The following is a 69,042-nucleotide window of genomic DNA, read 5'->3' on the forward strand; positions in this document are numbered from 1 at the left end:
ACCCTGCTCATGTTTCCAAGAGTACTGTTGTGTGCAATAGATTATGTGTTTGCATTGAGTTGTGTTACAGTAGTGTACATGCAGAATGTTCTATAGATTTATACTCTTCATATGAAACTCACAAATCTAAATGCCTAATCCTCTGCAGAGATCTAAGAAGATCCGTAACTGTAAAGTTTCTAAAAATGGGCAAATTGGCAGTTATGAAACAAAGAACCTTCTCACAAATTGAGTATTGTGTTTTCAGTTGTTTTGCTGTAGTGTGTAATCATGTGTATAGTGTTTACATTTTTGAAAGCTTCGAGCTGCTCTTTTGGTGTGAAAGTTTGAGTTTTGAAGTGAGAAGGTGTGGTTGTGTTTATGTGGTTTTAGAAAAGGGTGTTGTGTTTAGACATTGGGGAACAAGGAGGAAACGTTTGTGAAATGTGTTTTAGCATTTGAGAAAAACTGTAATAAAAGGCATATTTGTGTAGCATCAATCTAACAGATTGTTTACAGATAATCTCCAGAAATATGCCTATTTTATGAGAAAATAAATGCAATATGTACATTTTTGATCACTAACAAAACCAACATTTCATCCCCTAGGGGAATGAACTTGTTGGTCTGAGCAGTGATGCCTGCTTTCTGTCAGTCACTTAGCACATGGATTTACTTAGTTCAAATAAAGTACAAGCAGATGATGATGCACCTCTTGGCAGCATCACCCACAGCCTGTCAGAACAATAAATACAGCTGTTTGACAGCATTACCTAAGCATTCACTCGTTTGAGGCTTAGAACTAAATCTAAATAAAAACTATAAAAATATCTAAATAAAGCCGGTGAGATATATAATTTTGACTGAAATCAAATAAAATGCAGACTCCTGTCTCTGGTCAGTCTGATAGTACAAATTTCCCCTCTTCATATTATTCAAATCCATTGTTAATCACAGATAATCCCATATCCCTCAATAATCCCTTGTGTAGACACAACAGTGTCGGACGGAGATTTATTACATGTCTGATTTGTACCTTCTTTGCGCTACATGGCATTCTATATTTCCTGACAAATAAATAATAAGTCAACAGTGGCTAAATCAATTATTTTTGAATGATTGACTTTTGAACTGTGGTCTGTAGAATGATGCCATCAAGGAGGCGGGGATTTTAAAATATGAAGGGGATTAACTCCCACCTCAGCTCCCCCTCCCCTTCTGGAGGTTGCTGAAAGTGCTGGCCAGGCCCCCTGAAAATGATTGTTAACCAAATAATAATAATAATAACAATAATAATAACAACAATAATAATAATAATAATAACAATAACCATATTAATATATGGTTAAAGATTATCATAATTGCAGGGCTGTGTGTGTGTGTGTGTGTGTGTGTGTGTGGTGAGGTGATGTGAGGGGGTTTAAAGGTGATGTGAATTGTATCAAATACATGCTTATAAATCATTGCTTCATACAGTTAAAAATGTGTAGTGGGATAAATTTAGTTACCTTTTCCCTTTCAAGCACTTTGCTTTAAATTCTGTTTTTGACTAGTTTCTTGTCTGTCTCGTATCTTCCTGCATCTCCTCTCAATCCTCCAGAAAATAACTTCCTATTTTTTCACCTCATGAGCAACTTTTAAACTACCCGGTAAGTAGTTCAAAGGGAACACTTACACACTATGCAGTCGCGCCATTGAGGTGAAGTCACTGCAGCACAGGTTTCAAGCTTGGTTTATGCTTGACGCATTCACTTTCCGCTTGGTGATGCGGCTCGCGGATGGAACACACTTCACAACTCGCAGCGTTTATGGTTCATGCGGCTCGTCTCTGCGGTGAGCCAATATTCTCCCAAACTGAACGGGGCAGCATGGAGCTCTACGGCATGCATCCAACACTACACCATAGTAGAAGTAGAAATGACTGTTTACAACATGGCATTCCAGCATTTTTAACAGCGTCCTCGTCTTTTCTGACAGTGCGAGCTATTTATCTCCAAGAATTATTAACAACATGTTGATCACGGTGATCTTTGAGAGCTGAATCATACAAATGTCTGTATTTACGAACCTCTGCCATACTAGTTCTTGCCGGTCCGCCATGTTTTTCCGCATCCGACCGCCCGCGTGATTAGAAAATTTCCTAGGTGCGCGTTGCGGAAAGTTTGGGCTGTGCGGAGACGCGGTGGAGGGGTGTGGTTGTTAAAATGAAGCAATTTCGCCGTGCCCGGAGCCGTGCGGATCTCGCGGACGCGTCAAGCATAAACCAACCTTTATTCTCCACTGCAGCAGAACATGTCAAGTACAAATAAAAGACAGGAAGTACCAGAAAATATGAGCAGACATGAACAATCATGTGTCAATTATATTTTTAAGTAGCACCACTTTGAGAATGTTACTGTGGCCGTGTGTAGGATGCCGCTGCCTGGAGCGCATTAACATTCAGCACTCTCCACCCTCTCTGCTCCAGACAGTCTCGGTAAGTTGAGAGTCCATATAAATATTGTAATATAGGTAAAAAAATTTATCATTTTTCGAGCTTCCCCTGTGTGTGTAAGTTGAGGGCTTCTAGCATGGACATAATTTTCACTCTAGAAGTTGGGGGGCACGGGGGGGGGGGGGGGGGGGGGGATCTTTACAGTATGCTCTAATGGGAAACAGGCTTCAACATAAACGGTTGTTTTCTGCTTGGTCCTAGAGCTCAACCAGTGTCAAATTAATATAGCGTAATATTGTTTTTGGATGGTAAAAAGTGCAGGGGTCAATACTTGACTTTGGAAAAAGTGGGGGGGACATGTCCCCCCTGTACCCCCCCCCCCCCCCCCCCCCCCCCAAAATTACGTCCATGGCTTCTAGTGAAGCCAAGCAATCTTTTGGGGGAGCTGGGCTCCGCTTAGCCCCCCCATAATTCGCACCTTGGCGTAACAGCAGAATTTGTTCTCCCCAGCGTAGCTTCTACCACTCGGGCAGATTGATAATGGTTTTTCTCCATGTTTAATGCTCCTTCATTTTTCCTGGAAGAAGGATGCAAAACTTGCTAAACTTAGCCATTTTTCATCTTCTTCTTCTCCTTGTCTGGTTTGACAATGTAATCTTTGTGAGACTAGCAGTCATAGTCTTATGTGTTTTCACACAAAACCTAAAGTAGCTTTTGCTTCCTGTCGAAAATAAGCACCTTCTTGGCATAAAAATGTGTCTTTAACCCTTTGATGCATAATGGTCACTACAGTGGACAGGTACTCAAAATTGTTATTTATTTGTTTTTGCTATTAAGCACAGCTGTTGAAGACTTTATTGCATTTGAGCCCCTTCCGTTTGGACTTCAGTAAGCCAAGCCAACATATTTCATGCTCAGAATGCTCGCTGCCCACTGAGGTGGACATGTAATAAATTATTTGTAAATTATAAAATCTTACAAAAAAACATTTGTTGAAATTTGTTTCATTCACACCTAAAGACGAATGAAAAAAATTGTTAAAAAAATCATGGTTGAAGATTTCATAATTCATGCATCAAAGGGTTAAGATTCACTAACGTATGTTAAATCAACAGCACATATTAAATGGAATGAGAGCATTAGTTTTATCACTCCAAAGACCCCCAGTCCTATTTTTGACAGTAGGGGACACATGGACTGAAAGTAGATGGGCGTGACTTGAGCTTCCCATTGAGTTAGTATTTAAGCTAAGTATATGCATACATGAATACATAGACACCTCATTGGGTGCTGGAAGAGGTAACAGTGTCGCCACCATATTGGGTGGGTCTCCTCACTCTCAAAACCCAACCGGAGTCAACGCAGCGTGGACAACTACGCCCCTTTTTTGCACAGCCTAAAGTTGCAACAACCAGCATAGTTTTGAAAACGGACCACGTGGGACTTTTCTAGCCTACATGTTGGGATTGTATATTTTAATTTCATTATTATTCATTTTAGGTAATTACAGTATTTATATTTTACCTATCATGCCTCAGTAGAAAAAAAAATGCACTGGGGGCAGATGGAGACCCATCTAAGATGGGCAGCGCCAGTCCATTGGGCGTCTACGTATATGATGCCTGTGGGTATATTTACTAAACTGCTTCAGCGTGTCACCCCACAGTCCATGCTGGGAACTGAAGTGCATTCTTGTTGATTGACAGCAACTCTGGTCAATGTTTTAGGCTCTGGTAAATTATTTGTTTTGCTGTAGTGGCCGGGGTAGGGACTTAGGGGAAATATAACTTTCTAGTTTAGTTCACTTTATATCATAGAACAGGGTCAGACAGTCAAATGTAAACATGTTTAAGTTACTGTTTTTAACCACATTCCCCAGCTTTAATAGAAATCAGGCTGACTGACATGTCACAAATAACTGAAAATTACAACTACAAAAATGTTACTGAAGTACTTACATTGAATTATTGGTTTGGTCCCTTAGAAAAGATGACTATTTTTGCCAAAAAAGTGAATAGATTAGGTTTATATAATGATTTTAAGACATCCAAAGCACCTCACACTTATCCTGGGGCAGGCTGACAGAGGCAAGGCTGCCCTTTTGCACCATCAGGCACTCTCAGCCACCATCAATATCCACACATGCAACATGGGGTCAAGTGTCTTGCCCAATGACACAACAGCAAAGAGACTAGGTTGGAGATGGGTTCAAACCTACTCACTGATCATTTTACCCAAATAATTAGTGATGCACCAATATGAAATTGTTGGGCCAATACCAGTATTGATATCACTGTTATGGCCAATAACCATTATTTGTCGATTCCAATAAACTGACATTAATGCTTCTAAAATCAGCAGATTTTGTATAGAATGCAAATGATTAGCTGAAGTTATATTATGTACACACACCACATACATTTCTGCTTCTGAAATGATTACAATCACTGTCACTAAACAAACACACATCACCCCCTCACCCTCTGAAACAGATAAGCAAATGGAAACAAGATGGAACAATTATCAGTTGCTAATATCCACCAATTTTTCGGACCAATACCGATGTTTAAAAAGTGACAAACATCATCAGATACAGATATATTGTGCATCCATACAAATAATGGCCAAAAAGATGAAGCTAAAAATAAAATCATACACTTATGCACAAATTGATTTTTATTAATGTTTTATTTCTTTCATGTAATTTCTGGTAAGGTCATTTTCACATTGTTTTGCAAAGATAGATGAGTAAATATTTGATGAATCATATTTGGTGATTTAGCAAAAGATAGACCAGAACCCCAAGAGATTTGACAACCATGTTTGTAATGTTGATTTTAACAAACCAAAACAGTTCTTCAAAGCACACAAAAGATTGTTGAAATAAATTGAGAGAAATGAGAAACTTGTGTTTAAGTGAAATCCCCACTGTCGAAGAAAGGTTTTCATTGCTGCTACTGAAATATCTAAAGCAGTAATCACATACTTGCCTTTCTACAGTTACTAGAAAAACTGCAAGTTTGGTTTCAAATGTGTTTAATTGGACAAGGAATGCGTGAATGAACCCGGGACGGTGTAGACAGGGGGGAAAAAAAACAGATCACAGGCATGTCACATGTTCACTTTGTTCATACATTTTTCAGCAACAGTTGTTTTCTGACATTAATATAGTGCAACTGCACAACAGACACCATCAGGACACATTACTATGTTTTAATACAGCAGATTTAGACAGTATGCTTTGTTTTTATTTTATTTTTTTGTTAGTTTTTTTCCCTTTTTGCTACACACAAATAAGTCTGTACTTCATCTAAAACTTACGTGTCCAACAGACAGGTTTTCTTCACTTCAACACAAAGGAGAACGTCAGGTCATTTTCCATTTGTGGTTGGCAACTTCAGCAAGGTCGACAAGTGGTGAAGCAGGGCACTGCCAGGATCCATTTCCAACCATGGCCAGGTGCAGTGCACTCATCTGTACATCAGCCAGTCCAATCAGCTTCATTCTGCCACTCACACTTTATATTTTCAATACACCAACTGCTTTAGAAGCAGTTCAGCCATACTGTAAACTGGAGCAGATGTTAAACATGTCTACTTCATCTTGATATGCATATTATAATCAGAGAGAGATAGCCAAAAACCTGAGAAAGTTATTGCAATTTGCAATATAAGACACTGACAACACAGTGCCCCCTCACCCAATCCGCTCATATCAACTCCTAAAGCTTCATTCGTTCACCGGCAGCTCAAACCTTTTCTTGTTCAGGTCAAACTAATATATAACAAACACTGAAAACAGACAGACAAAACTTGTGTTAGTGCTGACACCATCCATCTTTAGATGTACCTTATTTTTTCATCTCAATAATAAATAAAGGTTTTTCTGACGTTTGTAATCAATTATGATTTCATCATCTTTTAAATAAAAAAAGAGGTTTTAAACGTAATTCCAAAAGGAAACTTAAACTTCAGGAGCACGACTCATGATGGCTTTTCTACATGGTGGTGCTGCTTCCTCAGGAATCCTTGGAGGGAGACATCACCTTCAGTGAGGGCTTCTTAAATCTGCACATTATGAGTAATGCACAAGAACAACAACCCTCCCACCCACCCGCTCAAAACCCTTTGTCATAATTTTCTCACCCCAGCCTAAAACTTCTCAAGTCCCTCACTCCCTCTCTAAATTTCCAATTCCTTTTATAATTTGTTTAACCATCTCCCTCCTTCCTGTACCTTGGGCATTCCTCTAATTGCTTTTCTTGCTGACAGTCGTAGCAGATGACTTGGACTTGCCAACGTAGGCTTCAAAGAAAAACTGGACAAAGAGCACAAAGTAGCTGAGGTACATGAGGGAGGACCACACAATGTTCTCCATGTGGGATGGACACTCTTGGCCCTGCTGCATCCACGAGTACACCAGGTAGTTGACCACGCAGCCCATCAGCATCTGGGTGATCTGGGTCAGTGTAATGAACATGGCGAACTTGCGTGACACTTTGAAGCCGGCCGCCCGCAAGGCGTAGTATGAGTACATGACGGCATGGACCAAGTAGTTCATGGTCATGAACCACCCGCCTCCAGCCACCATGTCTTTGTACGAGTACCAGGAGTAGAGCAGCACAGTGATGTGGTGGTACCAGTGCAGGAAGATCAGCTTCTGTTTCCTCAAGACGATGAAGAGCGTGTCACCTGCATGTGGGAGAGCGGACGTAAACGGGACAAGAAAAGATTCTCAAATATGCAGATGATTCAAAACTATGATGACATTAGAAAAAATAATAAGTATTAGGCTTCTAATCTTTCTCTATTAAGAAAATGTAAAAGAACAAAATAAAGAATTGCTATATTTAGATCCACAAATTGTTTATGTAATATTTAGTTTATGTTGTTTGTCTAAGTGTTGGTTTGTTAACACGATGAGAAAAAGAAGTAATGGACTGATTAGTATGAACACTTCACCTTAAGTATGTCGTGAGTAAAATTAGAAGGGATTAACTTTTGCGGTCCAACATGATCCGGACCCAGATCTGGATTAAGGATTGGTCTAATTCAGCCAAAGTGGAATTATGTAGACTCAGAGAGTTCTTGTAAGGACATGTGCCATCCTAAACTTAATGCCTTTTGGGACCAATTTCTTGATTTTTACAAATGCTTGTAAGATTCATGATTACACCAAACAATCAGAGTTCATTACCCAGTTCAGGCGCTTTACTAAGAACAAAAGCATACGCCCAGAACTTGCTGACTGGCCCGTTGTAGAAGCTCTGGTCACAAACTGACTGTTTAAGTCCTTTGCTCATCAGGATGAAAGTCATGTAGCTCCCAGTACGAATGGCACCAAATATACTGAAAAGAAATACAATTAGAATGCCAACAGTATAAATATTATGTTATGATGTGCAGATTTTTTATATCGATAATACCAAATACAAATATAACTTCTGTAATGAAGTTAATTTACATCTAATTAAGGACCGTGAGACATTAAGATTGCATATCGAGTATGAAATCAATCTTACGGACCACTGAGTTATTTCACCAGAAGACTGGAACTTTTTATTGTAGGGATTTGTAACACTTTGTATTAACAGAGACTAGAGAAGAGAGAGAGTCCTTTAAATGTTTAAGATGATTTATTACTAAATAATTTAAACAATTTAAACAACTAACTAACTAATGATGGATGGATCTGTTTGAATGAGATGTGAGATGGATGGTGTGTGTGAATCGTATTATTATCAGAACTCTCGTATCCGGAGAAGCAAGTCTGAGTGAGGGATGATGCTTTGCTTCTAATTACGATCAGAGTTTGACCGGAGTTTCATAAACACATGAGACACCCTATTTGTCGCATCCACACATACCCTCAATGAGACCTCCTGTATAGATCCAGAATGCCAGGTCCTCGGACCCTCCTTTCGGTACTGGAGCCAGTGGTACAGCGTCAACAGTACGACAAACTAGTCCTTGGACTGTCTCCAGGTAAAAAGCGACAGGTGGTTCAGAACGTCAAAAGGGACCTTCCTTGGGTCAGTGCGTTCAGCTTTTATTCTGAAAGGAACCGTTTCTTGGTTGGTAAAATGCAACAGATTTTTCCAGCTTGGTGGCTCTCAGCTTAAAAAGGGAAGTCCGGATGGCCGGTCCGATACTCCGCTTAGCATGCGGTGAACTCCAGTGAGATCTTGAGAACTGAACTAAGATGGCGTTGGAACTGGTTTTATTAATCTGGATGTTTTGAATTCTGGTGGAATCAACGTTGGCAGATTTATAAACGCCACAGAGACTATGCCACTCTTCAGACTAGGAAGGTTCTGATTGGATCAGTAACAGCAATGTGTCCTCGTTTGCATTACGTGTATCAGTGTGTCTAGTGAACTAGATTGAAGTCATTTACTTATTAAAGCATATTAATCATAACATTGTTATTTCACAGATCGGTCAGCATTGTATTATTGACTAACACTTGTTTTGATTAGCTTTATTAAAAATATAGTTCTTTGATTTAATAAAAGAAAAGAGTCCTTTGTCTTCTTCTTCTCTTGCTGGAAAGTAAACAGTTTTAGAAGCAAATGCATGACCTTGAGGCAGTCTCATGCACTCGAGCACTGTGTCAGAGGCAGAGAGAGGATTAAATAACCTTGGTGGAATAGCTCCTTAGTCACGTTACACTTCCTAGTGGTAACATTCCAAATTTAACACAAAAGACAGAAAATCAGCATTAATCACTCATTTAAAAAATTAGAGAACAATATACTGTACAAGTAAACCTCAAAGAAAAGGTTTAATAGGTAACTGATTATCACGACATAATCAGACAGACTACATCAGCTCCTCACATGACGTAAGTCAAGTTTAATTAACCTGATGGAACTGTTTTACCTGAATACAGCTAGTGTGAGAGACCATAGCACCAGTGGTTTCCTCAACTCAAACTTCTCCCTTTGTTTCATGACATGACGCCCCCCCAGAATACAGGCAGCATAGAGAGCAGAGTACAGGAAGGACTTCTTCCTGTAAAACACAAAAAGAAACAACACAAACTTTTATACAACATCTATATGGAAGCTGGAGACTTGTATTAATGCTACAATGGCAAGTTTGCAAAACAAGCTAGCTTAAAATATTTATTATTGTGGAGACTTAAAAAAACTAAACGAAAATAAATAAATAAATAATCTAAAGATCTCCGCCAATAACCAAAACCAGACCAAAAGAAACCATTGGACCATCCGGTTGTCGGTCTCGCCAAACCGCAGCACTTTCCTGGGTCCCCCATTCATTACGCACCCTAACCATTAGCAACTCCACCACTTGGCAGAGGTCCTGCAGGCTGTGTTATTTTCGGAGATAAAACATTAATGTTACAAAGAGAACAGAGTCAAAATGTCAGGAAATATGAGTCCAAATCCTGTCATGTTCATTGACTTTCTCCTTCAGCTGACTATACTTCACGGAATGGGCACATCCGAGCTTTTTTCCCTAGAGTACGACTTACAAGGAATTTATTCCTACTAGAGTCCACTGCAAATGTATTGATATTAAACGAGTGATGCACATCTTTAAAAAATGTGAGCTAAATAGGGCAGAGCATATTGTTATCAGTGAGTAATTTAGATTTGCAGAGGATGAGTCACCTTCCAGTTTAGTGCAGCTTTCCTGTTCCTTCATTTTCTTCACACTTTTCCAACTTTATGCTGCATCTGTTGTGTCTCAACACATTTGCACTTCTTTCTGCTTTCTACTGACAGCAACTTAAGAAGTAAAAACAAAGATGAAAATAGATGTGGTCTAATAAATGATAAAAGACTGCCTGATTAAACATGACTTCCTCCATTTTCTCAGCTCAGCTCAACAACATTTTCCGTTTCCTGACTCATGGCATGAGAGGAACGTAGCATCTGCCAGCACAGTGAAATGACTGAGCACCAGCAGATGAACGAGTGGGAGAGAAACATTCTTTCAGATCAGAATAATGCCTCTCAAATAAACAGAAAGCAAGCACGCACAGACCTCCTCTGAAGAACAAAGGACAACACATTATGGTCAAAGTCAAAAGAAGCTGCTATTATAGAATCACTGCAGAATGACATCACTATTTCTCAGCTACAAAAGGAGGAAAGAACACACTAGAAAGTGGCCTACATATTGTTGTGTAGCTGGAGGACAAGCTATTTTAGTATTCACCTTCAGTGCACTGCCATCTAAGGGCAAAGGTTAAAGGTTATTAATGTTATTATATGTTCTGAGCTTTCACTGTGTAGAGCACTGACTCAGGTGCCTACATAATATAATGAGATCATGCGCTGATACAGATTTTGCATGATAACCGCATTTGGCATCTGCACAGAGGGAAACAGGATTTATTTAGGTGTGATGCGGTCAGAAAATTAGTCTATAAGACACAGAAAGTGTCCTACAGTTCATTTCTGAGTCATGAATTAAATAGTGAAAACAGGGTTTACATAATTATATGTTTATATGATTATGGTGAACATAAAGGTAGTGAAGCAGGTACATGTTTTGAAAAGAGATGATTTCCTAACTTGAAATAACAAGCTGGATGCTTTTGATTCAAAAGAGTACATTGTGCATTGAATAAGTGTTGCTCCATCTACACAAATGGTCAGAAACGAGGTCAGAATTTCAATATATTGCACTACAGTTTTATAAAACGCTATTTGACCCATGCTCTAATTTGCAATCAAGATTCAAATTCAACTACAATTGTGACAGAAACCAGGACAACACCTGTTGTTGGTGTGAGTCATGGCTGAATCAACACATTTATAAACAAAATGTCCTAATAAAATTATATCAAACAACCAGCAGAAGTCAGTGATCCATGCTTTGAAATTAAACCTGAGACATAATTATTCCAGTCTTGCTAGAATTCAGATATATATATATCTTCTATTTCACAAACCAAAATTGTTAAAACAAAACAAAAAGTTTTAAAACCTTAAATTCATTGGGTGTCATGTGGACTGACAATTTGGCCACAGCTGCTCAAGCACTAGACTCAGTTTTAGGGATTTCTCTATAACAGAATGTAAACTGGAGTTTATGTGACGACCAACTGAAAAACAAGCAAAAGTGGAATAATTTCAAAGAGATGTCTCTGAACTATTTTAGTTCAACAGGGATGCATCCTTTCTGGATACAGCCTGTCTCTTTTAACCCTTTGGCCAGCTCAAAAATGACACACTTTAATGAGTACTTCTGCAACCACAGGGTCTATTTGATAACTTCTGGTCTCATTTTAAAGTGAACTCTTGTGTGATTTGTTGAGATGTGTAAATATCCGTATATGTGTTATTGAAGATCTAACTGTCTGAAAACTGCTTTAATACGTCTGTAAAAAACTATGATAGGCATTAATGACAGTGCCTTTTCAAAAACCTTAAGGTATAAAATATGTTTTAAAATCAGTCAACTAACCAAAACTGTGTTCCTCTAAATCACAAATTGTCTTTTTATATCTTTTCTCAGCTCCCTGTCATGCAGCAGGTGACAAATATTGCACCAGTGTGCAGCTTTTCTGTAAATGCTCAGTGATGTCTGGATGAAGACTTAGCAGCTACTGATTCCTATTCCAAATCAAAGACAATTGTAGCATGTACTAAACCGGGATGCATGGAAATATCTATACACTGAAATATTGCAAACATTTTTTGAATTATGATACTAAACTGACATGCGAACATTTACTTTAATTCTTTGGTAAGATGCAATTCAAATTCTGTCTGCAAGGTGTCAGCCATTTTTACTGCCTTCATTCAGACAGAACAAGATCTTGCAATTGTACTGGATGTGTCTCAGATATGTCTGGCTTGAGTATTCCAAGAGGTACAATTGCAGATTATGTTTATGTTTATGTATTTAGCAGACGCTTTTGTCCAAAGCGACTTACAAGTGATAATCGGCATTTTGCCCTTGAGGCTAACAACAATAGTAAGAACAACAAACTGACATCAGTCATGGAGAGGAGGGAACAAGGAGTGGACAGTAGAGAGGAGGGACAGGTGCAAGTTAAGAAGATGCTCTCTGAAGAGCAGGGTCTTCAGGAGTTTCTGGAAAATAGAAAAGGAAGCCGCAGTTCTGGTAGTGTTAGGAAGGTCATTCCACATTTGTGGAACGATGCATGAGAAAAGTCTGGATTGTCCTGAGCGTGGTGTAGGCACCGCTAGCCGAAGATCCTGTGATGACCGGAGCGGCCGGGCCGAGACGTAAGCCTTTGCAAGAGGATTCAGGTAGATGGGAGCCGTACCGTCTCGGACTTTGTATGCTAGTGTTAGCAATTTGAATTTGATGCGTGCTGCTAGTGGTAGCCAGTGGAGCTCAATGAACAGAGGGGTGACGTGTGCTCTTTTAGGCTGATTGAAGACCAGACGCGCCGCTGCGTTCTGGACCATTTGAAGAGGTTTCACAGTAAAGCCTGGAAGACCAGTTAGAAGAGCATTGCAGTAGATTAAATGTTGAAAGAAAGAAAGAAAGAAAGAAAGAAAGAACGAACGAACGAACGAACGAACGAAAGAAAGAAAGAAAGAAAGAAAGAAAGAAAGAAAGAAAGAAAACAATCTTTTATAAAGCATCTCAAGAAAAAAATCACGAGGCGCTTCTCATAAACACACACACACAATTAAAGTATAAAATATTTTAATTAATTATTAATAAGAATTAATTATTATAAGAAGTAAAAACTGTGATAAAAAAATAAATAAATAAATGGCTTGCCTTGTTTAGACACGCTCACTCCCTGCTAGGGATGTCCCGTTCCGATATTGGCCCCAAAACACTGGATTTATGGATTCATTTATATCGGAGTGCATCAAAAACCTCTGATAAAAGCAGTCTGTTAAGGTACACATTTTTGCAACCAATGGTTAAAAAAATTCTATTTTTTTTTCCAAACTTGCCGTTATTGGCTCTTGTTCTCCGATTGAGAAACATCACTTGATCAAGCATTTGATGCATTCTACACTACGAAATAGATGAAAGTATGTATGATTTGTGCTATTATCATATTGGATTGTAATCGGTATAGGTCAATACTGAAGGCTGCAATATCATTATCATATCAGAAGTAAAAAAAAGTTGAATCGGGACATCCCTACTTCCCGTGTACACATTTCCAACTCATTTACTCACCTTTCTGAACTGCTTTTTATTTTTCCTTCTATTTTACCAATTTGTCCCCGCCAATATTTACAGGTCCCACCACGTTAAAGGCACAGTCTGCAACATTTAAATGTAGAATAACTTTAAAAATGTTTGATTTTGACCATCTGACCCAATTTTATTAAAAAAAGTAAATAATCTTTAATATTTCAATTTTCTCCTAAGTCCCTCCCCTGCCCTGTAGAGCTCAGCCAATATTTCTGCAAGCCTAACGCGTTGACCAATAGCACTGCGTTTCCACCAGGGGGCAGCTGTCAATCATCGAGCACGAGCAAGTCTCAGCGTGCACAACAGTGTCACGCGCCTCACTCGGCTTACTGCAGAAACATGGAGCAACAAAACCCCAAATTACTGATTCCTCGACTGCCTTCCACATCTCAAAAACATTTAAAAAGTTTAAAAGCCCTTCTTCAAAAGTGGCTGTAAGACGTTTAAGACAGTCGAGTAGAATTTACATTGGAGATTGTTTTACACACGATGGAGAGATTTTCGTGATCTACACGGCCTGAAAACGGATGAAGAGTTGGCAAAGTATCTTTTAGACAGGTAAGTTATTTATTGTTTTTCGGATAAATTTACTTATCTTTCTTTCACTGAAAGAAGTAATAGAGCAAACAAGCTTTGTATGCTTGGTGTCCTAATGGCTAATGTAGCATTAGCTTGAATGCTAAGTCGACATGAATCGATGCTAGCCGAACTATTTATGCTATATTTGGAAGAAGTTTGAGTAACGAAAGGGGATTTTATTTTTTTGTTTATATGGGAGCTAATGATTAGTGTGGCGTTTAACTATAGGCCACATCAGTATATTGTTTTAAGCTCTTGTTTATAACTTCCCCGTTAGCGGGGTTCATTTAGCATCTTGAAAGCTGAATTAGGTGTTTACACTTTCCTGAGCTGCGTGTTTGATTAAAATGAGTAATCAGCAGCTCATGTAGCACTTGTAGAAGTCTGAGGAGATTCAGCAGTTAGAATTAGGTGTGATTGATCAGGAACATATCCAAAATCTTACGTTTCCATTAGCACTGACAGACATATTGTGCTAACCTGGGTGGGCCACGTGTACAGATTACCGTCTGAGTTTGTGGTCTTACCTATGTGAAAACTCCATATTAAAATAAAAGTAATGATAATCTGCTCGTGCAAAAATCTGTGAAGGCTGGGGAGACTTGTTTAGCTTGTGATCACTAATGTTTGGGCTTTGTTTTTTACAGTCATCAGTCCAAATATGAAGCATCAACATTACACCATTGAAGCGCCAGCTGTGTATTTCTCCAACACCAGTGCCAGCTCTGTCTAGCATTCATGGAGAATCATCTGAAAGGTAAATAGCTGCATAAAAACCTACCAGGAATATTATAATTTTGCCTCTGTTTGTTTTAAGTTAGTGGTGGATTATTTTGAAAAAATTCTAGAAATGGGATAATGAATGACTATAAAAAATTTATAGAAATAAATAGTAAAACTACATTTTATATAGCGCCTCTCAAGATAAAACTCTTGAGGCACTTCACAACAACAAAATTAAAAATATTTTAAAAAATTAGATTTTTATTTCAAAGTTTATCAGAAAAAAATAACACAATTGTGTTTTTAAAATGTAAAGAGAGAGACAGGAAATTATTTGTAAAGAAGGAATTCAGTGGATACAGAGAAATGCGTAATAAGTAGAGTGAGAAAAATAAGGAGAGGGTGATGATGACGGCCAATAGACGAGGTCTATTACCTTCAAAATGACAAAATATGCATTGATTCTAATCATATTCTTGTGCTTGTATTTTATTTTCATAGGGATGATAATTTGGAGGAGGTGATGGAACAAGGTGAAACTAAAAATGAAGGATCTTCACAAATGTAAGTACATGGTTGTATCTGTATTTGGCTGTCACATTTGTCAGGAAAAGTAAACAATAATTACTTTTTTAGGTTATCTTGTGTGGGAATTGAAGCAAACATTGACGAGGAAGAGTTCAACAATATTCAAAACTCTGTGTAAGTATTCAGATGTTAATAAAATGTGTAATTTTCCATACTAAAAACTTTATATTGTGTATATTCAGGATAGAGTCATCAGATGACACATGGTCACCAAACAGAGAACCAGAAGTTGATTCGTCTTCAGAGGAGGACGAAACCATCGAGATGGACAGCGGTACTGATGACAGCGGTGATGAGGACTACACACCTTATATACACATAAGGTAATTCTTTTCGTTTAACATTCTATAAAACTGCAATAGCGCATAGTTAATAAAAAGCTTTTGTTCACAGGACTGGAGCAGCATTACAAAAAACATTACAACTTGAGACTCTGCAAGAAATTAACATAGAGGATACAGTTCATGACTGTAATATACCAGAAGCAACTAACCGATGTTTGACAAGCAAGAAAGGTCTTCCTCGACGCTACAAGCTAAGGCCTGAGGATCCAAGGAGTTATGGTTTGCTGTCCGGAGTTCCTGCACCGTCAACAGAGGAACTTCTACAACACCTACGGACTTGCGGTGATGGTAAAATAAAACATTATCTGCCTTACATCTTCCACACTATAGTCCATTGCTAATTGAGTTTATTTTTTATTTACAGGTAAAACTTTGCCACAGACATAGGTGTTGGGGGAGGCAAGAGAAAACCCAAAACCTTCTTTATTTTTGTTTCCTGTGTATTTTTTTTTTTTGAAAATAAAGATATATTTTGGGGAAATAAGGACTAATAATTTAAAAATTTATGTAAAATGTTGGAGGTAGACATAATTTTTTGTTGTTGTGCAGGAGTTTTAAAATTTATGGTATTTTTACAAATGCAACACAGAGTTGTGCTTTAGAACACTTTATTAGAGCATCAAACAAAAATATATAAAAACAAACTTATATAAAATATCAAATATATACATTTATTTACAATCGTCTTGGAATAAAACCAGTGTAGTTACCATTGGGGTCAGGGAATTTTGCAGAATAAACTCCTCCATGTGTGGTACAGTTGAAATACATGTCTGGGGAGGCTGTTGGCAGCATTTCTTTTCCAAATCAGTTGGTATATCTCTGCAGTGGGAGCATACACACCATGAAGGTTGATTGGGTGTTGGAGGTGTTGTGGCAGGTGGACCAGAGAGGGCAAGTACATCAAAGAGAACACCAGTGTCTGTCCAGCACCATGGTAAGGATGTCAATAGCCTGCTGAGGGTTCAGGTTCTGTATGTGTTGCTACAAAAGTGGAAAGAGATGCTACAGCAACAGTTTTTAGGATAATTTAGTGTAATTTTGTTATGCTTACACGTTCAAAGTATTCGCTCGGAACAAAGATTCCGAACTCGAGAGAGATCTTCATCTCCAAGGTCCACAGCTGAGTGTCTCACACTTCTTCGGCCTCTGGATGCACCGCGGCCTCTGGATGCACCACGGCTTTGAGATGATGGTGGGCATCTCCTTTTTGCACCACGTCTTGAGGATGCAATAGGAGGTTCAAACTCTTCCTCAGAGGATTCCTCAATCACTGAACTCTAAATTGTATTAGAACAAAAAAAATTATACTAATATAAAAAGTTCTCTTGCATATTAATCAATCTTGACACAGATCAGGTTTACATCTAGTCAAAATTTGGGCTAAACCAACAATAAACAGAAACTATGAAAACAACCATGATTATAGGAGGACTACACAGAATGCAGTGTTTATTCATGATTTCCACATAAATTATTTATATGCTTTGATATATTCATTCCATCTTGAATGGCAAAGCAATTAAAAATAAGCTAGTTGAAATAAAATGCTAACAATTTGATAGGATTAATTTTATTTACAATATAGATTGCCAACTGTTACTGGTATTTTAAAATATAAATATATTTATAGATATTCTTTATAAAATGCCTTTTGTAAACAGTAAGTGTTTAACGTGCTGGTTAAAAACAACTTTCTTACCTCAGATAACTCCATTGCTAACACTAGCTCAGCTCTATTACAAGAAGCAATGCTCAGATGTTGACTCTGCTTTTCCTGCGCGTGCACATTGGGAGGTGTGGCTTTCGGCTCTTTCAGGAAGGGCGGGGGAGTGAGCAACAGCCGTTCGAATTTAAAAAATCTCCTCCTCCTCACCCTGACGGCGTCATCCTGCGGACTGTGCCTTTAATGTAATAATTGTCCAAGGTATTTTGCAAGCGCCACCCACCTCCTTTTCACAGAGAGGCATGTGTATGTGTGTGTGTTCATTTTTGCCATTTGTATCATTTTTGTATTTTACAGAGAAGCCTAAATGCTCACACACGACTTAAATGATGCAGGTGGTTTGTCAAGCTCCTTTCCTCCTCCGCCTTGATCACTGCTGTGCTTTTCTTGTTTAAATTAAACACAGATGGCACCTCGGCCCTTCATGTGACCCAACCACGGGCCATGAAACATAGAGAGATCCGTGTGGATAACGGATCAACAATGATCCATTGCACCCTTAATTATCTGTACATATTTATCTCCCTGTTACTGTGGTTTATTGCTAGATTCTGGCCAATACACACACCTACCCTAGTACCAAATAACTTGAGACTCTTGTGTGTCTCAAAAGTTCACTGGTTTTCAGCACTCAAATCCAACAACTCCATAAAAAACATGACTAAAACTAGATGCTGACTGCAGTATTTTTTAATCATTATTAAAATGTGTACCGTTGCCATTTTGGTTATTGCATGTATGCTTTTTTTCTTAGGTTCACCAACAGATGGCATTTCTCCCCACCTGTTTAAGGAGGTTTTCTCTTCAGTGGACCCTGATATACTTTTAGCTACTTATTCTGGAGATGTTGAAATTCTGGTGCTGTTGGATTTATCTGCTGCCTTTGACACTGTGGACCACTGACTCCTGATTTCTTGGTTGCAACACTTAGTTGGAGTTGAGGAGTTGCTCTGGGCTGGTTTGTGTCCTACTTGCCTGAGAGGTTGTTTATTGTCACTTTAAGCGGTTTCACGTCATCTCATTCCCGTCTCATGTGGGGTTCCTTAAGGGTTGGTGCTTGGCCCTTTGTTGTTCTCCCTCTACTTGCTGCCTTTGGGTTTTATTTTTAGGAAGCACGGATGTTCTTTCCATTTGTATGCAGATGACACCCAGGTTTGCATTCCCATCAAACGTGGCCTACCCACTAGATTGTCTACTAAACTGCCTTGATGAGGTTAAAACTCGGATGTCGGCTAATTTCCTACACTTTAATAATGACAAGACTAAGGTCATGCTTTTTAGCCTCAGTGTGTCAAATGGGCCATATTTAACTGACTTTGATACACTGGCCCCATTCCTGAAACCTGTAGTGACCAATCTGGAAGTTCTGCTTGACAGAAATCTAGTTCTGGAAAGCAAATCAGTGCTGTAATGAAAGGTAGTTTTTATCATTTAAGGAGGATTGCTAAGGTTAAGCATTTGCTGTCAAAACATGATTTTGAGACAGTGATTCACACATATATTTAATTGCGCCTTGAATATTGTAAATCACTGTACTTTGGTCTCTCTAAGTCTCACCTCTCCCGTCTTCAAATGGTGCAAAATGATGCAGCACACCTAATGGCGGGTTCGAAGAAGGATCACATCACCTCGATTTTGGCTTCACTGCACTGGCTGCCCGTTGATTTTTGGGTTAGGTATAAAGTACTTTTATTTAGGACCCAACCGATATATCAGCTGGCCGATATTATCGGCCAACATTGGGGTCATTAACACTATCGGCTATCGGCCAAAAAGATGGCCGATATTGTGCTACCTATCCAGCAGATGGCGCCAGCTTCATGAACTCATGTTGTGTGGCTCCACTCCTCGGGGGGTGGAGCCACCGTCACAGCACACATGCAGCGGAGCAGCAGGAGCAATTCAGTCAAGCAGAGACGACAGTGATGAGGAAGTAGGAGGTAAGTCTTCAGTTTTAAGCATATTTGTTGTGTCAGCGTTAAGTTGAACGATAAAATAAGCAATGACAAAAGTATGTTCCCCCTCAACATGCTTTCTAAGTTTGTTGTGTGCCTCGTCAACTTGTACTGAAAAGTTACCCTGAAAGAAAAATGAAACGAAAAAACTGCAGCAGCATTACGCTCTATGCAGAGCTCATGCTGCTTCCCCTTTAGTCATGCAGGGCAGTAACTCCTTAGCTGGGAGAGGAGGAGGGGTGGTAATACGACGAGAAAATAAACATTCCTCTCTACAACAGAATAAATCTATTGTATTTTTTCAGTCTTATATTTTATATAAGGCTTCTATATTGCCACATACTAGTCATTTAACTTATCTTAGTTTTTCATTTTCCAAATACTGTCGGCTTTGGAAAGGACCCAAAACTCAAAAGTGTAAAACTCAAAAGTATTTTAATGCCAAAAATCAGAAGTCAGATAAAACATTTTGTAACCAGTTATTTTAGCATAAAGCAATAGAAGGGAAGGCTTGCATTCCAACTAGGGCTGGGCGATCATATGATCGTACTTTGTGATCACGATCATTTTCAGTTCAAATACGGTGATCAGCTGGGAGTCTCGATCAGAAATAACACGTTTGCAGCCTCAGTAGGGGGCACTAACCCTCCATGCGCGTTGGTTGACCACCGCCATTTAACAAAAAGAAGAAGCATTTGCAATAACACTTTTCCTGCTCCGCTACTTCGGTGAGGAGGTTTAAGCAGAATGGCCAAATGTGGAGCTGAAGACAGCGAAGTAGATCCCAGTCATGACTCGGAGTTGTCTTCTGGAGATGAAGACATTGTTCAGAAGAAAAGTTACTCAACATCAGTTGTGTGGCGGTGGTTCGGGTATCTCAAAAGTGACGTTGAGCAAATCAAGCCGATATGCAAGGTATGTCGGCGAATGGTGCCTTCAAAAACTGGCAACACTACGAATCTATTTAATCATCTAAAGAAATACCACCCAAGTGATTATACAGAGAGCGTGAAAATGCGAGCAGAGTCCGGACAACTTGTTAGCTTGTCTCAAAGTAGACTTAGCACTAGCGTGGCTGCTAGTAGTGGTCCAGCTGGCACTGGCGGTGCAGCTGCGCAACCAAAACAGCAATCAATCATCTCGTCATTTTCAGCTGTTGCACCGTACAAGCAGAACTCAAAGAGAAGCAAAACCATCACAAAAGCTATAACTTTTTGTACCGCAAAAGACATGATGCCTCTGAACACAGTAGAGAAAGAAGGATTTAAGCATTTAATCAAAGTGCTGGACCAGAGGTACGAAATACCTGGCCGAAAATATTTTTCTCAAACCGCACTGCCACAGCTGTATGATGAATGCAGAGAAAAGCTAGAGATGGAGCTCAAAGATGGATTGCAACTACCACTGACCTTTGGTCGAGTCGTTCATCTGAGCCATATTTGAGTCTAACAATACACTACATTGACAAGGAGTGGACTCTTCAAAGTACATGCCTGCGGACAGCATATTTTCCGGAGGACCACACAGCTGAAATCATCAGTCGGGGGCTGGAGGATGCACTGGAATCATGGAACCTGAGCAAAGACCGCCAGGTGTGCATCACAACAGATAACGGAGCCAACATAGTTAAAGCTGTTGCTCTCCAAGGATGGACTCGGCTTCAGTGTTTTGGTCACCGGCTGCACTCCGCTATAGGTAAGTAAATATCAAGAAATTGGTTCTATATTAATATATAATAAACAATGCAAATAGAAAATATGTTTTTAGAGCTTTAAATATTAGGGGATCTTATAATTACATTTAAGAGGGAGGCAATGAAGGAAAGCTACAACAGGAGAAAATTTAACCTCCTGAGACCTGAACCTGTATTTGTTGTGATTTAAAAGAAAAAGTATATCAAACTATTACAGAGTAGTCTACTCTAATTAAAAAACAAAATTACAAATATTAAAATAAATTAAATTTCATTAAATAAAGAATTTGTCAAATTTCCTATAAAGAAGAAAACAAAAAAAGTTAACTTAGTCAATATCATGTGTCTATAAATGATAACAAAAAGGTCTAAGGTGAAGATTAAACATTTTATAGTGTAAGGAGCCAATGTCCACATATGTGTGGACACAGGGCCCTAAGAGGTTGAAAAGTATTTATCAGGACTCTTGTCGTACCATTCTGGATCAACTGAAAGCTTTTTGTTGTCTATCTGACACTTACTGAACCCAGTTTTTGGTTATCTCTTGATTAATAGCATTTGAAAAAATGCAAACTAAAATTGTTTTATGGAGTTTGTAGGTTTTGCATTTTGCAGTCTCTATGTCAATTCTAGTAATTTTCAGATTTGTTAAGTTATTTAATATTTTTTTCAGGTGGAAGCATGAAAGACAAGAGGATTGAGAGATGTTGGTGTGTCCAAAAAACTGGTCAGTGCTTTTTCTTACTCATGGAAAAAGAAAAAAGCACTAGCAGCTGCCCAGGATGAACTTAAACTGCCAAAGCACAAGTTGATCACAGAATCCCCCACCAGGTGGGGGTCGCGTCATGCAATGATTGCAAGAATTCTGGAGCAGGAGAAGGCCATTGCAAAGGTTTTGTCAGATGACAGAAAAAACAGGCACCTGATTCCTTCATGGCAGGACATAGATGTTCTAGAGTCTGTCCACAAGGCCCTGAATCCCCTGGTTGACTTTACTGACGCCCTTTCTGGAGAAGCATATGTCAGTGTCTCTTGTGTGAAACCTGTCCTTCAGCTCTTTAATGAAGAGGTCTTAAAGCCAGATGATACTGACACAGAACTTACCAAGGCCATCAAGAATTCAGTCACCTGCTACTTAAATGAAAAATATGATGATGATGTCACTGATGACCTCCTGAGCATGGCAACCCTTGTTGATCCTCGCTTCAAGACCAACTACATCCAGGCTGACAAAAATGAGGCTTTAAAGATCAACGCTGTGTCTCAGATGTTGGACGAATGGAAGACTTCACAGTCCAGACCAACTACCTCAGCAGAAGCCACATCTTCAGCTGTACCAGTGAAAGTAACAAAAAAGACTCTTGGCAGCTTTTTCAAAAAGTCCTTTGCTGCTTCCACGTCTGGTCAAACAGATGAACAAGCTGTAGAGGCTGAACTAAACAGTTACCTGCAAGTGCCAAATGTAGACAGTGAAACCAATCCACTGGTATGGTGGAAGATCCACTCCACAACATATCCCAGAGTTAGCCTCTTGGCAAAGCGGTACCTCTGTATTCCTGCTACTAGCTCACCCTCAGAGAGGGCTTTTAGCACAGGTGGCAATATTGTGTCATGCCACAGGGCAGCTTTAAAGCCAGATGCTGTGAACAGGTTAGTGTTCCTAGCAAAAAATCTGTCACCAAGTCCTAAGTAATGTGCACCTCGCTTCAAGACCAACTACGTCCAGGCTGACAAAATAGAGACTGTAAAAATCAAGATGCTGGATGAATGGAAGACTTCCCAGTCCAGACCAACTACCTCAGCAGAAGCCACATCTTCAGTTACACCAATGAATGTAACAAAAAAAGACTCTTGGCACCTTTTTCAAAAAGCCTTTTGCTGTTTCCATGTCTGGTCAAACAGATGAACAGGCTGTAGTCCTAAGTAATGTGCACCAGTGTTATGTTCTATTGTGTTTACAAGTTTTGCACATTTTATTCATTTGGTTTGTAACATGGCAAATCTGAAAATCAGGTTTACAGTTTAAACTTTTTTCTTTAGGTGTGTGACTTTCTTTGCCAAAAATACAATTAATTTGAGTTCAGTTCTAATTTTATATGTATTTGTTTTGCATTGTTTAATTTTGTAGCTGCAACATAGTTACACTGCATTGTTATCTAAGATAAAGTGTTTACAAATTCTGCACATTTTATTCAGTTGGTTTATAGCACAGCAAAACTGACATTCAGGTTTACAGTTTAAACTTTGGTCTATAGGTGTGTTATTGTTTGCATAAAATATTTGATTAGAGAATTCTGCACTGCTAATTTTTATATTTTATATTTGTTTTCCGTTGTTTGATTTTGTACCTGCAAAGTAGCTAAACAGTATTGTTAAGATTAAGTGCCAGTAGCTATGGCATAAATGGCATTTACATATCACAGATAAAAAAGTTTACATTTTAGGGTATGTTAATTTTCCCAAAGCAAATAATTTGTTTATTTTGTACCTGTATAGCATTAAAGACACACAGAATGTCAATAAAAGGTTTAACTAATATCTAGTTTCTTTATTTTTACATTTTAAGCTGCTTTAAACTGTCTATGTAAAAATTAATCGTGATTAAAATCGAGATTGAACGATATGGAAAAATATATCATGATCATTCTTTTTGCCATATCGCCCAGGCCTAATTCCAACACATTCTCACTCCCAGCGCGTCAAAAACAAACGCTTGATCAACCACCCTCCACGTCAGACCCCTGACGCCAAAAGTGCCCTTTTTCGTTACTTATGTGCAAAAAGGGGTTTTCCCCTTATTTGACTGCAGATCCCAATGCAGTGTAAAACTGACGCGATGGAATGTCTGCAGCCAGGGCACCAAACAAGCTCATTGTACCTCACCTTAACCTTATCCTCTTATTTAACCTTGTCTTCTTATTTAACCTTCCCCTCACCCCTATCCTAACCTTAACCATCTTGCTAGCGAACACGTTAGTGATGTGTCGGTCGCTCTAAAAGCTAGCTCTATGAAGTGAATGGCGGGAGCCGCCTTGTGATTGGTCGAGTTTGGACCGAGCCAACGCGAGGGGGAGGTTTCAACTACCACGGTGGAGGTTAAAAGTAGAGGGTATTTGTAACCTCCCCCTCGCCAGATGGTATGTTCTAACGTTCCCCTTGGGCGGCAAATACGAAAATTCACAGTCAGACTCTGACTGTCAGAGTCAGAAGGCACGGGAAACAAACGCTTGATCGCAGTGAGAGTAATGTTATAGGTAGCAAGAGGGTTAAGGTTAGGATGAGGGAGAGGGGAAGGTTATAAATAGCGAAACGTTAAGGTTTAGGTGCGGTTAAACGAGGTGGTTCGGTGCCGCATCGGTTAAATGAGCTGGTTCGGTGCCGCATCAGCGGATATCTAATCACGACAGTTTTACTCTGCATTGGGATCTGCAGTTACAAAAGGGAAAAACACCTTTTCGCACATAAGTAACGAAAAAGGGCACTTTTGGCGTCTGGGATCTGACGTGGAGGGTGGCTGACCAAGCGTTTGTTTCCGACGCTTAGGGTGTGAGAATGTGTTGTGCATTCACCTACATAAAAAAACACTACAATGTAGGGCTGCTCAATTAATCGAATTTTAATCACGATTACGATCTGAGTTTTGAACGATTATAAAAAACAAAACAAGCCGATTATTTGCTCCTCCCGCTTGCGCAGCCCTGAGTTGCAAATGAAGCGCTCCTCCACAGTGTTGCCAACTTAGCGACTTTGACGCTATTTCTAACAGCTTTTCAGACCCCCTTCTTGACTTTTTAATCCTAAAAGTACCTAGCGAACACCTCAGAAACATCTCTGGTAACCCTTAGCTACTTTCTGGATAACTATCGTCGACGTTTCCTGCAGGTTAGCTAAACACTCCGCCTGCACTCCGTACCGTTCTTCAGGACATTAGGAAATGGAATGATGTAGTGATGTGTCGGTCGCTAAAGACAGCTCTCGGAGCCGCCCTGCTCCCTGTTGGAATAACCAGAGTGAGTGACACACACACCGCACCTGCGGACTCCTGAGCCGCTAAAAACAGCTAAATGTGCGCGTGCGGCGCGCTAAACACACGTGCAGCGTGCCCCTGATTGCTGTGAGACCGGGTTGGGGGGTGGGGGGTGCAGCTGTGGTTGGGACAATTATTACATTAACTGATGGACTTGTAAATAAATAGTTTGTAAATAAGGTAGAAATAAGTTCCTCACGCTGGTGATAAATAATAACTAATCTCTCTGAGGACACGGTGCTAGTGCACTCTCCTACAGCACCTTGACACAACTCAATAAATGTTATGCAACATTTTGTGAACATCAATTTATTTGCATTTATTTGTTATAAATGCCACTGTATAATTCTTGCTGTCAGTATTTGCAAGATATTGGTATTTGGTTCTGTAAAGGTTAGACTTAAATGAGTTAAACCAAGGTCTACAGCCCTTGGGTCATAAGACTATGAGCTATAAGTATATTGGTCTTTTATACAGGGAATCAGGAGTTCTTTTAGTGATCATCTTGTTTCTTATTTTTGTCCTGATTTTGCCCTGAGCAATTTTATGACTGAATAAAAACAAATAAAATCAACATAAATTGAAAAATCGTCCTAAATAATCGTGATCTCAATTTCAGTCACCATAATCGTGATTATTATTTTTGCCATAATCGAGCAGCCCTACTACAATGTATGTGAATTCACTTACATTGTTTTATGCTAAACTAAGAAAACCAACTGCTGCCAGATCATATTGGGCTGGTTATAAAATGCTTTTTCTGACTTGTCTAACTCTGGGGAATCTTAACAAGACACAATTTTACTGAGTGGTGGAATATTCCTTTAAGTTAAAATGTATTTGTGGAAACCACAGTTTACAAGAAAAAACTTGAATGTTAGATTTATGCTGTGACTGAGTTTGTGTGTTCTGTTGTTTTTGAGATCTGCTAAATAAATCTTATTTGCATTACTTGGAAACCCTAGTGAGTTATTGAGACAGTTCTTTGGTGTGTAATAGAGAAATAAGTTTGCATCAAAAAGGCAGAGAATGAAGGGTTTAACCTTAAGAACATTTTTATTTTTCTTTCTTTTTTTTTTTGTTGTGAGGGAGATTTATCGGCCTTTGTTAAAAGTTTTATATCGGTATCGGTCCCAAAAAAAAGCATATCGGTCGGGCCCTACTTTTATGGGCTTTTAAAGCTTTAAATAGCCTTTCCTCACAGTATCTCTCTGAGCTTTTAATTTCATACTCCCCGTCTCGGTCACCATGGTCAGCTGACCAGCTTTTCCTGGAGATGTCGAGAACAAAGCGGAAACATGGGGTGACATGGTTTTCTCCTTAGCAGCCCCAAAGTTGTGGAATGCGCTGCCAAATCAGATTAAGATGGGTTCTCATTGTCAGATTTTCAATCGCTTTTAAAGACACATCTGTTCTCAGTCGCTTTTAATTCAGTTTGAATTTTTTAACTGGTTTTTATGTCATGTTTTTTATTTCTTTTATTATGAGTCCCATTCTAAACATTATAGCAATTTGCTGCGTTTCATTGTATTTGTTTTTGGCTTGGTAAGCACTTTGGTCAGCTTTCATGCTGTTGTAAAGGGCTATACATAAAAAATTCACTTGTGTAATGATTCTAGGGCTGGGGGCAAACGATTATTTTTAAAATGATTATTCTGACGATTATTTTATCGAATAGTCGACTATTCTAATGACTATTTAGAAAATTAATCTAATGATTATTTTTCTATTGCACAATTAACAAAAACTAGAAAATCTCAAATAAATTCCCCCCAAAATTGATAAATTTTTACTGTAAGAGAATAAACACTACAGGCCTTCCATTTTTTTTTATAACACTGCTTTTATTGTGTTGCGGTTGGTTATGTTCTGGTGACATGTAGAACTTGGGAGTGCAGGCTGCTGCCTGAGAGGTGGTTGAAGATGGAGTGTCTCCATACTGCTTGTTTTGGTCACTTATGTGCGTGAGGCGAGTGGTGTTACGACTCCTCCTGGGGAGTTTGGCTCGTGTGCAAAAAGGAAGGGACAATAACACAGGATTTAAAAGTTAAAATGATGATCAGGTTTATTTACAACTACAAAAACCATAAATCTTTCCATCCACAGGTTGGGAATAATACAACTAATTCTGCCTGTGGGGAATTAACCCTTTGATGCATAATGGTCACTACAGTGGACAGGTCCTCAAAATTGTTATTTATTTATTTTTTGCTATTAAGCACAGCTGTTGAAGTCTTTATTGCATTTGAGCCCCTCCATTTGGACTTCAGTAAGTCAAGCCAACATATTTCATGTTCAGAATGCACGCTGTCCACTGAGGTACACAAATTATTTGTAAATTAACAAAATATTACAAAAAATATTTGTTGAAATTTGTTTCATTCACACTTAAAAACGAATGAAAAAAATTGTTTAAAAAATCATGGTTGAAGATCTCATAATTCATGCATCAAAGGGTTAAAACAAAAGGACAAATAACTAGGGATGTCCCACTGGGCAAAGATTACAGGGCTCTGGACCAAAATAAGGATCTCAAAAGGTCCAAACTCTAAACTGGGTGGTTAAACCAAACTCAAGGTGATATTTTAAACTAAACCAAAAACCCGCAACACTCTAAATATAATAAAAGGGAGATCTGCACCACAAAAAAGATGAACTCTAAACTAAAACGTAACAGCTTATCCAAGCGCAAGAAGCTGTTAGCGAAGATGCTAACAGTAGCTTTACCAACGTTAAGTTCAAGTTACCAAGTTTAAATAACCAAACATACCCAGCAGCAAACAGACCAGCACGGAGGAGAGACTGCTACCACAAAAACAGCTCTCCTAATGTCTGAAAGAAGCTCCTTTATGAAGGGAGAAATACTTCCGGTGTTGTTCTACATCTGCGATAGAGACGGAGCAGCGCATCTGACCCCGGAAGTTGTTGTCCGTTGACAGGAGACAAAGGCGGGCAAAACAGGAAAGGAATCTAGTAGCGGATGGACATTGTTCCGGGTCTTCGGTGTTTGGCGGAGATGTTAGTGAAGGCGGAGAAGAGGGCAAACTAGAGGAAAAAACAGACAGATTCCACCTCCATTTACAAACTCCTGGGGATGCAACAAGTGGGCGTGGTGCGTCAACTACCGGATCTAACGTCGACAATTTTTTTAGAATCGAGCCGTCGACGTCATCGAGGCTTTGCTACAGCCCTAAATGATTCATTAGTTACATCTTACGTAAGGAACCATCAAAGGTGAGATTCCATAGAAAATATGAAATCAATTTGATGTATCTTTGAATATTACTTTAAACAGAAGATTGGACTTTTTTTTGCAGGGATTAGGTAACACTTTGTATTAACCCAGAGTCAAAAGAGAGAGACAAGTTTTAAGTTTAAGAAGATTTACTTCTAAATAGGGCTGCAACAAACGATTATTTGGATAATCGATTAATCGGATGGGGTCTCGACACGATTAATCGATTAATCGGATTACATGGGGAAATTTTTAAAAACTGCTAGGGAAACGTTATTTCTCTCCTTCCTTCACTTTATTTAACACAACATTATTAGAAAACAGTTCAACAGCAGAAAAACAACATGCCATCACCTAAATTGTCTTATAAGGTGTATAGACAGAGACCCTAAGCTACATCTATCTGTGACCTAAAATGCTTGGTCCAAGTTAAACAGCTTAAGGGCAATTCTCATCTGTTTTGTTTGATCTCATCTGTTGACATTTATTTTAAATGTAATTAAACATAGGCTGTGAATTAATCAAAATTGATCACTATTTCCAAAAATGACTGAAAAAATACCAAATAAAACAAAAGTAAATGAATGCCATCCTCCTTGCGATGATGCCCTGGGCAACTGCCATAAAGTCACATCAAGAAATGCTGCTGATCATTCCAATGATCCCAAATAGACTCACATTAGGCCACATGAAAGCAACTGAACCCAAAAATATATTAACCAGTATATAACTGCACTCTCACACAACACGCCTGCAGCAACAGTTAGGACTCCTCCCTCCCTTTTAAAAGCGTTTTTGCTTCTGAGGACATTGTGGTTGTAAAACCACATGCTAGTAGTCTGGCCCCGGTGTGATCAACCAGTTTCTGTGGGAATGTGACGGCGGAACCAGGGCCAGATTAACACTTTGTTGTACCCTGGGCAACAATATTCAAGGGCTCCATCATCACGACCCAAGGATCACCATAATGTGGTCACATACAGAATATTTTACTGTAATATGCTCAATACTTGAATGCCTGACAACACGTAACCCGCCCAGAGTAACCTTTGACCCACCTCGTGTGGACTGACCAATGAGGAGAGGGTCTTAACTTGAGGCCCTCTCTTCATTGGTCAGTCTGCATGAGACTGACTCTGAACTGACATTCAGTCGTAGGCAGCGAAGCGTCTCTGTGCAGCGCAAAAGCCCGGGTGGACAGTTTGTTTAATGTAGGGTGATCATATTTCCATTTCCAAACAAGAGGACAGGGGATCTGTGCCTATGACGTCACACTATGGCAACGCCACACAAACCATGTTGGGACCCATTTTTTGTAAGAACTAAATTAATATCAGATTCTGCCAATAAAAGGGCTCTAAAACAATTCATATGTAAATATTTTGCATATTTAATGCAAAATCTCATTTTTCTGCTTTAGTGCTGCGACAAGGTTTTATTAATAATAAATTATTATACCTTTTGTTTTACTACAGCATCGGTAAGCTTCCTGTGCACAGATTATTAAGGATGCTTGTTTCAGCTGGGAGATTAGACGATAGGATCAATGAAAAAATAAGTTGTCCCACACTCTATGGAAACTTTCAGAGAATCCACAAATAGTGGCTTTCAAATGATTTTGTTACTTTTTGCAAGTTTAGAAAAGCAGCAGATGAGACAGCATGTCTGATAATTTAGTTTTTCATCTGATAATATTAGAACATGTCAGTAATGTCTGAGGGGCTTTTATAAACACTGTATAACTAACACTACTGGAGAGGGCATGAATTACACAGAGGCTTCTGGGGAGCCCAGTTATTGGGGGGGGGGGGGGCATTTTGCCTTGGCCCCCAAAATGTCTTGAAATGGCCCTGGGTGTGTGACTGAGTTTTGAAGGTGATCTGAATTGTATCAGATGTATAAATATGACATGTGTAGAACTTATTGTTTTTTACTGGTAAAAACTTGTAGTGGAGATAAATCTACCTACATTTTACTTTTCAACACTTTGTTTTGTTTTCTTGTTTTTATTGAACTATTTTCCTGTCCTGTCTGTCTCTCATCTTCCTGCATCTCCTCTTAATTCTCCAGAAAATCTGTTGCCTGGATTCTTACCTTTTCACCTCACCAGTTACTTTTGAGCAGATCAAAGGGATCTCCTGACCGAAAAGCGCAGAGCGCGTTTTCGATGCTGCGTGAGGTGACATCACCACAGCACAGGTGATGAGCTCCGCAGTAGCGAGCTTCAGGCACAAATAAGACAGAAAATAGAGAACATGTGCGGACATGAACGATCGTGTGCTAATTATAGTTTTTTGGTTGCGCGACTTTGAGAATGGACCGTGCGCTGGAAGCAGCTGCCTGGATTGCTGCGCAACAATGCGGAACCGGTTCGCAGCAGCGCAAGTCTGCCGGCTCTCCCTCGCGCTGATCTGTCGGTACCGGCTCTCCCTCACGCTGATCTGTCGGTACCGGCTCTCCCTCACGCTGATCTGCGGCTCTCCCTCGCGCTGATCTGCCGGTACCGGCTCTCCCTCACGCTGATCTGCGGCTCTCCCTCGCGCTGATCTGCCGGCTCTCCCTCGCGCTGATCTGCGGCTCTCCCTCGCGCTGATCTGCGGCTCTCCCTCGCGCTGATTTGACTTGCTCTGGTCTGCGCGCAACGGCGGGCGGGAAGGGGGGGGGGGGGCTTTTGGAAGAGTTGTGCGACACAACGAATCGATGACGCAATTCGTTGCCAACGCTTTTAGTAATCGATTTTCATCGAATTTATCGATTCGTTGTTGCAGCCCTACTTCTAAACAATTTAAAACAAGGCTAACTAACTTTAAACACTGTGTGATGAATGGCTCTAGGTGTGAATAAGGCAGGATGGATGTGTAATGTGGGATGTGTTATCAGAACTCTCGTTTTCGGAGAAGCATTAGTTCTGTGTGGGAGCAAATGTTTTTGCTCTAAACTACAGTCGGAGTTTCAAAAACCACTATCTTGCCGCTCTACATACCCTTGGTGGAGACCTCCGTTGTAGATCCAGAATGCCAGGTCCTCTGACCCCCCCTTTGGTACCGGAGCTGATGTAACAGCGTACGGTACGACAGATTAGTCTTGAGATTGCCTCCAGGTAAGCGACAGGTGTTTGACAGCATCAGCGGGACCCTGAAGGGTCAGTGAGTTCAGCTTTTACACTGAAGAAGCAATGTGTCAGGTGTAGCTTGCCACAGCTTTTATTATCCAGCTTGTCAAGGTTCTTTGTGGTTAAAAAGTTACGAGTGGCCGGCTCGAAACTCTAGAACGTTTGAACTGAGTAAAGGGTGATGTGGGAATTAGTTTTATAATTCAGATGTTTTGATTTATGGTAGGGCTGCTCGATTATGGCAAAAATAATAATCACGATTATGGTGACTGAAACTGAGATCACGATTATTTAGGACGATTTTTCAATTTATGTAGATTTTATTTGTTTTTATTCAGTCATAAAATTGCTCAGGGCACAATCAGGACAAAAATAAGAAACAAGATGATCACTAAAAGAACTCCTGATTCCCAGTATAAAAAGACCAATATACTTATAGCTCATAGTTTATGACCCAAATACCAATATCTTGCAAATACTGACAGCAAGAATTATACAGTGGCATTTATAACAAATGAATGCAAATAAATTAATGTTCACAAAATGTTGCATAATATGTATTGAGTCGTGTCAAGGTGCTGTAGGAGAGTACACTAGCACCGTGTCCTCAGAGAGATTAGTTATTATTTATCAGCGTGAGGAACTTATTTCTACCTTATTTATAAACTATTTATTTACAAGTCCATCAGTTAATGTAATAATTGTCCCAACCACAGCTGCACCCCCCAACCCGGTCTCACAGCAATCGGGGCAAGCTGCGCGTGTGTTTAGCACGTCGCACACGCACATTTAGTCGTTTTTAGTGGCTCAGGAGTCCGCAGGTGCGGTGTGTGTGTCACTCACTCTGGTTAATCCAACAAGGAGCCGGCTCCGAGAGCCGTCTTTAGCGACCGACACATCACTACATCATTCCCTTTCCTAATGTCCTGAAGAACGGTCGGGAGCGCAGGCGGAGTGTTTAGCTAACCTGCAGGAAATGTCGATGACAGTTATCCAGAAAGTAGCTAAGGGTTACCAGAGATGTTTCTGAGGTGTTCGCTAGGTACTTTTAAGTTAAAAAGTCAAGAAGGGGGTCTGAAAAGCTGTTAGAAATAGCATCAAAGTCACTAAGTTGGCAACACTGTGGGAGGAGTGCTTCATTTGCAACTCAGGGCAGCGCAAGCGGGAGGAGCAAATAATCGGCTTGTTTTGTTTTTTATAATTGTTCAAAACTCAGATCGTAATCATGATTAAAATTCAATTAATTGAGCAGCCCTAATTTATGGTCGAATCAGAATTTGACAACAAAATAAACACCGCACAGACCACGCCACGCGTCAGAAAGGAAAGCTCTGATTAGAGAGACAAAAGGAATGCATCATGTGATTTTAACATTACTTGTGATAGGAGTGTCTAGTGCTTCTGTACCAAGTTAATTCTTATACAAAACTACTGATTACAGTATTATAATATCAAGTAATTAATATTCTCATTTCACAGATTGATTGAACATTAGGCTTCACATGATTATTTGACTAACAGACATTATTTAATTATTATTTAATAGAGTTCTTCTGATTTCTAAAAGAGTTCTTCTTGGTCTTCTCTTGAGCTGTAGGGGGAGGTAAATAGCTAGTTAGAACAGTTTAGATGCAGAGGCATCAAAGGCCTTGAGCAATATCTCAAGGAGATTAGTTCTTCATGAGAAGAGAGGGGAAATGACCTTTAGGTGGAAAACAATTCCTTTATGACGCTACACTTCTTTACCACTTTATTTTATGTAAAAATATAAAGCAAGAAATAAAATGTCTTAATAAACAGAAAATATGTGCAAAATACAAAAAAAATTTAATCAAGCACTGTAGGGAGCACTTCTCAGTTTAACTAGTATAGGGATTTTGCAATAAGCTTGACTCCACGGTTTATCCGAACGGCCCAATGCAGCAAATTAAAAAACGACAGTGTCAGAGCACCTCTAGGAAGAATCAGCATGAAGGAGTAACAGAATCAGCAGAGTGCTATTGCCTGCTACAAGGTTGGACATTTTTCAGCAGATGAAGGAAAAAGGCTGTTGTGCTGCTAAAATGTCTAAATAAACAAAAACAGCATGGTTTTGCTAATTTTACAGAAAATAAGCAAGGAAAACAATGTAGTTTGTGCTTGGGTTGCCATAAATCATGAGCTTCGAACTTTGTCAAAACATCAGCAAACAAGTCAAGCAACCTAAGAGACAAGCAGGTTCAATGTTTTCAGAGGGAAAGTATGCAAAAACTGCTCTGTTAAATGGCATCTCTGGTATCTCTTTCTTTACTTGCATGATTGTAATCAGTGAGACAGATACTGAGTGTTGACCAGGTTTGCAGTGCTGCTGCGCTTAGATGGAACTACGATAATTAAAAAAAAATATATATATATATATATATATATATATATATAAACACCCTAGCCAAAACTTGATTGTAATCCATAAAAGTTCCGATGAAACTGTAGTCACCTGATAAAGGTTACAATCATCATATCTACGTCACCTTGTGCAACGGGCAAGCCCTTCATGCTTCTAGCTTATGTTATTCCCTGATAGCATTTTTAAATACTTTGATAAAGGGCATAAACAGACATTTTTTTAGCATTAGACTTCCCCCTTCCCCCCAACAGAGTTGTATATAGCTGCTGGCAAACCTGCCGGGGAACTTGGATGGGTATAATCTGTCCCAAGAGATTTCACCTGTTATATAATTCGTGTTTGCAGCTTGAGCATGAATCTGCTGGCCTGTAACAGAGCTTGTGTCCAACTCCCTCACTGATGACTGTGGTGACAGTCTCACAAAAGGCCATGCAAAACAAATATGGAAATGTGAGATAGTTTGAAAACTTGTCACATCTGATTTATTACAAACATTTCCAGCTAATATTTTAGATGATTCTTTGATCATTGACAAATGAAAGCACTGGGGACATAATAAAGCACAAATATAAAAGCAGCTTCGGTAACCGGAAAGTAATGTTTGTACAGATATTTTGGAGCTTTTCTAATGTTAAATGGCCCATATCTATAAAGCGCCCACACATTCACATATTGATGGTGAAGAGCAGCAATGTAGCCACAATAGCCTTGGGGCTAACTGTCAGAGGTGGGCTGCCGTACACACCTAGAAGACCAGTTTTTCAAGTGAATTGTCTTCTTGTCCAAGGACATAACGACTGCAACAGACTGACTGTGGCATGAACCTGCAACCCTATGGTTTCAGGGCAGGCACTTAGGTCCTCTACCAGCGTAACCAACATTTTTTAAACCCCAAAGTTTTAAAAAGGAAAGTATTTTATAACAAAAATTGTGCTTTCCCTTAAGCTACTTGACTGGAATCTGGCACATAGCAAAAGAATACACACATTTGTATTGAAATTTTATGAAAAAAGTCCTGTCCGGCTGTAAAACAATCAGAATTGATGTCCGAGTACAGAAGACAATCCTTACAGCAAGCCGCGCCAGAAGCCCAAGAGATGATAACGGCAAGACCCCAGGCCTGCCTCCTCCAGGGCAGGCCAAGCTTGGAACTCAGTGGTCCGGGACCCAAGGGCACCCAAACCTCGACAGAGCCCAGGGATCTGGACCCCACCAGGCAGCCGCTGGGAGCGAGCAGACATATCCCAAAAATGTTCATCCCCAAACTGGCAGACGGAGGCACCACCCACTGGCAGGAAATGTGGCAGGGGGAGGTTAGATAAGGATGTTGTAGCACCACAAGATGTCCCAGGAGAAGGAAAGAGTCCAAGACCCTATCTGACATATAAGGTCACAAACACAAATATACAATAATGTACGTCATACACCCACTCACTCTCCCCATTCACACCTTACTCGCTCTGGTCCTGGTCCTGCTGCAGAGGACTCAACCATTCCTGTACACCAGAGCTAGTCCCTTTCTTACCAAGGTAATGATGAGTAGGCATCCCCACCAAACGCAGAGCAAAGCGACCCATCACCGTAAGTTGCTTGTTAACACAAATAATCATCCAATCTCACGGCATCATTTCAATTCATTTAGACCTGTGGTGAAGGTGACTTCTAACTGAGCATCAGAAAAAGGTAAAAGGTGATTTAAGGGGCTCAGAATGTGGCATGGCTGTTGCTGCCACACGGACTGGTCTGAGTATTTCAAAACCTGCTGATCTACTGGATTTTTCACCCACAGTGAGTCTAGGGTGTACAGAGAATGGACTGAAAAAAGAGAAATTATTCAGTGAGCAGCAGATGAGTGAACAAAAATGCCTTGTTGATGTCAGAAGGCAGAGGTGGTTAGACAGACTGGTTTGAGATAATAGAAGCACATCTGTAGCTCACATAACCACTAGCTAAGATCAAGGTCTGCACAATACGATCAATAAAAGTATAATGCATTAAACCTCATAGTAGATGGGCTACAGCAGAATAAAGGCCACGCCTAGTCCCATTACTGGCAGCTATGAACAGGAAACTGAGACTACAATTCACATAAGATCACCAAAACTCGACAATAAAAAAGTGGGTGGAGGTACAATAATTTGGGAGCCATTTCTTGGTGAATTTTGAAACCCTTAGTATTAACTGAGCATAGTTTAAACACCATATACTACCATGGCTACTTTGAACAGGAAGTGCAAAATCATGTCACAATACTCTAATCATCTTAAACTGGTTCCCTGAATATGATAAAAGTCCAGCGGTATCCACGGATTCCAGATCTCAATTGGGTCAAGAACCTTTGGGGTGTTATGGAACAGGAGATTCACCTGATGGACATGGAGCCAACAAATCAGCAGCAACTGTGTGATGATGTCATGTCTGTATGGACAGAAACTTCTAATAAAATGCTTCCACCATATTGAATCAATGTCATTAAGAATTAAAGTAATTCTCAAGACAGGAGAGTCAAACCAGTTACTAGGAATGTGTCCATAATAACGCACCCAGTGAGTGTCGGTGTCATTTCAAAGAAGTGCAACAAGTTCTGTTAAAAACAACCAAAATGATACGTATTACTGGCTTCTTCTACTTAACAGACTGCCTCAGGAGAGTTAAAACAGAGTCAAGGTGCTCTCGGACTAATTAAGTAATGTGAAACTTAAAGGAAGGACAGTTATCTCATGAACACATCAAGTCCCAGAAACAGTAGCTGAGCTAAAGGCCCAAACCCACAAGGATACTTAATGAGATAAGATACGTCAAAACGATCACACATCTTGGCATAAAAGAAAACCAGTCTAGTCTCTGAGCAAAACAACAAAGTTAAATACCTCCTAATGTACGCAAAAAAATATAACAAAGAAAATTCTGATCATAATAAAAATCTCATTCTTGGTTCAATGACTTTGAGATTCTGCTTTGCTTGTTTTCAGGTCATAGCTTCCAGAAATACAGCAATGTACCTGTGGTTAGGGCTGTCGCGGTTGAGGAATTCCCCCTGCGGTGATTCAGGGTGGCTTAATATTGTGGTGTGCGATATTATTGCAGCACTTTTTTTTATTGCAGTAGTATCTAAACATAATGTTTACACATTTAAAAAAGGTTAAAAATTGCCGTGCCTTCTTTTATAACACTTTACTGAATGCAGATCAAAGGGCAGTAACAACACAGATCGCAGTAACGATTGTTTCTCCGACAGTCAGAGTCCGACTGAACTTAAAAACAAAAAAATTCAGAAGGTTAAACTTTTAAATGCAAATTTGGCTGCAGCATCTATCAAATAAGAAACAAGTCCCCATTTTGTTTAGCTGTTTAAAATCAAGCATAAAAAATTACATGTACCGGGCGCGGGGCACTATCACTTTCACCTTCACACACACGAATGACGGTGATTTATAGCCCGGTCACGTCCTTGTTACCCACTAGGGTTGTCACGGTATGAAAATTTAACCTCACGGTTATTGTGACCAAAATTATCACGGTTTTCGGTATTATCGCGGTATTTTTTAAACGGTGTTGCATATGTTCAGAAAGCATTGATAGTCCTGTTCTACACAAACTGAAATAGTTCTGAAAAGGTTTAACAGTGTTTATTAAACCTAAAATAACACAAAGCCTTAGCAAAAGTGCAACTTTTCACAAGTAAAGGAACAAATAGCTTCTTTTTCTGGAACTTGTTACAGTAGTCAGTGCAGGTTTAAATTATACAAATCCAAACATTCGAAACATAAACAATATGTAAACAAATCAAATAAACACCACTTGTTTTCTCATATACTTGTTTTCTTCATTATCAAAATGAAAATCTAAAACTCCAGTCCACACTTGACTTGAGCGCTGTACAAGTCAACCTTAAAAAAATATGTATTTAAAATAAATAGCCACTTTAAACAAATTACTAAAATAACTACTACACTATGTAATCAAATCCAAATGTTCAAGTATAAATGGCATTGAATAAGTAAACAAATCAATGACAAGGAACTAATTGTATATTTCTCTTCATCATCAACAAATAAGATGCTTCATCCAGCAACAGGGTGTCCGTGACACGGTTTAAATGCTGGCAGAGGACGCTGCGGCTGCAGTATATAGTGACTCGTTGCATTCTCCCTCAACCAAAAGTCCTCACGTCATGCATTTAAGCTAAAACGCTAATGTTAACTTACCTTGCACTGGCTGTAGAGACGTGGGTGATGGTCACGCAGATGTGCCATTCGATTCGAAGTGTTGCTGCCTTTTGCAGACACTTGTTTCCTGCACGTTCTGCAAACGGGATAGCCGTCTTCTATTAACTGTCCCTCAGCATTTTTCAGAAATCCAAAATATGCCCATACTTCCGATTTAGTCTTCTTTGAGGGCTGATGGATGTCCTGGGCGCTGCCGTCTCCTCCTTCGGCCATTATTTCAGCTTCAAAGTTTTGGTGCCGTTGCAAAGTAAACAGTGCGTGTGCGCGCCGCGGGAACTTCAGCTGAAGCGACGGTGGCTGGTAAGGGTCACCACACCGAAACCGCGGCCACGGTAAACCCACCGAGATAATTTAGTTTTTTAAAAACTGGACGGTTATTTTTATTGTCAACTTTTTTACCGGGGTTTACCGCTATACCGGTTACCGTGACAACCCTATTACCCACAAGGAAAACCAGCATGATAACTATATACGGTTTGAGAGAGGATCTGAGAGAGGTGGCAACATTTCCAGCAACACTGAAAACCCTCTCGGATGGTGCGCTCCTTGCACTTTACGCACACGTACTTGCGTGCGACTGGCGAGCAAAGGGAATCTCTCCCGGTTGTTGCTCCACCATGTCAGGGGGTTTCTTTAGGGTGGATGCATTCCTCCTGCAGGTAGCGAGTGAGCTCCAGCTCGGCTCAAACTCTCTTCGGGACGGTTGCAGAAGCAGTGCTTGTCCGGGACTTCAGCAGGTCTCCGAGCATTTATTATTATTTTTTTGCCGCTGGTGGCAGCTCTGTCTCGGCCAAGGACTCTGGCTGTGCAGCAGCTGACGTACTGAAAACCAAAGTGCTCCCAAAGGAGCGAAGTAACGTTTCGTTTCGATACCAGTGCAGCCATCCTTCTCAACATGCATCATTGAGTTGAATCACGTTCAGTAATCGCGGTGGCCCATGATGCAGCGCGGTGGGCTTCTTCATATTGCGATATTTCATTTTTGCGGTTACCGTGACAGCCCTACCTGTGGTCATTTATTAGTCACCTTTTTTTGGGCCTGCTCAAAAACTGGCAATAGGGACTAAACCTAATATTAAATTCATTAACATAAAATTCAGCTCCATGTTTAGTGTACTGTTACACTATTGGATGATCCGATGATCCGATCCAATCACTTAATTTTCAAATGATCTGAATCGAGTGGAAAAGATCTGATTTATAGAAAGAAAACTATCTTTTTTAATAGCGGCTCTCAAGATAAAAATCACAAGGCGCTTCACAAGAACAAAAACAATTTAAATATAAAAAGATGTCAAAAAATGATTGAAAATATGTTTGAACTTAGAAAAAAATATCAATTGTGATTAAAAAACTATAAGGAAAGGGAGAGAGAAAAATTAATAGGAAAGAGGGAAATCAGTGGATCCATGGAAAGGCAGAATAAGAGCAGAATATGGAGAGGGTGGTTACAAAGGTCACGCAAAAGCCAGCCTGAACAGGTAAGTCTTCAGCTGTTTTTTAAAGGAGACCACTGAGTCCACTCATCTCAGGCTCAGGGGGCCACAGCAGCAAATGATCCGTCACCTTTGGTCTTTAGCCTGGTGCGCTGCACAACCAGTAGGTTTAGATCACTGGACCTCAGGGACCTGCTGGGGGTGTAGGGACTGAGAAGATCACCAATGTATGATGGTGCTTGTCCATGTAAGGCCCTATAGACCAGAACCAGGATCTTGAAAAGAACCCTGAAGTTAATTGGCAGACAGTGAAGCTGGAAGAGAAGCGAGGTGATGTGGGTGTGTTTGGAGGACTTGGTCAGAAGCCGAGCACAGGCATTCTGAACCACCTGTAGACGGTTCAGGGAGGTTCTGCTCAGACATGTGAAAAGCGAGTTAAAATAGTCTAAGCGTGAGGAGATGAAGGTGTGGATACCAACATTATTTAACATTATAAAACAATAAACACAACTTTCTAAATGCATCCAGAGATAGCAATTTTCTAATGGAAAACAATGGCTTAGATTTAATTTCAAAAAGTTCCTCTACATCAATATTTTTTAGTTTTTGAACAACAAAATTGTAATGTCTATCAATTTAAGGCAGGTAGTGATTCAGACATCATAACATGCTCTCCAAAGTAGGGTTGTCACGGTAACCGGTGTAGCGGTAAATCACGGTAAAAAAGTAGACAATAATAATAACCGTCTTGTTTTTTAAAAAATATATTATCTCTGTGGATTACCGTGGCTGCGGTGTAGGCGCGGTGACTCTTACCAGCCACCGTATCATCTGCTGAAGTTGCCGGCGGCACATGCGCACTTTGTTGTTTACGACCAAAACTTTCTTGAAGCTAAAGCTGAAATAACGGCCAAAGGAGGAGACGGCAGCGCTAAGGACATTTATTATCCCTCAAAGAAGACAAAGTGGGAAGTATGCGCATTTCTTGGATATTTGAAGAATGCCGAGGGACAGCTGATAGAAGACAGCTATATCCTGCTTGCAGCACGTGCAGAAAAAGTGTCTGTGAAAGGCAGCAACGCTTCAAATCTCATGACACATCTGCGTGACCATCACCCACAACTCTACAGTCAATGCAAGGCAAGCTAACGTTAGAGTTTTAGCTAAAATGTGTGATCCGAGGATTTGGGTTGAGGGAGAATGCAACAAGTCGCTATATAAAGCAGCCGCAGCGCCGCTACCTGCATATAAACCGTGTCGCGGACACCCCCATGTTGAAATGACGCTATGCATTACGGGGCTCCCAGGGGCAGATAAGAGTTGGTCTCTCTCCGAGAATAATTATGAATTCAATGATTACTCCCTGATGACATTTTCCCAAATCTGCAAAGCTCACTGGAAGGACACAAACCGAGGACAATATTTTCCTGATATAGGGATTATTACTCAAGTAAGGGTAAAAAAGTATCTGATTAAAAGGCTACTTGAGTACTGAGTATCATCTGATCTAATATTTTTAAAATGATGACATCAAACAGACATAAAATAAGAAGTTATGGGCAAATATTGGTATTTTAAAGACTAAAGGGGAAATGTGTAAACAAATAAACAACATAATTACAAAATAACACATTTTAGGCAAAATTTAGACACAAACTGAGGACAATATTTTCCTGATATACAGGGTTTATTTAGTTGTCTGAAAATGTAACACGTTTAAAAAAATAACGTGATAATACCGAAAACCGTGATAATTTTGGTCACAATAACTATGAGGTTAAATTTTCACACCGTGACAACCCTACTCCCAAGGAAACCTTATTTTAATGCTTTGGTGAAGTATAGGATTGGGGCTTCCAACAATGTGATCAGAACACCCCAGTTACAATTCAAACCAAACATTAAAATAAATGATACATTATACTGTCTTCAGTTACTTAAGTCTAGAGAAATCATTTTGCAAGTCAGAGAAATGCAAACCATACTTTTGAGATTTACCGTTCTCTAAGAACTGCTAAAGAGTAATCAATAATTGACAAACAGATGGAAATTAAAATAAATTTCCTCAAAGTTTAATACTACCCCAGAGAGGCTTTTTCGGACGTGTTGAATAAATCACTAAATTGTTTCAAAGAGTGGTACATTTTATGCATTTATTTCCTTCATTTCTTTCCACCTGGATACCTTTTTTCAACATTTATTCTAAGACCTGACCCTTGCGCTATAAAAATGTCACGGTTACTTTCTCTGTCTATATTAAAAATGGAATAAACAACCAATCACATTCCATTTTTCTGTGGTTTTTGCCCTGAGGGCCATGAGCACTGGCTCAGTCTGGCTACTATAAGAACAGCATTGAGAGGACGGCACAGATCAGCTGCAATCTGATTGGTTAACACGCTGTCAGCAGACATCAGATGATGAATGTTATTGGTCTGCAGTCAGTACCAGGGCATGGACAGCTCCAGCACACTGCTACCATGCTGTCTCCTTCTTTCTAACTGACACGCAGGCATGTTTCAATGAATGAGAAGAAAACTTCTAATGGTGCCTCCTAAAACTGAATTTCTTAACAATTTGACTGAAATGTGACTGTTTCCTACAGTCAACTCAAACTAATGATGAAACAGTCATGATTAAAAACTCACATGTGCTGCTATTTTAGAATTCCGCTGTATACTTAATGAAGCTCACGCTAGCTCAATGCATGACTCAGTTTGTTGTGCTTTGAGGCATTTTCTCATCAACCTGACATGGACCTGGACAGCTAGTACCCTCAAGTGAGCCCATGCAAAAGAACGATTGAATAGACCCGAACATGACCTACATAATAAACGACTCACTGCACACAACCACAAGGCAATATTTACTTAACAGCAAAAGAGACTGTAAAACATCAATGTGTAATAATGTTGGAGGTTGTGCAAAACTGCACAAGCACCAACCTGAGAAAACGGTGACACAACACAAATGTATTTTTAGCTGGAATCATGAGCAATCGATTATTCAAACACAGTTTATCTATGTAAGCTTGTCTAATGAGATTATTTAGTAATAAGTTAAAGTTTAAACTGATCCTTTTTTTTTTTTTTTGCTAAAACCAGCAATTTTAGAGTGAATGAATCAGTCACAAAAAAAAGATATATTATTGACAGTGCTATTAACTTTTCAATTAAAACTATTCTGTAATCTGCACCGATAATATGTAGGTTAAACTACGCTGTTGGATCATGTCACTTTCTATGAGTTTTCTCCCTTGGTGTATTTTTAGAAATGCATAAATTCTGGTTTTGGGGACCAATACGAATTTCTTGCATGGCTTCTGATTTAGGCAAATTCCAGTTAATTTTCAATAACTATATTTTACAGAACTCCGCCCACCCCCACACACACACATACCCAATATTTATCTGGAGGATATTTTATTGGTAGTCTGAATGAGTGCTTAGTGACTGCAAGCTCAAATACCAGGAACAATGTTATTCACGCAGTAGCAAAAGATTTTGCCCTGCAGGTTGGTCTAGTCACCATCTGTTGTACCCTTACCAAGTCTAACATTGGCCCAAACAATGTTGGGTCTGGCCAATCACAGAGCTGGATGGTTGTAGAGAGATGTTTGGCAGGCTTAGAACCAGAGCTGTGACAGAAAAAAATCTACAAAGATGGTGTTGCTTGAAAAGGCTTTAGCATCAACTTTGGACCATTTAGACTTGGGCTTAAAGTGACAGTGTGTATTTTTCCTGGTGATGGGGGGGGTAGTACGTACCAAAACCATTGCAAACAAGCTGTATTCTTGTGTTGGAGTAAGACCTTACCAACAGATGCCCATTAGGGTCAAAAAGCCCCAGGGAGTACAAACTTCAGCAAAATGACAAGTACATCAGATTCCTTTTCATCACTGGCAAAGAGTGAAGAGATAAATGTGTAAAACAATGTTTATGAATGGTAAAAATTTTAACCATTTGTTACAAGTCAGTAAATGCATTTTGTCCTCAAGGGCTCCCCTAGAAGGAAACATGGTATCTAATATGGCGTTGCCCAGACCTAGACCCGCTCCCGTGTATTTTAGACCTAATTTTTATGGTTATATGTTACGAAGCCGCCAATATTTTCCAACAACTAGGCATCATTTCATAAATTTTCAACAACATTTTCATTAATATTTACAGAGATTAAAGCTGCTTTCCGGACTTTTCCTCTTTCAGAAATTATGTATGATTTGTCAGAAATCTGTAAAAGTGATTAACTTATCATGTACTGTGATATAATTTAAGCAATACGTCTTTTTTTTTTTTTTTTTGCTAAGCACGTCCCCTGCCCGGCAGAGCTCCGTGCAATAGGAAACTGAGTGCCGACCAGAACTAACCAATATCGTTAGACAACCGCTTATTTGCTTCAGATTTAAGGAATGCCTCGGCTGATGCAGAGTTGATGAACTTTTCACGGACAAGAAAGTCTCTAAAATATAAATATATGAAAGCACAACATGACATGAGAATAATACTCATAAAAACGTGTTTTAGCTCTGTTTGTCGGCTACAGAAGCACATTTATAAGCAGAAACGAGTAGTCGCCATCTTAAAATAACAGAGGAACAGCGGTTTTGTGCAATATGCTTGTCAGCCACTAGAAGGTGCCATTGGATAAGAGAAATACTCCGGAAAGAAGCTTTAACAGTAAAAACTACACATTCTCACTTTAAGAGGTACTTGAGTTAAGTCTAATTTTGTTGACGAAATACTTTTGTTTTTAGTGAAAAATGAATTTTTGTGGACTAAAACAAAAACTAAAAAATATAAGTGTATAAATATAAAATTATGATGAATATTGATCTAAAGTTTCTTTGATGAATAAAAGAAGACACCGGGAATTGATAGTAACAAACATCCTATCAAAAAATTAAAAATATGGGAGTACGGGAAAAATACCAATCAGCTAATGGAACTGGCGGGACTAAATGAGAAAATAACCAATCAGAGTCCGGAGTTGGCGCTATTTGAATAAGCTACCGGTAACCGCAGCCATATATTGATGTCTATGCCGGTAACAGTTGAACAATTTATGTCTAAAAGGAGAAAATGTCCACGGCAGGGAGGAAAAGCATTAGATGTAACAATCTGAAAAGTATTCACTTGGTGAGTACACATCTGGGGTTTACTCTGGTTTAAAAAGTGTTACTGTGGTAGCAGCAAGCAAGGGTGGGAGAGGAGTAGATTTCTGCTGCTGTAGCTCAGCTAGAGCCAAACCGACGGAATGGCACATCTGATTGTTTAATTGCTTTTCATTCTTCTTTTTGTGGCACTTTTATGGCTGATATTAGCAGTGTTCGGTGTTCTAGCTGTGTTTTGGGGAGAAAAAATAAACATTCAGGCAGCCCACTTTGGTAAAATAGTGACGGGACAACTCCAAAAAATACACCTGAATTCAATCAGAATGTTTAGTTTCTAATTGGCCAATCACTGATGATCATGGTGAATATTATGGAACTCAAAAGTGTTCTAAAATAAATAAATAAATAACTCGACATGAGACATGCATGTACATCAATAGATACTAGATAATTAAATTTTGAAATACAGATGTTAAGTAAAACAATCTACGCTTAATATTATGCAATTTTTCATCTTTCTTTTAAAATGTGCTAACTTCCAGAAGCAGTTTTTACCCAATAATACAAATTATTTTTGAGGCGCTTTCATTGAATTGTGTCAGCTTTTGTACACAATGTCCTTTTCCTTATTTCATAACATTTTTCAGAAGGCTGATTTATTTTACACAATGATACTTTTCAGCAGAATGTCTTAATCTGTCCATCAAAACAGTGGGCGTGGCCTGCTAAACCTTGGCTAATCTTTAAACATCGTTTAGTTTCCCTGGATATCGGCTCGTCTAATGCAGGCCCAATTCCATACTTTGTGACTGATTGCTTATGTCTGATTGAATGAGCAGCCAATCATAAACTAGCTCTGCCCTTTTTGTCTTGATGGACAGACTAAGGCCTAGTCCACACGTAGCCGGGTTTTTAAAAAAAAAAACAAATATCCGCCCCTCCAAAAACTTGTATCCACACCACCTCGTTTAAAAAAAAAACTCTGTCCACACGTACCCGGATAAATACGTTGTTAAGGACATGCCAGACCTGTAGGCAGCAGTACTTCCCCCGTTCTTAACCTCGTCCTTCGTCTGTGGTCTTCCGCAAGGAGCAGTAATTCCACTTGCAAAAACAAACAAGCAAAAAGCGCTTGGACAATTGATAAAGCGAGTGCAGCTCTGAGGGCATCCATGCTGTCGGCTAGTGTAAACACAGGTCGCACACGTGATGTCAGCATTTTTTTGTCGCGGAAAGTGACGTTGCGGACCTTAAAACTCCGGTTTTGTCTGTCCACACGCAGACACCCAAAACGGAGAAAACGCAGATCTTCACTTTGGCCGGAGTTTTTAAAAAGATTCGTTTTCGTGTGAAAAAACTCCGTTTTCGTGTGGATGACAGGCCAAAACGTAGAAAAATATCTACGTTTTGGCAGATCTGCGGCTACGTGTGGACAGGGCCTAAGACATTCTACTGAAAAGTGTCATTATATAATAAATTAGCTATCAGGGAAAAAAAACATTATAGACTTTGTGAAAAGGAATATTATAAAAACTGAATGAATTACATAAAAATGGCTGAATAATCATTTGCATTATTGGGGAAAAAATCACCTCTGAAATCGTGTTTTATATTAATAAGCACATTTTAATAGAAGAATGAAAAACTGTCATAACATTTAGCTTAGACTTTTACATAACATTCAGTTTCACAATTTCATTGTCAGATTGCACAATTCTGTAGCTTTTATTTATGCAGATACTTATTTTATAAAGTATGTATTTATTTTTAACCCTTTGCAGTTCCACCGAATATTGATTGAGTTAAATCTCCAATCTATTCATGCACTCTTAATTATATGATCATTATTCAATAAACAACTCCTAAAATTCATCTAACTAGATTTTGAATACTTATACTATGTATATTATGTATATTTAAACATGTATAGGTAAATTTACTATTGAAAATTAAATATTCTGTAATCCTGAATGTATTTAAAGATATTTTCCCATCCCAAGCCTGTTTTAGAAAGGACAAAAGCAAGAATTGTGTGTGGCAGTGTGCCTGCATATGGCAGACCGGGCTTAATAAACCACTGGCCCAGTGACTGGGGTGGACGAGGCAGATGGAGGATGGATGACCTTTAGAAAACCAGGCTGGTGCCCACAGAATGAATCACAGGACGTCAAGGACAAATCCTAACCGAGAAGGATGCAGCTGCAGATTTACCAAAGTGTGGCAGAGTCCTGCTAAAGGGCCCGAGAGGAGATTAGTTTCTGTTTTAGGAATCAGCATGGTGTTCAGTAATTTGCAGATGATGATGGTGAGCCTGCTATATAACAGGATACTGCCCGCTTTAATCCCGTTGAGCAAAGCTGATGCCCTGTCGAAGCCTCCACTTCTAATTTAGCAGGACGACGACGCGATTTACTCGAGTGGAATTTAAAAAACGAGGCGCTAACGTTGAAAAGCACAACTAGCCTCACCAGTTCTCCTGCATCCATCGGATGGCTTCTTCCTCGTTGAACTGCCTCTCGAACTCGTATTCCTGCAGAGACACCGACACCGACATGTTGGGCGAGCTGAGAGTTCTCCCTTCACGCCGCTGGAACAAGATGAGAACCGGGCGAGGGTGTGTTTCTGTTTTGTCTGCTCTTTTATCAGCCGTTCACTCGCATCGCTCGCGCCCGCCGCTGCCAGTGTCTGGAGCTCGCGCCGCTGGCGGTCCCCCACTGCCCTCCCTCCTTTGCCGCCGACCGGCCCAGCCTCCAGCTTCCTGGCAGTGGTGGACTCCGGGTCCTAACGCCGTCGGGTTCACGCTCTAGTCACTGCACTGACCAGTTCTCTTCTGTTTACTGTTGAACTCGTTCTTCTTCATGCTGAACATAAAGATGAGAAAACTAGTTTCAGCCTAACAAGGTGCACAGCTAGAGCAACAAATAAACAATATTCAGTGTGTGAAACGTATTTTAACACAGAGAAATGCAGTGAAGTAGTGAAGTACAAAGTACTTAATTACTGTACTTAAGTACATGTTTTCTCTATCTGTAGTTAAGTAATCTTGAGGCCTACTTTATACTTTTACTTTACTACATTTTAAAGCAGTTATCTGTACTTTCTACTCCACTTCATTTTTCTAAAGTACTTTAATTTCTGTTATGCCAACCTCCACCCCATACCCCCGGTCTGATGGAAAGTAGCAGCAAACTCTCTTAACCACATCGTACAGCAGTTTCAACGGTAATTTATTTAGCATTTTCCCCCAGATCCGACAGTGCATGCACACACACACACACACACACACACACACACACACACACACACACACACACACACACTATCATAGTGAGGACCCTATATTGACTTCCATCCATTTTTGTGATTCCACCATGCCTAACCCATACCCCGACCCTAACCATAACCAATGCTGATCTATTCCTGACCCTGACCTTAGCTAAAACCTAATTTGCACTATACCTCTAACTGGTATAGTAAGCTTCTGGTAAGCTTCTAAAAGAAAGTGAGGACCAAAAAAATTTCCTCACTTTGAAAAATGTCCTCACATTGTAGGGAAAATGGTCCTCAGTATGTAATATGTACAAGAACACACACACACACACACACTGCATATTTAAATGTTAGTAAAATACTTCAACTGTTTTACTTTTCAAAATGCACACTTTAATATTTTTAAGTAAAACAGTTCTCGGAGACTTCCACTTTTACTCAAGTAATTTTCCACCCCTTCATCTGTACTGTTACTTGAGAAAAACATCAAGTACTGGTCAGTGAATTTCCATTTGCTCAGACAGTTGAGATGAACATATTTTAGGATGTATGGAAACGTATTGCTGTTGTGTTCAAGTCAAAACCGACCATTTCTAAATGTTTTGTTCCATTCCACACTCAGATTGCTCATTTCAGTGTCCTTGCTTTTGCACTCACGATTGTAACTGCAATTTTGGATCAATGTATTATTTTTAACTAAAGGAATCATTCTGTTCTCTTTGGATTGGGAACAAAAGCCACTCATTCTATTTAATTGTGAAAATAGATGTCCCTTCTGCTGTGTTAATCTGTAAAATTGTTAAATGTCCAAAAATTTGAACTTGAAACAGAGTTTTATAAGCCTGCAGGTTACTAATGTCTGTATGCTTTAAAAACAAAGGTTAAAAGGATCCATTGTTCATAGAAAAAAACAGAAATCAGTGATTACAAATGTTTTTATGTTTCATATCCAAAATGAATGTTATTTTATCTGATTATAAAGACAAGGCAAGTTTTAATAAAAACCACAGAAATAGCTAACAGCAACAAATGTAACAGGACTGGTGGGTATGATGTTTTGCTCAGACAGCTTTTTATTTATTTATTTATTTATTTATTTATTTGCTTTCTACATTGTGAAGATAAGGTGAGAAAAACATTTTAAAAGTCAAAATTGATTGTGTTCGATTAAAATATGCTGATCCCATAATCATGTAAAATAAAACCAATAATAAAAGTTCTGTCACTATAGTATTCCTAATAACTGAACCCATAAAAACTTAAACAGTGATTTCGGTTTTGATGGAAATACAATCCACTCATGCACAAAAATGTCTCATATGTAACTTTAAACTTCTGTCCTATTTACAGCAGTAACATGGTTGAAAATGCAAATTAATTCATGTCTGTCTCTGCAGCTCTGAAACTACCACAAAACAGTAAGTTGTCGCCTGTTGTTGTACTTCAACCATTCAAAATTGTCAGAAGAATCAAAACAAGTCAGTGTTGTGCAGTCTGAGTCCCTGTTTGTCAGGATTTTTTTCTCTACACATTACTGCAGGTTTCAACATTTTTATTTAATCCTTGAGTTTTATCTGCTTCGCTAAGTAAACTGATATTAAATTGGATATTTCAGGCTCTGATATTATATTGCAAAAACATTTTCATATTTTGCTGATGACTCAGCAGGTCCTGCATGTGTCTCACTAGCTGTGATTATTAGGTTGTTATTGCAACTTTTCATCAGCACGAGGGATGACAATTAAACTGACAGGACAAACTTGTATCCTACACATGCAGTCCTAGTTTGTCCCATTCGCTCCAATGTAACTTTTGAGAGTCTGATGATGTGACAGCTTCATCAGCCTGCCTATTTCTTCATATAACAAATAGATAAAAGGTGGAGTGAGCCACCATGGCACCACCTGATCAAGCTCTCAACTGAACACACACATGCACACACACACTAACATCACACAATGACCCCTTCCACCTTCTTTAAATGTTACTGACAACTCATTTGGCCTTTGTCACTCTGAAGCAGATACCAATATCTCCAGATCTGGTTAAAATCTTACCCTTTTATCACTGATTTACTTATAAATTATCAATTTCAAACAGTACTGCAGTACATAAAAATTTGATGTTGTATTGAACATATATTTGTGAGGATTATTTATAAAAGTGTGTATTGTGAGATTAACCTTGTTACGACCCTTCTGAAGTGAATGGTCTAGGAGATCAGGGTGTTACACAAAAAAGTAAAATAACTTAACGTCTAGAAGAACCACAAACTGGCTTTGTATAAAAGATGGAATTTAATACACAAAAACCAGGGGCTTTTAAACACTATAACAAAAAGAGGAAAGTATTTTTACTTCAGGGTCTAAAGGCCAAAACAACCCCCCCAGCTAAAACAAAATGCAATACTTCTCAAATGATAAAAGAAAAATCAATGCATAAGCTGCAGTGGCTGTCCACAAAACAAGAGAAAAATGTATCAAATAAAACGGCAGAGAACCCCTACCAAACCTCAACTAACAAAATAATAAGCTAAATCACACACCAATTCAAACCAGTATCCACTAAATAACACAGTAGCTTATGCCACACAGGTTTTAATGCCTTCACTTTCACAATCACAATCTGTGCCCAGGGGTAAGGGGCTACAGCACTGGCTGGCTGGAGCTTTTATGCAGGTCCACTGATGACGATCAAGTGATCCCAGCTGTGCACCAGGGTGTGGCAGCAGATCTGCAAACAGACACAAAACAGGAAGCTCTCTAGAGAGCCCCTACAGGTCAGTGGACGTAACAAACCTAAACAAAACTTTACTTTTCTTTACTTTTTCTTGACTGGACTTGACTATAGATGACTTTACAAGACTTGACTTACCGTTTTTATGAATGTTTATTTACTAAAATAAACATTTCCATACAATTTGTTAAATTATACTCCAGTGAGCAAAACACGTAGCCCAGTGAACTAGATGAATCAGGAGCAGATAGATGTATTTAAGTCCTTTATTTAAAATTTATTATTTGTTTAGAAAAGGATGTACTTTTGCCTTCTTCAACAGTGGACTTGTCTTGATTTACCGACACCCGTTGCAGTAAGTCACGTTATTCGCTGTCCAGTAGCATGCAGAGATTTTTTGAAAGACAACGGTAGAACCCGCCCTACGACCGAGAGTCGTCAATGGACTGCTGCAAGATTAAACAATATATTTATTTTTTCTGGCTTGCCAGGCTACAAAACACCTCCATAGATTTGCATAACATTACACACAGTGATTTGTAAAACTCTACACACATTTTCAAGTCTTAATCCCTTCTTTCCACCGGAGCCGTCAGCAGCAAGTTACTGTCTGCAGCAGCACGTCATCGCTGCTGATAGGAACCGCTGTGGTCAACAGAACCTTTTCCACCGGAGCCGTCAGCAGCGCGAGTCGGTCGCGTCCCAGGAGCAGCATGTCGCAGCCCTTAAAGCGCCAGTTCTATTTTCTACGCGCCACGCCTCTGAAACGGGTCAAGTTCGACAATTTTTTGGGGGAGGAAAGACAGGAAATCGCATGCGGAAACGGAGCAAAGCTCCTGAGATTTTCAGAATAAAGAAACGTACTGCCTTCCGGTTGCTTTACTTTAAAAACGTTACTAACTGTGTGGCCCCGTGAGAAGTTGTCACCTAGCGGTCTCCTTTGTTTTTCAGGTCCGTATTGGCGATTATAACATGGACAGAACATAAAACACCAACCTTTTGGAGCCATGTTGCAATTTTCTCCTGCTTGTTGTGTTTACTGACGAAGTCACTCGTGTGACTTTGTGCTCTGTCAGTGACAGCTGCTCCCCTGCTGCTACGCGTCTCATGGGAAGGGCCATGCATCAGCTTACGCGAGCAAGATGTGCTGCTGCAGTTACGTGCTGCTAACGGCTCCGGTGGAAAGAAGGGGTAAGACACAAATAAGGATTGCAAGGCTACTTCCTCAATGAGGCCCACCACATGTGTTCTGGACCCTATTCCCACAAGGGTTTTTAAACAATTTTTTTGATTCTTTTAAAGATGATATTTTAACTCTGATGAATTGCTCGCTTCAGACAGGGGTCTTTCCTGCTGCTTTTAAACGGGCGGTGGTGAGACCCCTGTTGAAGAAGAACAATTTAGATTTTAATGATTTAAACAACTTCTGACCGGTGTCCAACTTGCCATTTTAAGCAAAATTTTAGAAAAGCTTGTGTTCAATCAAATTAAAGAAGTGGTAATGCCCCCCTCAGAGTCTTACTCCACCCACGTATCAATTTTAAAAACTGCAACGTTAGTAGGCGTTGCCTGGAGGACCGAGAGGGCGGAGCCGCGGCAGTGACGAAGACGATGGCTAACTAGACTATGTTTATGTTTATGTGCTTAGCAGACGCTTTTTCCCAAAGCGACGTACAATTATTTTTTTTAACCTATAGGGCATGTTGTGACTATGCTAGCTTCCTTCACTCTGAGCAGTTATTAGAAGTGGAGGACGTTTCTTCCCCTCCTTACCCAGACACTCAAGAAGAAAGGGACCAAGTCTATTTGGAGGAGACAAGCGGACCTGAGCCTTATTGTTTTGAGCTTGTGAGTTGCCTGAAACTACCGGAACCGACCCAACAGAAACAGCTCTGAATGGTATGTAGCCGTTAGCCATAGCATTGGATTAGCTGCAGGGTTTGTCTCCACGGTCCTAGAGAGCTAGTATTCAGCATGTTTTAGAGGTTTATCTGCTTCAACACACCTGGTTTTAATCAGCAACAAATGGCTGAGCTGCTTAACAGCTAATCTAACCTTTTAAAGCAGGAAAACCACTGAAATGTGCTGGATAGCAGCTCTCCAGGAGCCCTGGGCTTAAGTTAGTCTGCTGCATAGAAAGTTATGAAACTACCCCATGAGAAAATTATTCTGTAATGTGTTCAGCCCACTAAAGCTGCCCTGATTTCATTATTTATTTACTGATACCAGCTGCTCTCTTGGTCGTAGGTGATCCTCTGGTGTCTGCAGCTGGTCTCCTCTGCTGGTGTCGTCAGGATCAGGAGCTTCCAGAAGAATGTGCCTTTCAATGACTCTTTCCCCCTTATTTGTTATATTAATTAAATAAATCTCAATTTATATATTTCCTGTTTTTGTTCATGTCCATAAATACTTAAACATGCTTGAAATTAAAATGAGCTTTTAACAGTGAGGTGCTAGTTTAATTCATCACAATAGAGCTAGTTAAACATGCAACAATGTCATAATTCAATTAATGTAATTTATAAATATCCATTAAAATATCAAAACTGGAATCAAAATGAGATATTTGGCAGCAGAAAAAACTTGTCAAATGCAATATTTATTATAATAATTGTGGGCAGACAAGAGAGACAGCTGATGGAGGTTCTCAGTCATCGAAGGATGGCTGAAGGCTTTCCAGGAACAGGAGATGTGGTGTTGTCTCTTCTCTCTCTATTCTGCCAGAAGAGCTGATAGGTTACAGGTGTGTGAGGACATCCTCATGCTGTCACAACCAGATGACATGAGTTATCGGGTGATCAGCCAGGCTAATGATGAGATGCAGAAAGAAAACAAATCCAGGACAGTGTACAGTAATAACAATAATATGTGGTGTTGCTCACCTTATGTGCTCTTATAGAGTATTAACGTGTGCCTGCCTCATGGTGTAGAGTCCATATTTTGCTGAGTGTCCTGCAATAATGCAAGTTATTAGTTAAATTACTTTTGATAGCAAAAACAAAATATTTAATGTAAAAGTTATTTACCAGGTGAATCAGCTCACACGTCACCACCAAGTGTCACAGGGCCAGAATCAGTAGCCTCCTTCATGATGTAATCACATACTTATTTAATTGTTAATATCTTAAAAATTCTGAAATGTTTTAATTTTTTTTACCTTGAACAGTTCACTGAGCTTGCACTGTCACTGAGGTGGACGCTGGAATCAACAGCAGACACCTCACATCTTGGTCTTTTCAGGGGTGTGGATGCTGCTCTGGGACCTTCTGGAAGATGAATTTCCGTCATGGTCCCTGTGTCACAAGACACACTGCGGCTGTGAGCTCTATTCTGGCTGGCTATGTAAAAAACAAAGAAGTAGCACATTTATAAATGTTTAAAAGAGCATAAAATCATGTGTAACAATAATCTGTAAAACAAATTAAAACTAGAAGGTAATAATAAAATGTTTACATAGAAGATTATTAAAAATAATTCACCTTTGCTATGGGTAAGGCTTCACGCCAGGCTGGGCAAGTGCATTCTTGCAGCTAAATCAGTCTGACAGCCAGTGTCTTGGGTAGATTTAGTCTGAAAAAAAAATAGAAGCACATTGTTGTTGTTTATAAAGTCAGATAATATACAAAAGAAACTGTCCTATATAGGCGCTTTATAACATTCATAGTGTTTGATCGTTATTATAACGTAAAAGTCAGACACATATGATGTGGAGAGCCTGAAATGCAACCTCCTGAACAGAATTCCTCACGGAACCGGGTCACAAGCTGGATTTCACGCTGTAATGATGTCTGTCAACTAGTTATGCATTAGTTAGTCACTGTTGCAGAAATACCGACTGACACAAAAACAACCCGAATTTTCTCCGAGCAGTAGAAGTCATGTGGACCGTTTTGTCGGCCAGGGCTTCGAGACATGTTCCGATTCGCCGCAGATTCTAACCATTCCGTTCCACATTTTGTGAACTTGACAAATCTGCTCGAAGGCAGCGCAGGCTGATATTAGCTAAATGGAGTGAACCACGTCTCTCAAACTTTGCATTTAGGTAGGGAATTGTCTTTAGAAGATGTTAAAACTTGTATTTAGCTTACTCACCTCAGACTGGAGCCCGCCATGGTGGGGGAGCAGAGTCGGTGGGCTGCATCTAAATCGCGGAAGAGCCACGGTGGGCACAGCCTCCCTCTTCAAACGGAGATGTGCAGAATCGCGGGTAAAATGCTGGTTGCAAACTACAGCACCAGGCGGGAGCGGAATTTTTTCCAGACACCGATTGCGCGCAACCACTGGGGCCTAATTTCTAAGTCCAGCGGAAAGGAGTGCAACCCCACAGAGTCACCGCAACCACAGTACACTACACCTTCTCACCATACTAACACGATATGGAGCACTAAACCCGAACTACTTTCCTAATAACACTAACAGCCAAACACTAACTGAACTACAACATCCAACAGCCAAACTAACACTAAATAAGTATGTGTAACACTAAAAGCTATGCTAAAGACTAGGATATGCTAATGCTGAACTACTGCTAACCTCCTACACTCGCTTGCAAATCCAACTACCAACTCGCCACAAGGCGTGCCCGAGACTCTCGTTGCTTTTATAACTTTGACACAGAGCTGCTACGTAGCACTCTACTGGTTTACGTAGTATCTTACTCTTTAGCCATTGGCGAAAATTTATTCAAAATGACTCAAATTCTATGTTTTAAGCTGAAGGTGGTGCTATGGTATTTAGGCAGAATTTTTAATTGTTAAAGAAAATGCACCAAAATGCTAAAATAATGAATACACACATTCTTTCCAGAACTGCGCTGCTCTGGGCGGCTGCATGTTGGAGTAGCTCTGTTGACTATATGTAAGTTTTGCCTTTCTTGGACATTTTTTCTTCTGGTTTCTCAAGAAAAACTGTATTTTTTTGGACACTTTAATTTTCTGTTTCTGGTGCTGTGAAGCTTGGAGGATTTTTACCGCTATTTTTAAGCTTTTTTTCACTTTTTGAGCATTTGTTATGATGCGTAACCATGGCAACAAGCTGGTTTACAATCAGGAGCAGCTGATTAACATTGGAAAGGCTGAAATAATATGTCAACTGAAGCAACAAATCCCAAATGAGCTAAAAACGCACAAAGCGTGGGTGCAGAGCGGGAGCAAAACAGAGACAAAGAGGAAATTCAAACCATCTCTTCCATCGATCATAATGGGCAATGTGAGATCACTGGCCAACAAGATGGAGGAACTACAAGCCCTTTCAAGGACTCAGCCAGAGTTTCGGCAGTTTCGGAACCGCTGGAAGAGATAATGCAAAGAAGGATTCTCCAGAGCATCAAGAAAATTATGGACAACCCTGAGCATTCTCTTCACAAGACTGTCCGACAACGGAAGAGTGTCTTCAGACAGAGGCTTCTTCAGTTTCACTGCAACACTGATCGCTACTGGAGATCCTTCCTGCCGACAGCCATTGTAATATACAACAACTCTTTGATGACGATTATTATTATTATTCTGAGCTACTACAGCAATCAATTTCCCTCTGGGATTAATAAAGTACTTTTGAATTGAATTGAATTAAAACACTATTAGACACTCATTTATACAGTTCATCAGCAAAAAAAAGTTAATTTAGACGTTACTTGCTCTTTAATGATTTTATTAATACTAATTATGTTCTAGAGAATTTTCAGTCTGGTATTAGGGTGAACCACAGCACAGAGACGGCCCTTCTGAACATTTTAAATGATTTTTGAATAAATTATGATGCCCAGAGGGTGACAGTGTTGGTTCAACTGGATCTAAGCACTGCCTTTGATAAAGTGGACCACACTATTCTTTTAACCCACTTAAAACAGATCGGCCTCTCTGGTGCTCTACATAGATGGCTCACTTCCTTTTTTTTTCGTGTCCTGTCTGGCTGTGAAGCAAACAGAATTGATGTCTGAATGCTGGTGACAAGCCTTACAGATTTACGCTCAGGTGGAGCATCAAAGCGTCTGCTTTTAATGTCATGCCTGATACTTCAAACTTTATTGTTATTGTTTTTTAATGCTTTTTAATTCCGACCAGACACGAAGACAGAGGTGAAAGAGAAAGGAAGAAACTGGAGGGGACGTCGACCTCTGGACTGGAGGGAACGTCGACCTCTGGACTGGAGGGGACGTCGACCTCTGGACTGGAGGGAGCATCGACCTCTGGACACGAGGGAGCATTGACCTCTGGACACGAGGGAGCGTCGACCTCTGGACACGAAGGAGCGTCGACCTCTGGACACGAAGGAGCGTCGACCTCTGGACACGAAGGAGCGTCGACCTCTGGGCACGAGGAGCGTCTACCTCTGGACACGAAGGAGCGTCGACCTCTGGATATGAAGGAACGTCGATCTCTGGGCTGGAAAGAGCGTCGACCTCTGGACTGGAAAGAGCGTCGACCTCTGGACTGGAGAGAGCGTTGACCTCTGGACTGGAAAGAGCGTTGACCTCTGGACTGGAGAGAGCGTCGACCCCAGGACTGGAAAGGGCGTCGACCACAGGACTGGAAGGGGCACCGACTTCAGGACTGGGGGGCGTCGACCTCCATCAACTTCTGGTCCAGGGGCGTCGATTTCTGGTCCGTCGACTTCTGGACCGTCGACTTCTGGTCTGGGGGCGTCGGCTTCTGGTCCGGGGGCGTCAACTTCTGGTCCTGGAGTGTCAGCTTCTGGACCGTCGGCTTATGGTCCGGGGGCGTCGGCTTCTGGACCGCCGACTTCTGGACCGGAACCGTCGACTTCTGGAGTGGAGGCGGAGCCACTGGAGGAGGAGCTGCCGACTTCTGGGCTGGCCGGCCCGGGGGAAGAGCCTCTTGGGTCACCGCCGGGACCGGAGCGGACCGAACTGGAGGCGCCGGAAACTGGGAGAGCAGGGAGGACAGACCGTCCCGCTGGAGCTCCTGGAGACTGAAGCTCTGATGGAGTTGGGCCAGCTCAGCTCGGAGACCGGTGAGCTCTGCTGGGTGGACCGCGGGCTCGCTCCTCTGACCCTGAGACGAGGGAGCTGCTGACTGGACTGAAACCTTCTCCTGGTGATTCGGAGAGGATAGGGTGTCCAGCTGGAACTCCTGGAGGCTGACGAGCTGACGGATCCGGCCAAGCTCCACCTGGAGACGGGCGAGCTCTGTCAGCTGGGCTGTAGGCGTGGTTCCTCCGCCTGCAGATGACGGAGGCGCTGATTGGACCAGAGACAGGACTACTGGTCTGACTGGGGGCGGGTCCAAGCTGGTGCGCCAAGCCGGGGCAGCGGCGAGCTTGCGGCTCCGTCCTGGGACACGGGGTTGCGGTGGAGCCCGGCATCCTTCCCCACACCGTGGGCCAACCCCAGGGGAGCACATAGCCAGTCTGGTGCCCACATAGCAGGAGCGATCTGGCAGCGTCTCCCGGTCCAACCTCTCATCTGGCTCCGGGAGGTTGGAGAGGATCGCCGAGGCTGAAGTTTGGTGGTGGCGTCTGCGGCGAGGCGACACCGGAGGAGGAGAAGCCGGCCGGTGGTCCGAGGACAGAAATTGGAGCAGGCACTCCCAGGGGAGAATCTCCCCGCTGGATCCTTTAGTGGGCTGGAACATTCTGTCAGGCGTGCTGGTGAGTGAGACGGAGGTGAGGATCCACACGCGGGTGAGGAAGGAGGCAGGCAGGCAGATAGGAACATTAAAACAGGGATTTTAATCAGGAACGCGCTAACATAGAAACAATGATCCAACAAGAGACACAGAACTGAAGGGGATTTTAATACAAGAGGGCTGGGAGCTTGGGTGATTGGGAAACGAGAGGCTGGTGGGAGCAATTAACATGGACACAGGACTGAACAGAATGGGGAGACAGGACAGGGTGTGACACCCTCACTGTACGATGGAGAGATACGACAGATCTTTCCTCCCTGCTACTGTTATACTCTATAATAGTCACTGCTAATAGAAGCCATACATCTGTAACCTTCTACTGCAAATATCATCTTTTCAAAACGTGTGCAATATAACTACTACTCTCATTACCATGTGCAATAATTATCTTAACTTATTATTACTATGTACTCTTGTGCGATATCTTGTGTGCCACTGCTGCTATCCTGCTGTACCTGAGTCATTGCAATATTGCAATTTCCCCAACGAGGGACTAATAAAGGTATTCTTATTCTTATTCTTATAACCTAGCCTTTTAGATAGAGGCATGTTGGAAGCAGGGCAAGGGAGAGCCGTTTTTTACCGACTGTATTCTCCACCTCTTTCTACTCCCACCATTTGTCCAGATCTGGGCTAACATCAGATTTTAACCATAGGCCACCAAATAAAAAATGTTTTAATCATAATCTTAAAAGTTTACAAGGTGTCTGTGTCATGGACTAAAGCCGGGAGTTGGATCACAAGAGAGGAGCCTGATAGCTAAAAGATCTGCCTCCCATCCTATTTTTATATATTCTAGGAACCACCAGTAAACCTGCAGTCTGAGAGTGAAGTGCACTGTTAGGAACTGCTCTGTTAGCACTCTGCAGCATCAGTGTTGTGCAGTGCTTGGTAAGCTTATAGTAGGCCTGTGTCTTCAGCTGTGAGTCTTGAGAATATACCTTAGTGATGGTCACATGACCCTAAAGTTAACGCTGTAAATTGTTTGTCACAAATTTACATTTAGCACACAAAGGACAAAGGGTATGCCATTTAAATAAAATATTACCGTGTTTGACATGTGTGACCAGAGTAAATATATAATCACATCAATAAAGCATTTCCTTTTACATATCTAACAAGGTGAAAAACAAAGTAGAATTGAAAGTATTAGAGTTTTTTTTTTTTTGTTTTTTTACTGCCACCTGTGCACTTGACAGCTCTGCATTCCTAACATTGCATAAAAGAGCCTCTAGCACAGGTGTCAAACTCCAGTCCTCAAGGGCCGGTTTCCCACATGTTTTTCCTGTTTCAACACACCTGCTTTCAATCAGCAGATGATTACCAACCTTCTGGAGAGCTTGATGAGCTGCTGCACAGGTGAATCAACTATATTGGAACAGGGAAACAACAGAAAGATGCAGGATACCGGCCCTCGAGGACTGGAGTTTGACACCTCTGGAGTAGTTCTTTTACATTTTCCAATTGTTACTGTAAAGACCCCACCCCTATGCCAGCAGTGCCCCCCCTTCCCTCAAAGTCAAAACTATGTCCATGCTTCTACTCCATGTCCATGCCTACAAACAGCATTGTTAGATTCTTTGGAGATCCAGACTGATCTTTGGTGTGTGTGTGTGTGTGTGTGTGTGTGTGTGTGTGTGTGTGTGTGTGTGTGTGTGTGTGTGTGTGTGTGTTTCTCTATTCTTGAAAATGGTGTTCTTGTTTTCAAAGAAAATAATATTGGACAAAACACTCCAAAGATTTAACTGAGCTATCAGAAATTAGATACGATGCAAACCATCCATGCAAGTTATAAGTTAAATTTATCTCAGACCTTTTTTTCTTTTCTTTTTCAAAGATGTACTAAACGTTTATGATCATTCTTTGTTGTGATGATATGTGCTCCCGGTATAAACTGTCAGTCAGGATTTTCAGGTTTAGAGAGTGTGAGGTAATGACCCTCAGAGTAGATCTGTGCATTCTAATGTCTCTTTTGGCAGGATACTTATACTAATTAAATGTATAATTATAATGACACTATATGACGTCATTTTAATTGTCTACTGAGATGTTCAAGATTGCTTGTCTACAATCAAATATCTCGTCCATTTCTTCCAAGAACACCTTGAACGTTTGAACTTCTGTCCCAGTTGAACTTTTAAGTGTTTAACACAAGATTTTTATCATGCCACAGCTGTTCTGAATCTATGATGTCCATTTATTTGATATACTAGGTAAAGTGCCTGGTATCTGATTGTTCCTGCAGTAAAATGTTTCCTTATGATACAGCTTTAGGTTGTGGTTATAAAATAAGATGTGGGGGTAGACAGGGCAGGCCAGAGGTGGAATACACAATGTTGCAGGTCAGTCACAGGGTTGACAGAGAAACATACCAGGCAAATACCCACACATGCAAATGCAAGCGCACACACACACACACACACACACACACACACACACACACACACACACACACACACACACACACAGTGCTCTGAAGCTTCTTTCTGTGACATTCCTCTCCCTAGCAAAGATAACACACCTTTTTTCTATGAAGTTTCCATCTATACTGACTACAACTTTCGTGGAAATGTGAATAGTTGTAATAAAAAGTAATCACTGTAAAAGTATGGATGCAGGTTGTATTGATATTATCTGTTTTTTTAATTTTTTGTTTTGTGTAACAAACTAACGTCCTGGCACACTAACCCACATCTTCTCAGATCTTCAACGTGCTACATTCTTGTGGATAAGTAAACCATGTTGCTACTTTCATTGTTGAGGCTGCTTTATCAACAAATCAGATTCACACACGATGAAACAGTTTCTTGAGAAACCTTCAAGTTCATCATGAATTTTTTTAGTTTGTGCTAAAATCCACATTGAGAGTCAATGTCTGTAATCTGTGTGCACGTCAGGAGATCACACATGTACCTGCACCTACTCGCAATCACCATGGTAACTGCTCGTTCTTGGAGATTTTCAGCTCTGACTGAACATTCAGAACTTCTATCAGCAATCAAGTCAGCTGTGCAATGAACTTTGACCTAATGATCAGTCCTTTCAATCTACTTTAAAAATATGTATTTTTTTAAATAAAGTTTTTGCATATCATGCCCTTTTGAAGTGTCTGTATGCTTTTGGCTTCATTGGTTTTATATCAATTGTAGAAGTTGAATTATGTATTTGACTAAACCGAATATTAGATAAATCACTAAACTGAGAAGTAAATGTTTATAGTGAAACACCAAAGCTGATAAAGGAGGTCATTTTTTTAGTGTTAGCACCATCCTCTGTGTATATTTTTTACTTCTCTTCTGCATGTGGTTGGATGTACTGAGTGCAGAATTAGAGAGAATGCTGCATCTGTCTTCACTCTATCTCTGAGCCAGGTGACTGAACTCGTATTATATTTCACTTCAGTGTCTTGGCCCCATCTTTTTTTGTTACCTTGTATTTGCTCAAAATATCCCATTTTCTCAGATTGAAATTAGTTTCTTCTAAGTATCTTGAGCATTTTTATATAAATTTGCTGTAGATGAAGATGGTGTGACCTATCACCCATCTGCCTAAACTCATCATGCTCGAGTCTCCCAGCAGAGTATCTGCCATTGAGGTTGGATGAGCATAACAGCAGCTGGGAGCAGTTCATCCTCTTTGCATCATACAAATCTCATGTGAAGTCCAGATGGACCTTGGGCATCTATTTTTATTAGTATGTTTTGCATTTGTACCATTTGTAATGGAGGAGGTAATAATGTAAAGTCATGAGCATCAGCATGTTTGGCTTTCTTGTGTAAACTTCCAGTTCTGAAACAAAAAAAAACCCCAACAAAAATTAACTTTGATGTTGTGATAAATGAGCAAAATAAACCAGCATAACAACATTTTAGCATGCTATTGACTAGTATTCATTATTTACTTTTAACTAAAAGGCATTTACAGTAATTTACAATAAACATTTGCAATAATTCTGAAATCATGCGAAATTTTTCTTTTATTTGATGTAAACCTTCCTTTTTAAATCTAAATTTACTTCCCAAAGAATAACCCCAATTGTTAGAATTAACATGTCCACCACACAGCAGAACTCCTCCAAGGTTGCTATTTGTTGAGATAAAACATCAACATTGCAAAGCAAACAGAGTCAGTGGTAGAGTCATGTTCCTGTTAGCCAATCCGAGGCGAGATGTCCAAATATCAGGTAATATAAGTCAAAACCCTGCCTTTTGAAACTACTTTCTCCTCCAGCTGAATTGTACCTCCTGATTTGGGCACATCTGAGCTTTTTCCCCCCAGAGTATGACTTACAAGACATTTATTCCTATAGAGACCACTGCAAATGTGTTGATTAAATGAGTGTTCAAAAACTTTTACAACCACATCTAGTGCCAGTATGTAGAATTTTACACTTTTTTTAACAAATGTCAGATTACAAGTGTTACGAGCTTCAAATTCAGGTAAAACACTAAAAAAAACTGTGATTATATTGTTGATTTAGAAAACTCCCTAAATTGGCTTTTCATTCAAACTCACATTATGTCCAATCAATAAAGTAAGTAGGTACATGTTATATAGCACTTATCACAGACATAGCCACAGAGTGCTTCACATAGATCAAAGCAAAATAAAACAAATCAATGAAGAGATTTAGGACTGCGGAGCTGACACAAATGCTTAGGATGAAGGGAAAAAACTGAAATTGTGCATTCAAGCGATCAGAGTCACATTTGAACTGACCTTCATATGAACTAACACTTGACGCGTTGGCAGAGACATGCAAGTGAGAGGTCAGGCGTCAAAATGAATTCTCCATGACAGATAATTTTACTAACACAGCAGGAACACAGTCCAACAAAGCAAAATCATGTTGACTAAAAAACACAAACAGCCTCAGTTAAAGCTAATCTTCAACCAGATTATTTCAACAACATCAGTACTGATCATCACTTCTGTATCACGTTGCTAAAAGACATTTTTTATAGGAGTGGCTGACCTTTAGCCTAGTAGCTGAACTTTGAACAGCAGCTTTTGTTTAAAATTTGAAGTTATTCAGTGAGTTATTCCTGTTAGTTACCATCTAAATTCCAGACAGGCAGAGATACCAGATACAAAAATCTTACGTGATAAACCACAAACGTCCTCTTGACTTTAGTGTTCGGTGTGTTGTAAGTTCTTGATGTTTATCTGTGGCGATATGCCGCTACCGGCTTGGATTTCCCCTTTTACAGTTGTGCTGTATATTTTTTTCATATGAAGGACAAAAGCCTTTTTATGAGTCTCATATGTGTTGTGATATACATCAACATGACACACACTCCCTGCCTCTGTCACCCACATGTGCCTTTGTAGATTCAGCGGGTTTCTAACTTGATGTGCAATTTCTCCTTGGCCTTATAAAGACACTGACTTTGATAAATAATAGTTGTTTGTTGTTTTAGAGGTCATCTGAACAAAGCCTGGAACATGTAACTTGTGGTTTAATGCATGTGCAGCTTTTGGAATAAAGGTGAAACTGGGACATGTTCAATGTGATTTTAAAATATTTTTCATTAAAGACCTACCTAAAATATTTAGAAGTTTCTATCATTGATACTTTTAATATAGATGTCTTTACGAGCAAGACTAGCTCTATTCTGAATTTGTTTACACAAACTTTTTGTCAAAAAAAAAGCAAAAGCTTGGAAAATGTTCAAATCTTCAACACATGTAACCTACAATGACAAACAATAGGACGGTTTATAAGGAAAAAATAAATAAGATACTGCAGACTAAAATTTTGATGACAATTTTTCAAATAATCACTGCGGATCGAGAAGACAGAGCACACACACACACACACACACACACACCCGCACACACACGCACGCACACACAAACACACAAACACACACACACACACACACATGCACGCACGCACACACACACACGCACGCACACACACAAACACACAACCACACACACACCCACCCGCACACACACACACGCACACGCACACACAACCACACACACACAACCACACACACACACACACACACACGCACACACACACACACACACACACACACACACACACACACACACACACACACACACACACACACACACAACCACACACACACACACACACACACAAAACATTTATACCAAGTAGTGTTTCTATGGCTACATTGTGATTTCTTAGTAAACATGCTATTAGTAAGAGATAAACTTTATTGTCTTTATCTTAGTGAATCTATAATTAATTCAACAGGGAAACTAGTAGTAGCACATTCAATGTCAAAGAGAGTAAAAAGTCATTATCAGGAGAGGGAGAATGTTTAAGTGGTTAGCAGCAGTGTTCAAGCCGATGGCCCCCTCCATGAGGCCACCACAGCTCAGCAGAACATCATTGCAGCTTCTTCTGGGGACAAAAACACTTGGAGAAAAAGTAAGGTTAACAGCTGAAATAGCAGGAAATAATACAGAGAGAAATTTTAGAAGAAAATAGTGGAGTGTGGAAAGTAGTCAGTATGTCCTCGTATTATAGTATTGCTGCTCTGTTGCACCTCTTGCTGATGATACAGTTTTATATTGTTCTAAACTTAATAAATTGGACACTCAGGAGACCATTCAGCTTAATTTGAACAAAGTGCAACATTGGCTAACTCATAACAAACTTCTTAATAAATCAAAATCGTATTCTATGCTTTTCCAAAGAAATATTTTAATTCTGCTGTCAATGCTGATCTGAACTTATATATTTTCAAATTCTTCATGTTTGCTCTCATCTGATAAAATCAAATACTTAGGGGTTTGGTTGAAACAACATTTTTCCTTTAAAACCCATATTCAAAAAATCAGAATTAAGGTTACACGTTGTTTGAAACTCTGTATCAGTCTATCAGTTGTTTTGACCTCTTACTGTAACAAGGAAGCACATTGTAAGTCAACTTTGTTTCAGATTTTGGATTTTGCAGATATACTTTGCCTTTTCTGTTAAAGCTCCTCTGGACGGAATAAGTTACGTGTACATTTAAGATCTATCTTCCTTTCGTTTGTTTAAGATAGTGATGTGACGTTCATGAACGAATCAAATCTTTTGAACGGGTTTTCAAAGTGAATGATGAGAGCCGAGAACCTGCAGAGAGCCGTTCATCTTAACAAACCTCCCGGAAGTCGGTCAAACTCACCCGCTCAAACTCCACCCACTGCTGTGACGGACGTAGGAGGAACCATGTATGTATATAAACCATCAACATATAAATATTGGACAATGGGTTTCCATAGACTCCAATAACACATTTTTGAAGAAAAATGGGAGGTGGCCACCACCGCCATTTTGACTGTGTCACAGGTTCCGTCAAGCCCAGACAATTCCACAAAGGGGAAGAGAGGTGGAGCTGAGGGTGGGGCTGTAAGGCTAGGATTAACCGACAACACCCGGTCGAACTAGCTACAAGCTCACCTGAAGCTAACCCAAAGCTAACGCGGAGGTGGGAGCTAAGCTAACGGAGATAGCAACCTAGCTACAACCGGAGTTAACTGTGCACAACACCAGAGCTTCTGAGTCAGAGATACGCCGGGCTGACCGCTGGGTAAAACCGGGTGGAACACAGAGGTCTCCGAGACCTCCACAAGCCGGCAGCCAAAACACCAGACAAGCGCCGCTGCGATATGAGATGCGCAGAGCTGCCGCTGGGGAGAACCGGGTGGAAAGGTTTCCATCCCAGAGTTCCACAAGCCGTCAGCCCGCGCAGCACACAGAAGCCGCAATCAGACAGAGATGCACCGAGCTGCGGGGAGGGGAGAAACGGGTGGAAAACATCGGTCTCCCGAGAGCTCCACAAGCCGATAGTCGGAACCCAGCTCCACCAACATGTTATATTTCAACCCATTTTCTAAAGTGCAGCATTATGTTAAATGCACTGGGTTTTACCCTATTACATTTAAATGTCATGATTAAACAGTACATGTTAAAATCTAAGCTCAGCTCGTCAGTGACCTAAAATACATAAATATAATTTTACTTACCGAAAATAATGAAGTGGAGACTCCTTGGACGCTCTATTAGTGCAATTAATGCCACAGCAAGTCATTTTGTCCAACAATTGCACAAATAATATCCAAAAAAAGAACGCACAAACGCTACAACTAATGGTCTAAGTTGAGAGACTGAAAATGACGGAACAGTTTTCAGGCGAGGCCGAGGCTCAGACTGAGGCCTTTCCCCGGAGCTAGCTCTGTGGTCACGTGGGTCTGATGCTCATTAATTATACAGAATTTTAGGCTTTTAATACACTTAAACAGAAGAGTGAGAAAAAAATTCACCCCCTCAGAGTTGTCATGAGTGTAAACTAGATAATTTAAACCAAAAACATGTTCTGGTACCAGGCTGTAAACATGTTTATTTCTGCTGTGAAATTGGTATTTTTAACATGGAAGTCAATGAGGATTTGCTCGCTTCTGACACTAGCCCCCAGCGGATGAGGGTGGAATTGCAATTTTTTTCATTTCCGCGTTTACTTCAATTTTTCACCCGCATTGTGGGGGCTTGATATAAACACGTGTTTATATATAACCAACCCCGTGCGCTCTCACGGACACCGCAGGAAAACGTTACTCTTGATCAGAACTCTAGCTGCAGCATTTTGGACAAGCGGAAGAATTTTAACTAAATTCTGTGGACTTCCTGAGAGTAATGAATTACAGTAATCCAGTCTTGATGTAATAAATGCATGAACTAGTTTTTCAGCATCACTCCTGGAAAGGATGCTTCTAATCTTAGCAATATTCTGAAAGTGGAAAAAGGAAATCCTTAACCAGTTTAACGTGGGATTTGAATGACATGTCCTGCTCAAAGATGACACCAAGGTTCCTTACTTTGTTTTTGAAGACTAATTTAATGCCGTTAAGGTAAGGTGATTGACTACGCAATTTCCCGTTCTGAATTTTGGGTCCAAAGATGAAAACTTCAGTGTTGTCTTGATATAGGAGCAGAAAGTTTGGATATCCAATTTGTTATGTCTTCAAGACAAGCCTGTAATCTACCTAACCGATTAGGTTTATCAGGGTTAATGAAGAACAAAGAAAAAAAGAAAAAGAAAAAACAAGATTCTACTTGCTCCTGCAGTGGTCTTTCTGGGGTTTCCATACTCTCTGGATTTCAGGGGCTTGGATCTCCTCCATTTATGAAGGGTCTTGGTGGGCAGGTCTGTGGCACCTTAAACTCACTATTGGGCACTCCTGTAGAAAAACAAATACACAAGCATGTGCATATGCACATAGGTGCTCACATGGTGTTTTCACAAGCATAGACTCTGGCATTTTTGACATATTACCTTGTGCTGTGGTTGGTGCTAAATGCACCATGATTTAATTATTGCCATGTTTTCAGCGAATATTGTTTTGTGTTGTTATGTCTTGGTTCTGTTGTATTTTTGTGTCCCTTTTTGTCTTCTCTATGCAAGTATTTTTTGTGATCTTTCCCTCCCACCTCTCTTTCTTTCTTTAAATCAAATCAAATCAAATCAAAACTTTATTTGTAAAGCGCTTTCCGCAACCCTGTCAGGAAGCCCAAGGCTTCCCCCTTTCTCTGTCATTTTGTCTTTGTGTCCACTGGGATTAAAGGGATACTTCACAATGTTTTCATATTTTTATCACCAGAACTCCCAAGGCAGTCATTTTGACAGTTTTATTATTTTGATATGTAATAACTTTAGTTAGATGGATCTCACGTTGTCCAGCCTTCCTGACCTTTTTTATATATGTGTGCCCTTTATTTTTCTATTATAATTTCCATAAAATTATGTATCAAAAAAGACATGTAGTTGTTTTTGTCTTTGTCTCCCACAAGCCATCATCCTGACAGCTTTATTGTTTACATGGTAGTTTTTTCCCCACAGATGACAGACAGCATCACCGTTGCTAAGCAACCAACTTTCCAGCTTGCATGCACTAACACTCTGTTCATACTTCTTGTAAAATATCTGCTAAAACGGCTTTTAGAAGAACAGTCTCAGTGAAACAAGCATCAGCAATTATGCTGCTTCAGGCGTAGTATTTTAACATCAGTAAACATGTAGCCTACATTAGAAAGTGGAGAATAAGAACCTTTTTAATTACACAAATAAAATAAAATAGTTTTTAGGATACGCACCATAATATCAGATTCTATTTGCTTTGTGCTACGCTATATAGCATGACAGTTTTAAAGCTTTAACAAAAGCCTATGCGTCTGGTGTTAGGCTCAATACTCTCAAACCTGCTGCCATCTAGTGGTAGCTGTGCAGATCCTTGCTGCACCTGAAATACATGACCTCAGCCAAACAAATTGGATTCATAATGTATGGCTTACATTACAACCTGTTTATATCATAACTGATGCTGCGGAGAAGAAAAAAATCCTCACAATAAATCTATTCTTTAGTGCATGTCTGTGTGTGACATTGCCAATAAAATGGAGAGAGGATGATCTGATGTATGAGTGACCATGGTGTGTGTGTGTGTGTGTGTGTTGTTTTAACCAAAAGGATACCAGCTGCAGTCACAGAGCTGAAGCGTGAAAAGTGGAAATCTGACCTGTTGGTTTAGTGTAGATGGAAACACATTCCCTCCTGACCTTTCTGCTTCATTACCTGCATTGAAACCTCATAAATTGAGGAGAATACAGTGCTGCGGTCACGCCAAGGGTCATATTTCAGGGTTTTTT

General features: G+C 40.1%; 1 protein-coding gene and 1 long non-coding RNA gene across 2 annotated transcripts; both read right to left on the minus strand.

Moving 5' to 3' along the window:
* Positions 1-5,082: 5,082 nt before the first annotated feature.
* elovl6 (ELOVL fatty acid elongase 6) lies at positions 5,083-47,454 on the minus strand. The gene is made up of 4 exons (XM_015950563.3): positions 47,190-47,454; positions 9,295-9,426; positions 7,610-7,761; positions 5,083-7,104 (listed from the first exon to the last, which is right to left on the minus strand). Exons 1-4 carry the CDS (start codon positions 47,273-47,275, stop codon positions 6,662-6,664), a joined length of 813 nt encoding a protein of 270 aa, XP_015806049.1. The 5' UTR covers positions 47,276-47,454; the 3' UTR covers positions 5,083-6,661.
* A 6,162-nt stretch (positions 47,455-53,616) lies between these two features.
* LOC129162906 (uncharacterized) lies at positions 53,617-53,949 on the minus strand. Its single transcript, XR_011521279.1, has 3 exons — positions 53,885-53,949; positions 53,754-53,811; positions 53,617-53,679 (listed from the first exon to the last, which is right to left on the minus strand). It is a non-coding gene; the product is annotated as an uncharacterized lncRNA (long non-coding RNA).
* Positions 53,950-69,042: the final 15,093 nt, after the last annotated feature.

This window comes from Nothobranchius furzeri, chromosome 1 (assembly GCF_043380555.1).
Source record: "Nothobranchius furzeri strain GRZ-AD chromosome 1, NfurGRZ-RIMD1, whole genome shotgun sequence".
Classification (NCBI taxonomy): domain Eukaryota; kingdom Metazoa; phylum Chordata; class Actinopteri; order Cyprinodontiformes; family Nothobranchiidae; genus Nothobranchius; species Nothobranchius furzeri.

What these genes read in the sequence shown, in the direction of transcription:
- elovl6 (XM_015950563.3), bottom strand. Translation starts at nt 47,275, where the DNA reads ATGTCGGTGTCGGTGTCTCTGCAGGAATACGAGTTCGAGAGGCAGTTC. An exon ending in CGATGGATGCAGGAGAACTG is followed by an intron (nt 9,427 to 47,189) that starts GTGAGGCTAGTT and finishes TGTGTTTTACAG; the next exon opens with GAAGAAGTCCTTCCTGTACT. An exon ending in TAGTAAAGCGCCTGAACTGG is followed by an intron (nt 7,105 to 7,609) that starts GTAATGAACTCT and finishes TCCCACATGCAG; the next exon opens with GTGACACGCTCTTCATCGTC.